A 72,089-nucleotide genomic window follows, 5' to 3' on the forward strand; every position below is an offset into this window, starting at 1 on the left:
AGCCGAGTTCCGTTATTGTACCAACCGTTAATAAGAAATTTATTAATTATGAGATCTTTAACTCTGAAAACGAAGCAGGAGTAACCTAACGTTTGCAGAGTGGTGTGTTTGATTCTAGGACCCCCTTTGAAGCTGCTTGGACTACTTGAGCTACGCTCCATGTTTTGAAAACAATTTTGCCTAAAGAAATTTCTTCTTCCATCCGCAGTATACAATTTGAGTAGACAGGTTAAAGTTAAAAACACAGCGGCAATGACTTAAAGTTTCTTCCATCTTCAGGGATCACCGACAATGGGTTCATTGTTCGGGATATGACGTTCGAAAACATAGCGAGACCTAGAAATACCAAGCAGTTGCCCTCCGCTTAGTACAAGAGTATATCTGATACTCTCTCTCTCTCTCTCTCTCCATGGTATCCGAGAAAAACCTGGTTTGGCATGATGAATGAATTACAGTCAAGAAAATCAGCGATCGGGCTCCCAATATATCGGTCCTCTGCGGCACCCGGCGACACTTCTCCTCCTCTCTCCCTTGTTTCTTCTCCCTCTCTCTCTCCCTCGTTTCTTCTCCCCCTTCTACTGTATCCTAACCACTGTTCAAGATCCAGTAATCAACAGTGTTACCATGTGGGTGATCTCTTTTCACCGTTCTAATAAATAAGGAAAGGGTAATTAAGGAATTTAAAAATTTGTAAACAGTTAAGTGAGAATCTTTTTTGACTTAATTGACAGAAAAGGAGGTTTTTGTCTAATGGCCAAATTACAAAGATGTCTTTAACGCAAAATAAATAAATAAATAAATAATTATAGGACCCCATAATACAATAGGGGTATTTGTAATTTACCCTAAAGCAAAACAAAATTAAACAAGAAATCGCATTCTTTTCATTTGCATTTAGGTTAGTGTAAATAAAATTGCATTGCAACTAAACGCAGCCTATGCAAAACTCATTATACCCCGCTTGGATCGGGTTTGGAGGATCAAATGCAGGTTGCAGGGGCAGGGACGGATCAAATCCCATTCCAAAGGCTTTATTTGGAATTGGTGTAAAACCTCAACGGTGTAAAAGTACATCAATGAGGTTTTACACCAAACCATAAAAAAGTGATCGCTAAGTTTGAAAAGCATGAATTCAAAAAGTGTGGAGTTTTATATCAATTTTATTGATGTGGCATTTACATTATGATTGATGTAAAACTTTACATGTGATGAGATTTTATATAACGTAAAACTCCACTCCACCCCAAGCATTAATAAATCTAAACCAGAGTGGAGTTTTATGTTGATCTTGATTTACATTCCTTCCAAACACCAATAAAATTGAACTAGCATAAATATTTACGTCGATCTTGATTTACATAGTTTCCAATGCAGCCTAAGGTTGCAAGTGGACCTGATCGAATCAAATCTTTTTTGTTAGGTTTCAAATTAAATTTGGGTTGCAATCGAATGTTGAACTAGCTGCTGGCTTTGCGGTAGTGGAGGGAACTACTACTGGTAGTACTAGTAAAACACACGTTGCTAGTATTGTTGGAACTATTGGACCTATTGCATTTGGACCTGAATGGCCCATACGCAGTGTATCAGGTCGTCGAATTTGGATTGCCCAACTCCGGGGGGAACCACTGACGGTTCAACGAAGGTTGCGCTCACCACCGGAGGGAGCGGGGTGTTCACCTGTGTAGCGTTTTGTGGCGTGGTCAGTGTTGAGACCCCAGCCGCAATAAACGGTATGGTGAACTGACCAATGCACACTGATGGAAACTAAGGTTGCCCCCCAGAGACGTTCATTTCAGTGCTCTATCCGGCGTGACTGGAAGATGCTATTGATTTTAGATGAGTTGTTGATTGTGAAGAAGGCTTTTTTATCGTCACCCCACAGACGACGCCAATTGATGTAGCGCGATCTGACTGCTCCCTATTGGAGGGTGATTTGGCATCCAGTCGGACGATGAACTAATCAACTCTGCAGAACAAGAACAGAGAACCCGGCGTGGCTAGCTCAGTGAGGTCGCTCCGATGCTTAAGTTAGTAAGCTGTTGTGAGCTGAATAGCTTTGAGAATGTAGAGGGCTAAAGAGCTAGAGAGCAGAGAAATCACGCGTACCTTGTGCCCTTGAGGTTGGAGCCTTTATATAGTTGAGTCCTCACGGGTTTTGCGGGTCGGTTCCGTGGTCTCCGTTACAATGGGATCTGTTTCCGCTTTAGTTGGGAGATAACGCTATCAACTGATAAAGCTTATCAATTCCTCCCGAACCGGGCGGGGAGGAGATAAGGCTTGTGCTTAAGTGGCGTGATCCTGCTGGGTCCAGATTCTGTTGGAGAGATTTCCGGGGCTGTCATGTAGTGGCATGGATCAGTATCCCCTAGCTGATACTTTTTAGTTCCGAACTGGACTATTGCGAATTAGGCATGTCAAGCTGAGCTGTCATCTCTTAGTCAGATTACGTCCACGTGTCCCCTTTTCACTAGGTCGAGGCAAATCACCTTTCATCAAATACCATTAATAAATAAATTAAAAAATGATCAAAATATTATATACTATTAATAAGATTATGAATTAACGATTACTTTCACATTGTAACTTTTACAAACTTGAATGAGTATAGCACAACTACAACATTTAAACCAATTTTAGTGATAGATGTAGGGATGCAAATGGGTCGGGTTAAAGGTAAACCGGTTTGATCCAATCCTTTATCTTAGGTCAAGGTCAGCTAGGGTTTTGTTATACCAGTTCTTGTGTTTTGAAGTGTGTGATAAAAAAATTTAATTGAAAATCATGAAATTGACTGCACTCCACCTCAAAATTCTGAATTTTACTGCAAACCTACAACAATTCAAAATCATAGATACCTCCACCTATAACACCTATACCTACTCGTAAATTGGTATCAATTCCGATCTGGCACCTACCCCAACTGTACAGTGAAACTAAAATTTCTGGGGGTGGACTAAACAGTAAAAACCCTTTAAAAATTTTGGGTCGAGTTAGGTTTGGTATTGAGTTGAATCCTATAATGTTAGGGTAGATTTAAAAAAAAATGTATATTATTAAGTCAGGTCATATCAGATCCGGGTGGGTGCGTTGGAGGCTGGAGGGTTAGATTAGGGTGAAGGCAAATTCATACCAAACCTGATCCATTAACATTCATAAATAACGTTGGATCCATATTCGAATTAGGTTATAATAGATCAGATAGGGATGGACCCATATTTGATTCAATTATAAATGGTTGTTCTTACAAAAAAAAATAATAATAAATGGATGGAATTTGAATTCAAATTCGCACAAATTAATACCATTTGCAATCCTATAATTTTTTTTGTGTGTTGTACAAATGGAGTATCTAACTTTCATTTTCCCTCCCATATAATTGTTACTTGTTAGAGGTTAGGGGTACAACTTGGGTGGGCTCAAGTTGAGAATTTGTTAGGCCCAACCCAAAAGCTTGGACTTGATGTAATTTAAATTCTTCATTTTTTTGTAGGCATGATATGTATAATATGGGGCGTGTTGTATCATATCTACAAGCATGGGATTGGGCACAAGTGGTAGCTGCTAAAATCTTCTTATTGCTAGTATAGATCAATGACTTGGTGGTATCCATCCAAACTTTTTGACAATTTTCATAGGCTGTCCAAATAGTTTGGACCACTATTATATCCAATTACACAATAACTTCTATATATCTATATTTTTTTTGTTGAAAAATTAGAAAAATCCAAAAATTATATAAACAATAACTTCTATATGTCATAAATGATTTTCAGTACAAAAAAGAACTATAATATGGACCTATAAAAGATCGATTAAACTCATTGGTCTAAAAACAATTTATTGTCAAAAAATGAAAGTTTTTCTTATTTTTAGGAAAAATTAAAAAACAAAATTCTTGTACATATTCTAAATTATTTTCATGGTAAGAGAGAATTATAAGATGGGCTATCAAGGATCCATCTTGTAAAGAAATTTTAGTAGGTTGGAAGCCCAAATATTATTTGATGTAATATTATTAAAGTTATTGTATGACATTTGTATGTTCTATATTGCTGGTATCGTTGGTTGTAATGTATTTCTTTATATAATATAAATTATTAAAATGTGCATTTCAACCTTAAATTTAGTATTATTGATGTATTTATGAAAATTGTAAAAATTTTCAAAACGTACACATTATATTTCCACATTATCTATGTATATACCAAAGTGTATCCATATCCAAGCATCTCAATTTAATGGTGTAATACCTATATTTTGAACCTTGATTACACACTAGGGTACAACAGAGCAGGGTACATGTTAGGTCCACTAACCTTACCACGGAGAGCTTACAGTTGTGCTTATTCAATCCCATGCCTTCATAGGAGGGACACCGAGTGACCATCTCAGCCACTGAGTCATTGACAGTTACCCAACTTGTACCAAGTTGCCTGATTTGGCCACAGTGCTAAATCTATCTTCATAGGCACAACGGTTCAACAATTACCACACTGAAATTGTTGAAAGGAAGAAGATAGATCAAACATCATTACAGAAGTACATCTCACATGAACCTACCTGAACTCCAAACCTGAAAACTTATAAATGTCAGAAAACATAGTTCAAGCAGTAGGAGAATGGTCAATGGATTTTCTATTTACAACATTAACCACACTATGAGAGTCACACTCAATCAACAACCTAGGAATACCAAGCTCCAAAGTAGAAAGGCAACATTCTTTAATGACTACAACTTCAACATATTCTGCAGATTTTGCCTTACAAGGGCCACATTGCTAGCAAAAAATAACCAAATATAATCATCCTTTATCAAAAAACAAAAGCCACTGAAGCCTTGGTTCGAGGAGCTACCATTAGATATATATAAAGACCGGCCACCAAAAAACCGCTTATCTGGCTGAAACTTCAAGTCATTAACTCATTATAGAGGGAAGTAATGGCATTCTTGCGGGGAAGCTTTTCTCACTTCCTTCATCCATCTGTCCACATATAACAGAAAAAGAACATAGTCAGGCATAATACATTAAAGGCAAAATCATTTTTGCATTTCCAAATAAATCACAACATGAATACAGAAATAGAAAGAAATAAAAACTGTTGTCATTCATCTTTAGCAATTGGAAGTTGGTCTCACCACCACCACCAATCTGCAAATTAAATTAAAGGACTGAAAAAGTTCAATGTTTTTGAGAGTCACTCCTTAGATTACTTCCAAACCAAACAGCCCTAGCATGCTCACAATAAAAAATCACATGGGCATTGCTTTCTTTAGCATTTTCACAAATGGGGCATAACTCTGAAATGTCAATCCCTCCATAAGCCAGAGCTTGATTATTTTCAATTCTATTATGGCATCATTTCAAAATGAAATGCTTGATTTTTGGGGAGACTTTTCATATTTCAAATCTTCTTCTAATGGACCCTATCTAGCTTGTCATAGGTAGGGGTGGATTCGAGTCAACCTGAGTCGAGTCGAATATTTGGTTCTTCCAACTTGGCTCGTTGAAACTATGTTAGGTTCGATTCGAGTTAGAGACTTGAGCACAAGCTCATCTCGGTTCAAAACTTGCAAGTTCGAGTTCGGCTTGGCTCGAGCTCGATTGCAAGCCTTATTTTTTTTTTCTAAAACATAAAAATCATACATATAAAATAATTTTTTATTTTACGTACAAAAAATTAATCATTATAAAAATTATTTATTATTATACATATAAAAAATAAAAAATATACATATAAAAAACATTTTATTTTACATACAAAAAAATAAGAATTATAAAAATTATTTACTATTATACATAAAAAATAAAAATATTATATATAATAAAAATTATTTATTATATATATATATATATATATATATATTTATATGTATGTATATAATAAAAAATTATTTATTTATTATACTAAACTTGCGAGCCTCACAAACCAAGCTTTATTGGAGTTGAACTCAGTTTAAACCGAGCTGAGCCGAACTTTTCATGGGCCGAACTAAAATAGCTCACGAGAAGCACGGCTTGTGACCACCCATAGCCAGAGCAACCCATAGCCAGAGCAACCCGAATTCCTCTGGGGTCCGAGGTCCAAATCAACTTATTTTCACCTCCCCCCACCCACCCCAAGCCTTGGGAGGTTCATATCACATATCTTGCTTACCATTATTGGGTAAAAAAGTTCCTTAGATCTTCCACTGTTGGATTTTAATCTCATAAGAGATTAAATCCAATGGGTTTGATTGGTCAATTACATGAGAAATTGCACCTGTGCACTTGTTTGAAAAAATCAGTTTTTCTCTTACAAAAACCCAGTTTTGAACTTGTCCCACATTGGAAAATTATAAGTTTTGTTTTCAATATTTCACTAGGAGTTGATTTACACTCTTTATAATTAGTAGAGGAGAGTATGGGGATTTGATACCGCACAACGTGCGTGCACGCGTGTGCACGCGTGTGTGTGGCGCAATGAGGCGCTTTAGAGGCGCACTTTTCTTGCACTTTGCGTGGCTTGCGATGGGCGGCTTTGGTTTTAGTACGTTGATGACCGTTGATCACCATTGATGAGATCAATGGTCACGATTCGATCTGGTGTGATCAAGAGGCACAATTCAAAGTTAACAGTCACCAACTGTTAACAACTTTTTAAACAGTCACAATGGTTGAAATTGTGACTGTTCAAAGTGCCTTCTCTAAACCAGCACCTACCTTTTCCTCATACCTCTTCACAAGTTATTTAAGGAGCATGAATCAGACTCCAAAAACACAATTTCAAAATTCACTCTCTCTCTCTCTCTCTCTCTCAGTCCGGTCTGCTACAATCTAATAGAAGGTTTCTTTGGAGACTCTTCAACTTTGCTGGTTGCAGATTCTCGCCCAAGGCTCTGTTGTATCCTGAGAACGAATTTGCCTGTAACCCAACAGCAAACTCAGTAAAACTGAGTGGGGGAAAATAACGTTCTAAAGACAGTGTCTTCAGACGTGCCTCAGAGCTTCTCCTCCTAAGTTACAATGACCCCATCTTCCCCAACAATTTTAGAACATTATTTTGCAATGGAGGCGGAAGCAAGCATGACTTCGATCAAGATGATGAACCAAGATCTTGTTCGACTAGACCAGTTCGATGGTGCAAATTTCAACCGATGGCAAGACAAGATGATCTTCTTTCTGACCACACTAAAGCTATACTATCTGTTGGACCCGAATCTGCAATCACTTCTTGAACCCACTGACAAAGACTCTGAGAAACTAAAGAAAGAAAGAGCAAAACGGGAATAGGACTCACTTCTGTGCCGAGGACACATACTGAATGCCTTATCAGACCGGCTCTACAACTTCTACAAGGAACTGGCATCTCCAAAAGAAATCTAGAAGGCCCTGGAATTCAAATACAAGGTGCAAGAAGCAGGTATGAATAAGTATCTTATTGCAGAATACTTTGACTTCACCATGAACGACCATAAACCTATACTGGAGCAAGTTCATGAACTACATGTGATAGTCAATAAAATCCGATCCCTTAACATAATCCTTCCTGAATCTTTCCAAGTGGGAGCAATCATTGCCAAACTTCTACCCTCTTGGAAGGATTACAGGAAGAAGCTTCTGCACAAGGCTGAAGAACTTACCTTGGAACAAATTCAGTAACACCTTCGTATTGAAGAAGAGTCTCGAATTAGAGACAGTAGGGATAAGACCCTGACCAGTATGCTGAACTCTAAGGTAAATTTTGTGCAAAACGGATCGAAGAAGACTAACCCTGCATTACAAGTAAAGAAGAAGGATGGGAACTTCAAAAAGAGCAACAATAAGAAAGGATCTTGCTATGTTTGTGGAAAGAATGGGCATTATGCTCGAGTCTGCCGATATCAAAAAGGCGGAACCAAGTCTACAAACATGGTAGAAGACAATCTCGTGGCCATGATTACTGAAGTCAACATGGCAGAATCGTCTTCTGGATGGTGGTTTGATTCAGGCGCCATAGTCCATGTTTGTAAGGACAAGTCCTTATTCAAGACATATGAAGAAGTGACTGATGGCCAGGAGGTACAGATGGGAAACCAAACATGTGCCAAAGTTGTTGGAAGAGGCAACGTAGAGTTGAACTTCACCTCCGGAAAGACACTGACTCTCCTGAATGTTCTCCATGTTCCTGACATTAGAAAGAACTTGGTTTTAGTAAATCTTGTTTGTAAGAGGGGATTCAAAGTTGTCTTTGAATCCGACAAACTAATCATATCCAAGAATGAGATGTTTGTTGGAAAGGGATATGGTTGTAATGGTATGTTCAAATTAAGTATTAATGAAGGAAAATTTTCTGCTTATATTGTTGATTCTTTCTCTTTATGGCATGATAGATTAGCACACTTGAATTTTAAATCCATAAAGAACATGAGAAAACTAGGTATAATTGCTTACAATAATGAATCAACTGTAAAATGTGAAATATGTGTAAAATCTAAAATGGCTAAGAAACCTTTCCCTAGTGTTGAGAGAAATTCTCAACTTCTAGAACTAATCCATTATGACATCTGTGAACTCAATGGTGTATTAACTAGAGGAGGCAAGAGATACTTCATAACATTTATAGATGACTTTTCTAGGTACACCTATGTCTACCTTATGAGAACTAAGGATGAAGCCTTTGACATGTTTAAACTATATAAGACTGAAGTTGAAAATCAACTACAAATGAAAATTAAAATCCTTAGAAATGATAGGGGTACTGAATACTTTAAAAATAAGTTTAATTCTTTATGTGAAGAATTTGGAATAATACATCAGTGTTCTGCTCCCTATACCCCTTAGCAGAATGGCCTGACTGAAAGGAAAAATATAACACTTACAAAAACGATAAACTGCATGTTATTAAAAGCTAATGCACCCTTAAACCTGTGGGGGGAAGTACTCCTAACAGCCTGTCATTTACATAACAGAATTGTTTATAGAGTTAATAACAAATGCCCATATGAATTATGGACAGGAAGAAAACCTACTTTAGCATATCTAAAAGTGTGAGGGTGCTTAGCATATTATAGAGTTCCATATCCTAAAAGAACCAGATTAGGACTCAGAGTTAAGAAAAGTATGTTTGTTGGATATGCAGAACATAGCAAGGCCTATAGGCTTCTAGACTTAGAGTCCAACATAATAATTGAAACTAGAGATGTTGAATTCTTTGAAAATAAACTGTGTTTTGAACCTGTAGAAAATGAATCCATAGAAAATGACAGAGAAACTCAGATCTCAATACCTATTGATAATAATGAGACTGAAAGAAGATTTTATCTCTACTCAGTCAATTGTATTTTTGGTTGAGGCTGATAGAAAGAAGATTTTAAATAAAATACCCATTGTCCTAAACATTGAAAATGATCCAAAAACCTATAGTGAGGCCATGACTTCTAGAAATGCTGCCTTTTGGAAGGAAGCTATAAATGATGAAATTTATTCAATAATGTCAAATAACACATGGGTACTAGTAGATTTGCCTCTATGATCAAAACCAATAAAATGTAAATGGGTGTTTAGAAGAAAATACAACATTGGTGGAACTGTGCAAACTTTTAAGGCTAGATTGGTAGCCAAAGGATTTAGTCAAAATGAAGTGATTGATTACTTTGACACCTATGCACCAGTGGGTATAACAACTTCTATTAGAACACTTATAGCATTAGCATCCATTTATCACTTATCTGTTCATCAAATAGATGTTAAAACTGCTTTCTTAAATGGTGATTTAAATGAAGAGGTTTACATGGAACAACCAGAAGGATTTGTTCTTCTTGGAAACGAGAAGAAATTCTGTAAACTGGTTAAATCACTATATGGATTAAAACAAGCACCTAAACAGTGGCATGAGAAATTTGATTTTTGCATTCTAGCTTTTGGTTTTAAACATAATAGTGCTGATAGATGCATCTACTCAAAATTCACTGAAAAGTATGGAGTAATTGTGTGTCTTTATGTGGATGATATGCTTATTGTGGGTACAAAAATGGTTGGCATAAATGAAACAAAAAACTACTTATCATCTGTTTTCAAGATGAAAGATTTAGAAGTAGATACCATCTTGGGAATAAAAGTTAAAAAGCATAGTATGGGCTATGCACTAAGCCAATCACATTATATTGAGAAAGTACTTGAGAAATTTAAGCATTTAGGTTTTAAAGAATATAGCACCCCATATGATTCTAGTATAAAACTAGTAGAAAATACTGGTAGAGCAATTGTACAACTTGAGTATGCTAATGCAGTAGGGAGCTTGATGTATGCTATGCTTTGTACCAGACCTGATATTGCATTTGCAGTAAGTAAACTCAGTCGGTTTACAAGTAATCCCGGTGTAGAGCACTGGAAGGCAATTGGGAGAGTTCTTGAGTATCTCAAGAGAACCCTGGAACTTGGCTTGTTTTATTGTGATTATCCAGCTATACTAGAAGGGTACACTGATGCAAGTTGGATTATTGGTAATGGAGATAACAAGTCCACATCTGGATGGATTTTTGTCCTTGGTGGGGGTGCAATCTCTTGGGCATCCAAGAGACAAATTTGTATATCTCACTCGACCATGGAATCCAAATTCATAGCCTTAGCGGCTGCTGGAAAAGAGGCTGAATGGATTAGGAATTTATTATTGGATATAAAACTTTGGCCTAGTCCTATGCCTCCAATTTCCATTTATTGTGATAGTGAGGCAGTTCTGTTAAGGGCCTACAGTGGTACCTACAATGGAAAGTTCAGACATATAAGTCTGAGACATGAATTTGTTAGGCAACTGATTCAAGATGGAATCATTACTATAACCTATGTGAGGTCAAGTAAAAACTTGGTTGATCCTCTTGCAGAGACTGAACATTTTTATGTGTATAGGTGTCTTCGGTCTATCTTGAGAGTAGTTGGTTTAAGGTCTTACCACCAATAACTTTGACAAGGCTCTGAGATAACTATACTAACAAGAGGTTTAAGTTGATAAACACCTTTTGTATGCATAACTGTGTCATAGTAGTTTGGATTGAGAGAGAACTATGTAATTGATCAATCAATGTGGGGGATTGTTGGATTATAATCTCATAAGAGATTAAATCCAATAGGTTTGATTGGTCAATTACATGAGAAATTGCACCTGTACACTTGTTTGAAAAAATCAAATTTTTCTCTTACAAAAACCCAGTTTTGAATTTGTCCCACATTGGAAAATTATATGTTTTGTTTTCAATATTTCAATAGGAGATGATTTACACTCCGTAAAATTAGTAGAGGAGAGTATGGGGATTCGATACCGCACAACGCACGTGCATGCGTGTGCGCGCGTGTGTGTGGCGCAATGAGGCGCTTTAGAGGTGCACTTTGTTCACATTTCGCGTGGCTTGCGATGGGCGGCTCTGGTTTTAGTACGTTGATGACCATTGATCACCATTGATGAGATCAACGGTCACGATTCGATCGGGTGTGATCAAGAGGTACAATTCAAAGTTAACAGTCACCAACTGTTAACAACTTTTTAAATAGACACAATGGTTGAAATTGTGACTGTTCAAGGTGTCTTCTCTAAACCAGTACTTACCTTTTCCTCATACATCTTCACAAGTTATTTAAGGAGCATGAGGCAGACTCCAAAAACACAATTTCGAAATTCACTATCTCTCTCTCAGTCCGGTCTGCTACAGTCTCACAGAAGGTTTCTTTGGAGACTCTTCAACTTTGCTGGTTGCAGATTCTCGCCCAAGGCTCTATTGTATCTTGGAAGCGAATTTGCCTGTAACCCAACAGCAAACTTAGTAAAACTGAGTGGGGGCAAATGATGTTTTAAAGACAGTGTCTTCAGACGCGCCTCAGAGTTTCTCCTCCTAAGTTACAGTGACCCCATCTTCCCCAACATCCACTCATTCCAACATATTGGGTTTGAGGGTCAATCAAATCAATCACCCATTTAAGGTTGGCGCCCATAGGCAAGTCAAATATCCACATATCTTCGCACTTCGCAGATGTCCATCTTGTCTCCGTTTGCATGCACTTTCTTTCAAAACATCCCTACCAGCCATCAAGCTCTACGAGCAATTCGATGGAGGCACTAAACTCCAAAAATTTTTATTTCTCTAGCCAACTTGGCGAGGAGAGCCAAATTAAAGGCATGTGGATGTCTGAACTCTAAACTACCACACAATTTGCTCTTACCAGCTGATCCAATTTATTTTCTTCCACCACATAGAGATTGTCCATGTAGGTTCAGCAGGTAGAGAATTTGTCATTGGGCCACGGCCCATGGGTCAATGGTCCGGCCGCCCCATTTGCCTGGTCAACTCCTCAAATAAAATTTGGAAAACAAAAAAAAAAAATTGAAAAAATATGTCAATTTTTTATAAGATATCTTGCCTAAGATAAACTTTAATCAATAAATATTATAGGTTACGACAATCACAAACACATGTATTTGGGGTAAATTTGACTCAAATTATTTGACAAAGTCATAATAACAATAAGAAGTTCAGATGAGAAAAGTAGGTCAGGGCTATTTCTATCATTTAAAATTATTAATGAGTGACAAAGACTTGACATGAGGGTAGTTGTTTACAACATCCAAAGCAAACTAGTAGGGATCCAATGAGGCATCCAAAAAATAGGGAGAATTGCCACAACGATAGCTAATTGTGTGTTGAGGGGATTTACTAGTCTTCAAACCAATGAACAAAGGCATTAATGGTTTTAAAATAACTTCCTCATATATGTAATGCCAGTGGGCGCCTTTAGTCATGTAAAAAAAAAAAAAGAATAAATTTTGATTGTCCTTGAATCCCCAAGAAGAGGAGAGAGAGAGAGAGCTGGGACACTAAAACTTGTTTGGGCACAAAAATTTCAAAAGGAGATCTAGTTGCTATCTCAAAGTATAAAAACATCATCAAAATTTTAAAGTTGACCTAATGGATACTATTAACCTAAAACTACACAACCCATTTAAATCTATCCAATGGGTGACTCACAGACTCAGCCCATCATTAAAAGGCAAAAGGTCAGTATAGGTGGATCGGTGAAATGGGTTGCCAATAAATTCCTACCTTTAATTACATTTATTTAATTATAAGAAGAAAAACTATGTAGAAGATTAGAGAGTGCCCAAAGTATCATATCGAATAATATCTGTTTGGTTTGTTGGAATAGGAGTCTAGAATCAGAACCAATCATTTGGTTGGGCGGAAAGGAATCTTATCATCTAGGGATGGATTTGAATTAAACTAAGGCAAATATCTGACTATTCAAGCTTGGTTCACCAAAAGAATATAAGGCTCTAGTTCAAATTCGAGCTAAAGACTTGAGCTTAATTTTAGCTCGACACAAAAGCTCATAAATGGGCCAATAGGGGGGCAACCAGTATATTTGGGGGGGAGGCTCCCCCAGGTCCCCTTGGCTTTGCCCCTGGTAGTGGCTAAGTCAAATAGGTCAATGGTTCAATCGCCCAAATCAGATAGTTTTTTTTTCTAGGTCAACAGTTTTGACCAAAAGATGGGTTTCATGCAAACTAGACTTAGAATCTTGACCAGATGATGGAATGATTCAATCATCCACGCCAATGACGGGTTGAAAACACTAATTCCAACTAATTCTGATTCCAATTTTGATTCTTATGTGAGTTAAACAAGCAGAGGAATAATGTATTCCAATTCCTATTCTATTCTAGTTCTGACTGTGAAACAATTGGGCCCTAATCGACCTAAAATATATTCTTGTCTTTACTTATATACATGCATAGCAAATGCGGGAAAAAAGAAAAAAAAAAAATAAGAAGAGAAATTTGAGGGATGACTAATGAAAATGTATAAGCTAAATTTATAACTTCTTAAATGTTTTTTTAAAGTAGATGAGAATCAATGCGGAATTTATTGCTTCCTAAAAGCCAAAGAGAAAGTGCTTCATTTATATTATAAAAAAAATGAGGGTCACTCAAATCAGTCATGCCTCTAGAAAGAAAACCTAAAACATATATACACATGGGAATATGTATGAAGTTTGTAAGCAGTCATAAATGCAAATCTATCTCTAACAGCCAAATCTACAAAACTTTGGTGCTGAAACTCTCTCTCTTTTGTCCACGTGGCATGCCTATGACTCGAAAGAGTGAAGGTCCTAGAAAAAAGAAAGACTGGGTCAGCTTTTATAGGGTGTTCCTCACGCCAACTTCACAGCACATTGCACGTGGGGAATACCCCTTGTATTTGTATATATTGTCATATTCATCGAGAGAAGAGCAAATCCCCCAGTCCCCAGAGAAAGCTTGGCTACTACGGTTTAAACTCTACTTTGGGGCCCTCACATTGCTATTTCACAAGAATTTTTATTTCTTTTTTTTTTTTAATTTTCTTATTATTTGCTTTAATGATTTTTTTTTTTTGGTAAACCCATTCTTTCCAAATAATGCTTTAAAAAGGCATAGGCATTTGAGGTGGACACAAGGAGGTGTGCCTCTGGGTGAGATGCATTTGAGGCCTCTAAGGCATATGACTCAAATGCTTTTTGCATGAAGTATATGTTTAGATATACCTCATGCATGTCTCATAAGAACAATCACATGATGCCTCTAAGGCTAATCTTCGCTTACCAACTAACCGATTGGCATCTTTCACCTTGTGATAGTAGCATTATTATGCCTCCACATTTTACAATTTTATTCTCAAACCTGAGCCTTGTGAAAAGCTTGGTCAAATAAACTCACTTAAGACATCTCTTACTTGTTGGATAAACGACATAAGCTCTTGCGGTTTAGGGTGAATAAAAGGTTCTAAACCTAAACAGATCAATCAAATCAAAATTAATAAGGGATGGATAGATTCAATTGATTTTCCCTAATCACCATAAAGACCTTTACCCAATGTTGGTCCCAACTCTCGGGGTGTTGGGACTTGGGAGGATGGGGACTGGACAAGGACCTACCCTCCAGCCTTTTTTAACATAAAGTGGCTCTCTTGGGCTGAAACCAGCATTCTGACGACACTAGTCAGCCTGGCCCTCTAATTACCCTTATAGGTGGGTTCTTGCCTTCTTGGTACCTAGATTACAAATGAATGTGGAGGACCATCTTATAAAGACAACTACCTCCTTAGAGTAATTGGATTTATCGATTTTTCTCTTAAATTAAGAATTAACTATGTTGATTTTGCAGCTAGATCTATGGAGTATGAAATTCCTGAGATCAAACTATGGGATAAATGGTGAATATATATTTGATTTGAACATAGACTGATATATATGCTGTAAATAATTCTACTCGTATATTTTGATATAAAAAAGTAAAACCGCAAGAGTGTAAACGTTGCACTCTAACACTGTAAGTGTTATACTTTATCCATGCAAGATTTATAGGCAAATGTCTCAGGGTGCAACGTTTACAGCTCAGAGTCTAAGATTTACAGACCTATAGTACGTTTGTAATACCAGTACCATGGTACATGTTTCTGTACCAGAAAATTTCTGATATTTCTATAAATGTTATTTTTCTTATTTACAAGGTATGGTATCGATTTAATGGTGATGGCTAATTGTGATGAAGTGTCAAACATAATACCAGTACCCGTGCTAAACACGGTGTCATTAGCTATCTAGCATATTTATTGATTCTGAGCTGTTTAGGGGCTACCCTGCCGGATTTCAAACGTTACAATATTCTCCTTTTTAAAATTCTACTACCCAAAAGTGATGATATGTGCACAGCATGGTTTTATTACAATAGATCTGACATACACCCATGAATCCTGACCATCCAAGTGCTGATATTTATGCGCAGTAGTGTTTGATGATTGGTTGGACGATCAGGATCAATGGGTATACATGATTTATTGCATGGTGAGCACACAGCCTTGTGCATGAGACTCCAGGCTGCCATTTCTTTTGAAAATATTGTTTTGTGCTTGACTGGTTTCTAGTTATAAATGGGCACCATTCAAGCGTGAAAGAATAGGACAGAAAGTAGAGAGAGAGAGAGAGAGAGAGAGAGGGAGGAAGGGAGGAAGGAGAAAAGAAACAAAAAGAATGGAGGGCATTCAGATCTTTGTCTGCAGTTGGGTTGTTGCTTGTCTGAGTGGCTTCTGCGTTTACCTCTATCATGTTCTCTGGTTGAGAACTGAAAAGCTACGAGAGAAGCTGAGGAAGCAAGGTTTCAGAGGTCCTCCTCCTTCTTTTCTCTGTGGGAACTTTTTGGAGATGAAGAGAATCGAGTCTATGGTGGCCATGTCTCCCAGAAAACAAGATGGCTGTCTAACAGACGACTATGCACCTTCACTCTTCCCTTATCTGGAGCTCTGGAGAAAGGAATATGGTATGATTCAGTTCCACTTTTATTTGATTTTCCTTTAGGCTCCAATTTGTCTTTTGCTTTGGCTTATTCTATTTATCTGTTGCTTCTCTCTACCATCTTATGGTTAGTAGTGGTTTGGGGCCCATCACATTTTGTCAGATTTATAAAGCCTTCTCAATTGGGGAAGGGTAAGCCTTCTGAATTGGGGGAGGGGGGCCCATATCCTACAATCTCTCTCTCTCTCTCTCAAGTGGAACAGTTATTTTGAACAGACTGGTCTCAGAAAAAATGTTATCTTTAGGAGGTTTAAACATTAATTTTGAGATTGAAATTGGTCAAATTTGAAATCCTTAGGGGAGGGGTGATGATGTTGCAAAATGGAAGAGGATCAAGCTCAAGACCGTCAAGCTTTTCCGATTCCCTAGACATAGATGCTGGGCTTTGATCCCTTGAAGTCAATTTGAAGCGACAAAAGCATGTGCTGCTGCATGTAGAATAGATAAATAAATTAAAGATGCACACACAATTTGCACTCTAGGCCGGCATGGGATGGGGGATTTTTAAGTTTCCACTACCCTTAGGGTTTATGGAAATCTACTCCTTTGACCTATAATTAAGGCCGTCGTCCTTGCATAAAAAATAGGAGAGAGAGTCAATGCTTGGTTCTCAGCAATAATAAAAATTCGAGTCTAAAGGCAGTCACTCCGGATCTGTTCCTCAGAGAGCGTTCTTCACACCAATTCCATAGCACATTCTAGTCGCATGTGAGGAATATTTCCTGTACTTGTGTGTTGTTATTTATGGGGAGATATTCTACTGTGCTATAGGTGAGTAAAAGGTTGGATCCCTATCCAGTTCACCTGACCCAGACCCTTCATTGCTGGGTTAAGTAGCAAGCTTCTCTATAAAAACAATCTAAGCCATCCATCATATAGGAATCCTTTGGGCTGGACACGTCGAATCAACATTTTTCGAGTAGGGCTGCCCTAGAAGAGCTTCTATATTTTTGCCACTTGGAGGGATGATATGGGCAATCCAACCTGCCCATCGAGTAGGGGACCTTCAGACTGGTCGCTTGTCCAATCTTCCAGTTTCTGCACATCAGCATGTGGTTCATCTTTTATTAGGGTTTAATTTCTGCAAATAATTTCAGCAGGTGAGAGTTTACAACTTGTCTGAGAAAAGAGGGGCTTACTCTGACCACACAGAAAAGGGTGTTTGGGCTCAAATTTGCCCCATTGATGGGGGGATGGCAAGAGCAACATCTGGGACCATTCTGGGCCCAAAACTAATTTGTCACATGAAAGATTCTTTGTTCATTAATAGGCTATAGCTACATGCATTGTAACTTTATGCCAGGCTCTCAGCATGTGGAAAGCAATAGATTTAATTAACAGACAAAGATGAATTGGCCCCAAGTCTGATCTGTTTTTGTAGTTAAAAGACTCTCTTTTAGCTTGTTGCCGTGGAAGAAAAATGGTTCAGGGTAGCTCGCCTTTTGATAATGATTGAATTGGCTTAATTGAATGAGTTATTACTTTGTTTTTTTTAATGAATAAGTCATTAAGTAGGTTGCGAGCTCGGGCTCCTCCATCACTGAATGACATCTGGGGCCACTATTATACCCCTAAATTTATCATTATGTGACTAACTTATTCACTAAGTAGCAGGCTTAAAAAAAATTACTAAAGAACAAATTGATAGGCCAGCCAATTCAGCTATCATCTGACTACCCATGGTTGCATGTCAACTTTTCAACAGTTGAACTCTGTACGCATTCCTCTGTCATTTCCCATTCAATTTTCCTGACATGCATAGTCATTTTCTGGGCAAAAGATCATAACACTCACTGGGTTACAGTTTTATCGGTTAATCAGCCAAGAGTTGTCAAAGAACCAAGGCTAAAAAAGGCTCATGGTTCGACAGTCTGGTCTGGACCAACGAAAGATCAGTGGGTTACAATTTTATCGGTTAATTAGCCGGTTGGATCATCCAACCTGTAAGAATTGTCAAATAATCGGGATTCAAGACCCAAAAATCTCACCGGTTCAACCATCCGGTCTGATCCGAGTCTGACAAAAGTTCTGTACATGGACCCGCAGAAATCAGTTTCAAGTTGTTACTGATGAATTAAAGAGTTTTTTTTTTTTTTGCAGGTTCAGCATTTATGTTTACAACAGGTAACGTTCAACATTTGTACATCAGTGATCCAAATCTGGTGAAGGAGATAAGCCTGTGCAAATCTTGGGATTTAGGGAAGCCCTCTTATGTGATTGAGCAACTTGGGCCTTTGCTGGGCCGTGGCGTTACACTGTCCAATGGACATCTGTGGGCCCACCAGCGAAAACTAATAGCATCGGAGTTCTTCATGGATAAAGTGAAGGTGAATTTGAATTCCTATTCGTTTAATTAATATGCATTTTCTTAACTTCTTGGGTCGGTGGGGTGTAACTTGGGCCGGCCTAAGTTGAGAATTTGGTGCATTTGGAAGGGCTCGGCCCAAATGTTCCAGGCCCAAAGCAATGGAAATTCTTGAAATCAGGAATTAGATTTCCACCCGTTAAGGTTATGTTTGGTTTGAAGGAAAAAGTAGGGAAAGGAAGGGAGAGGTAGTTTGTAATGGTCATTCGGGCCAGGTTGGGAAAGAGTATAAATACAAATCTGTACAGTACAAATACATACGAAATACAAGGTTTTGCACTATACATATCTGTATTTCTACTCCTTCCAAGCTGAGCCTCAGTCACAAATCAAAGACCATCAAGGTTTCAGTATCTAAACCTGGTTCAAGTCTGATCTGAATCTGATGAATAAAATTTGATCCAGGTTCAAATATGAAAGCATCAAATTTGGATATAATCCCCATCTGATCCATTTGTAGCCCTAATGCAAATTAAAAAACCATTGACTACAATTCAGGTCAGGTAGGGGTGCAACTTGAGCTGGGCCAACCAAACCCAACCCGATAAGTTAGGGTTGGTTTGGGTTGATAATTGGGTTAGGATAAGGGTTGATAATTGGGTTAGGATAAGGGTTGAAAAATGGGTTGATGCCTTAAGATGTTACACTTTTAATTGTATATTCCTGTATGCTAATTATGATACACATATTCATTCATGTAAGTATGCTTATGGGAGAAAAGGAGAGAGGATGGTGACAAGGGTGGTTTGTTATATATAAAATACTTGTTGAGAGCTTGTGATGCATGGGATTTATTAAGCAAACTAATATAAAATTAGCTATTTATACTAATTTAAAATTAATTTTAATTATTATAATGTGATTAAATATTTTTTTATTAATGATCAAAAAGTTATAAACAGACAAGCTTGGGAACCTTCATAAATACATTAATGTATATCAACTAGTTACTTGAAGAATTTCGGACGCTTCTGGTTGATTGGGTTTCTTTGCCCTAATTAAAGCCCTGAGGTGCAAACCATTCACCAAGGTTTCACATATCTTTCTTGACCCAGAAGTCTATTGATTTTTTTTTTTCTTTTCCAATTAACCAATTTGATTCATTGAAGAAATTGGGATTGAAATCTCTTGGCTGGAACCCTAGTTTTCTTCCTTTCTCATAAAGAAAAAACTTTAATTTCGTTGGTTACAATAATCAAATCTTAGGTAATGGAAAATGAGTTGGCTCCATGATTTTTCCTACTAACATAAATTAAACTTACAATTTGACTCAATGATTTTTTTTTTCACAGTATGAAATATTCACTCTTGGTGGGGTTTCAAATGCTCTCATAAACCTAATGATATATCATTTAACTTATGACACTTATACATGTAGGGAATGGTGGGACTAATGGTTGAGTCTACCCTGCCACTGTTGAAATTGTGGGAGGATTTGGTTGAAGCTGAGGGAGGGCTTGCAGACATTAGAATTGATGAGTACTTGAGAAACTTATCAGCAGATGTAATCTCAAGAACTTGTTTTGGGAGTTCTTATTCTGAGGGAAAGGAGATTTTTTCACTGCTTTGGAAGCTTCAAAAGACCATGTCTCGCACAACCATACTCATTAGGCTTCCAATTCTGAGGTATTGCTTCTAGGACATGAAACTGGTCAAGTTTGGAGTTCTTGTCAGCTCCAGCCCAGGCCCAGAAATGAAATTCTATGGTGGGCCCATGTATGGCCCAAAATCTATCCAGATCAACATTATAACAATTACAAGATGGTTTGTTAACTTTTTCTAAGAATTACAAAAGCATTTATCTGTATTTTTCCAGATATCTCCCAACCAGAAACAATAGAGAAGCTTGGAGGTTAGAGAAAGAGATTGAGAAATTGATTTTAGAGGTAGTAAGAAAACGTAGGGAACAAAATGTTGCATCTTCTGAGAAAGACCTATTCCAGATGATCCTTGAAGGTGTCTATGCTGATCAGCTTGGGCAAAAAACAGCCAATAGCTTGGTTGTAGATAACTGCAAGAACATATATGTCGCCGGCCATGAGACCGTCGCTTCTGCTGCTACATGGACCTTGATGCTACTTGCTTTACATCCGGAATGGCAGTCTCGAGCTCGCAAGGAGGCCATTGAGGTGCTTGGAGGTTGCCTGCCAAACGCTGATATGTTGCACAAGATGAAAATGGTATGTTTGCTTCTTTGTTATATGGCAGTTTCTATGGTGTTGGAAAGGTATGGTATCTGAAAAACTTTAACCAATTAGAGACTTCCACGAATTTGAATGAATACCAGTTGATTGGTTACCAATTGGGTGATACTAGTTGAGGAAAATTGACAACTAGCAGCTAAAAGTCTCTTGGGATCTGCTATCCACAAGTTGTTCTCACATTCCTACCCATCAAGCACCACCATCGTGTATTGGGAACATCTTCCCATGAATGACAAGGGAGATTTTGCCAATGCACAACTGTAATGTCTCATGGGTAGAGATGTGGGAACAGCTCGTGAGTAGAAGATCCGAGCCCACTAAGAGTCTGGATCTGCTACTCACAATGCTACCTACAACTACAAGGCATTCTACAGCTGCACATTGAGAGCATCTCAATTGAAATCCATGCGGAGATGTTCCCGATATGTGGCTGTAGTGTCTTGTCAGTACGTGTCAGTAGCAGATTTGAGCTCGACTAATAATAGGGCTGGTTCTGGGTCAGAAAGTCTCGGTCAGAACTGGGCTTAACGATTAGGAACCAGGTCTACCTGGACTTGACCCAACTAATTGACATCCCTAAAACTGCTTTTCTTTTAACTGATAACCAATTCATCACAACCACATGAACCCAATCTTGCAGCTGACAATGGTGATTCAAGAGGCACTGAGGCTGTTCCCTCCATCCTCACTGATTGCAAGGGAGGCCTTTGAAGAGATTCACTGGGATGAAGTCTGTATACCAAAAGGCGTCAACCTTTGGATCCCAATATCCACAGTGCATCGCATGCCGGAAATTTGGGGACCAGACTCAGATAGGTTTAAGCCAGAGAGGTTTGCTCATGGCATCTTTGGTGCCTGCAAGCTTCCACATATGTACATTCCATTTGGGCTTGGGCCTAGGGCATGTTTGGGTCAGAAATTTGCCATGGTTGAGTTGAAGATTCTTCTTTCTCTTATACTTTCTAAGTTCTCTTTCTCACTCTCTCCCAATTACATCCATTCTCCAGCATTCCGATTTGTTATACAGCCCCAATATGGAATGCCTCTCCTTGTACAAAGAGCATGATTTTAAAGAATTGAGTACATGTAGATAATATAAGGATCATAAGGGCTTTTGTAGTCATTTCTCAGTTTTCACAATTAAGTTTTGATTTCTTTTGGCTTAGCACAAGTCAAGAAAAATTCACGTTTCTGGTTAGACTAAGAAAATAAGTAGGTTTTTACTTGGAAAACAAAACATAATGATTGAAAAATATACATGTTGGAAGATATGAATAGAAAAGTCCAACCTCAGAAAAGTTACAAAGTTACAAATATTAGTCTTATGTTTGATGTGGTTCCATAGCTTATCCCCATATGGATATCTTATGCATAAACTTGGTTTGTTAATTGGTTCTTTAGGCTGTGTTTGGTTGCAATGCAAATAAATTTGCACTGATGCAAACCCATGGCAGTACAAATGATTTGAGTGTAAATTCTAACCTTTTTTTTTTTCAAATTTTAGCTTATTTTGTTTGATTGCAATACAAATGAAGTAAATTAAGACATAAAACAGAACAACGTAAAATCTAAAACAAAATTAAACAAGAATTTGCAATTTTTACATTTGCACTCCCATGCATTTGTACTAATGCAGATAAATTTGCACAACTGCAACCAAATACAACCTTAGGCTCCATTTGGAAGAATGCAAATAGAGTTCTAAAACAGATATGTAGAGTGCACTTCGGTCCATGTAAATGTGTATTTAGTTTTAAGTTGATAAATTCACTTTCTTTCCAAACAATTTTTAGTTGTAATGGGTACAAACACAAATCCCAAGACTGGAATATACATTTTTAGCATTGATCTAACTTTGAGTGCAAAGTTTGCATCCTTTTTCTGATGTAAACTTTGCTCTCATTTTGGATGCGAACATGCCTTGAAATTTGTGAAAACTGCCGCTTTCAATACATAAGCACATTCTTACCAAACATCTGCAAAACTAAATGGAGTTATACTCAGTTTCAGAGTGCATACATACACTGAACCAGCATTTACACTCTTTCCAAATGGAGTTATGCTCAGTTTGGGAAGAGTACAAATATGTACGGTGCAAAACCTTGTATATTGTATTTATTGTACAATAAATATTTGTATTTGTACTCTTCCCAAAGGGGAGCCTTAAAAAGGTGAAAAGCTATATTGGTCATTTAAAGTTGTAAAATGACAGTCCATATATTTTTTTTATCTGCAAGGGTTCATACATGGCCAATTGGCCATAAAAAGTTGTCATATATCATGTTTGCAGTCTTTAAAACAGGGCTGGAGATCATCTTGTATGGTTATTCTTGAGTGGCAAGGCTTTTGAGGTCCCCCTAGGTTTTTCTCAATTTTAGATTTTTAGCAACAAAATTCCACGCTGGTTGCCCCTCCAACGGGATGAAGTTTGGGGTAAAAAAAAAAAAAAGATAAAAATAGAACATGATGTACATGAGATCAACTGACCTTACCACGGGGAGCCTGCAAATAATATGGACCTTATCCTGCACCTCTATACTTGAAAGGACACCAAGTGACCATCTCAGCTATTGGGTTGTGGGGTACTATCAGCATTTTCTGAATTTCAATAAAGTTTGAATTACCCCACATGTAAATATAAGTTTGATAAAAGGAGTGTTGCCTTAGAAGGGATGCCATTTTCCTAAAATTAGCGCTTTGTGAAAACCATTTTTTTCCTTTGCACCATTGTATATGCAACCAGACACCTTAAATTACCAAATTTCAGGAAGCCATTTGTTCTCTTTCATTTTACATGCAACCAAACGGACCCTTTGTGGAAAACGAGAGTTAGTTAAGAAGCAATACAATCATCTAGTGAATTTTCCTGATTTGCTCTCTTTCATTTAGGAAGCTCTCCATTAAACAATGAGATAGATCTTCTAGCATGGTCACTTAGCTTCCCTAACGTAACCCAACAATGGGATTTACGATGAGAAATTCACCAAAAAAACATTATATGACATAGCTCTGAAAAAAAAAAATTACGCTTAATGAAATTTGAACCTTCATACATTTCCCTATTAATATCAGTTCATATGGTCAGAACTCTGAAATCAAATATGCTTGGATAGAAAAAGAAAGGCTTGTATAGAAACAACCCAAGAAATGGTTAATACAACTGATTTTTTTTTATTCATAGATATAACTACGTTTCATGACAAGTTCATCCAAAATATGAACTTAATTAACATTTCTTTGGATTAATAGAAACAAAAAAAAAGGATGTTAGATTTTCATTGTAAGGCTACCCATGAATATATAGCAAATTCACATATAATATGTGTACTATACATGTACGGATGGATTCATTAACAATACAGCTTTTCAAAAGCATGGGAAAAAATATGGGAAATTTTAATTTTGTATATGTTTTTAAAATGGTTTAGACTACGACGCCAGAAAGACATAATACCGGAAAAACTTATAACCAATCAACCAGCATCATAAAAGTGGTAATACTAATAATACACTGAATTTTTAACTCTGAACATGGCTTTTATTTTGGAAACTTAAGCTGCTATTTCATGCAATTTATTGGTGGCCTTCCTAAAAACAGAATTTTACATAGTTTAATGAAATTTGACCAATATTTCTGAACACCTTAATGAGGAAGCATTAAGCATGAATTCCTATTGGATTGATCTTTACTGTATTACAATTATTTGGCCAAATTTTTTGCCATATTCTTTATTCTTGCTTCTGAATTGTACACAAATGTTTTCCATACCATATTCTTTATGCCATACACGTATTACTAGCTATGCTCAGTTGCTCACTACCAAGTGGGTAGGGACATGGTTCATGGGAGTTAATTTTGATGGAAAAAAGTTCCATTCCAGACAGAGGTTGGCCTCCACCCAGAAATTGATCTATAAGGCTATGACACCTACACATGAAGAAGATAGGTTTGGTGAACAAACAAGCCAAGCACAGACAATGCTTTATGCCAAACTAATTGTTAGTGTCCTACCCATACCCTTGACTAGGTGCAGGACTGCAGCTAAGTATACATTTCTCAGTTCTTATTGGTCAACCTGAACTTGGTCTATCTTGCAGTTCCTGGTGTGGGCTCCAGAGAAATAAACGAAATCAAGTCCAACCATCAACAGAGGCCTGGAGATAAAAGATAAATGGCAAACATTGCCTTGGTTCAATCCAGATGTTAATTACTTGGTGCAGTTACGATGGTGGAAAACTCTAAACTGGTGTATAAGCCACCTTGCTTCTGCAATGGCCCATTTTGCTTGTTTTCTAATAATGTGGTTAATTGGCCCTTACAATCATCAAACATAGAATTCCTTGTGACAGGTTCTGATTTCAAATTTAGTCTGCACTCTTCAGTTATTCATCCGGAAGAAACCCAACTTTGCTGCATAAATTACAAAAGGCGTATGATTCCAGGAATTATTATCAACAGGCAGACAGTTGAAATGTTCAATATTTTACTAGAATATTTTTCACATAAAGCATACATGTACAACAGTTGATTATATAGTTAAATTTTAAGAGAAAAATAAATAAGGAAAAATAAGAGCATACCTGTGGCTCAACATCAATTTGAGGGTTCTAAATCCCCAAGCACTTCTAGGGACGAAGTTTTCTCAGTAACCACTTCTTTCTTAGAGTTACATCCAAGGCCAAAAAGGTCTTTGCCTTTTTCTCATCCTCCAAAAGGTCGCAAGCATCCAATAAGAGGTCATCATCTATGTCTGGTACAGCTTGAAGTGCGGCAATCACATTTTCAATGGAAACATTTTCTTTCTTATTTGTGAAGGATGTGACTAAACCTGTCATCTCAGAAATAACATCCAGAACTCCTCCACTAGTTCTATGTACTTTCCTAGAATGTTGAGAAACTGATTGTATCACAAGTTGACGCTTATTATGTTGGTCAGACATTTCCATTTCCCTCCCTGAATTTGATAATTCCTGTACATTATCAGCCAAATCTCTTGGGAAAGTAGACATAACTGGAGATTGCAAACTCTCAAAACCTTCACCATTCATTTGTAAAATGTCTTGACTGAAGTCTACATCTTGACATGAATGGTTGTCTCTTTCATCAGTGGTTTCATTTCCACATATAGCAGACAAGTGATTATAGTTTGTCAAGATTTGAGCTTTATATGATGGTGCATCTGGGTGTTCCTGCAGATAACATAGGTAAGCTATCAAATCGGTGTCAAATGTAAGAAATTTTGACAGGGAAAGCAAAGTACCTTGAGGTAAATATTCCAAATGTCATCATCAGCTGTTATCATTTGTTGTGCAATATCCCAAGAAAACCCACTCTGGTTCAGAAGAATCTTTATATCATTGTATTGCTTCTTCAAGTTTCTATACCGATTTTCCAAAACATCTTTGTCATAGTGAGACTCAAATCTTGCATTGAACATTGCAAGCATGTGTCTCCATGCTTGTTCATTGAAGGTATGATCAACCTGATTCCCTCCATGCACTTGGTCCAGCATAAGTTCAATGAAATAACGGTCCATCTCTGATGTCCAATCTGTACTTGAAAGATCACTGCTAGATGGCTGATCCAGTCCTCCTACAAGGTGAATTGCCATTTATTCATCAAAAGTATTATTTCTGGTATACACTTAATCATATTATTTAAACCAGTCAATGGTCATTAACCACAGTTCCCTTTCATCTCCAAACCCATTCACCCACCCAACTGGGAAAGCTGTCCCTAAGTTTCATGAAATTTGTCATAATTCATTGAATAAAGAGCATTTAGGATCCTAAAATAAACTGATATTTGCACTACACGTTCATTTCCCTTCCAATAGAAAACTTGACCATTGAGAAAAAGGAAAAAAAAAATTATAAAAAGTAAAAACCTCCCCTAGGTTTTCTGACAATCCTATAACCTTCCCTGTTTTGACCCTAACAAAAACCTCCCCTATAGTTTAAAAAAAAAAGGTGCAAACACCTCCCTCCCGTTAAATTTTCAGATGGAAAACGCTGATGTAATGCATTAAATTTTTTAAACACCAGATTTACCCCTGACCAATTTCATTCAGGTGTAAAAAGGGCAGACCATTACACAAGGCTCCCACCAATATGGGGTCTGGGGAGGACAGATATACACAGCCTTACCCCTACAAATACATAGTGAAGTTGTTTCGAAGATTTAAACCCTGGTCACCAGGTCGCAACTGAGAAACCTAACAGTTGTGCCAAGGCCCACCCTCAACTTCATTAAGATGCATATTTACTAAAATACTCCAAAAAGAACAGATTCTCTTTTCTTTATTTTGCTTCAACCTTTTCACCTTACCCTGTTTGAGAAGAGTAGAGAGAATCACTCTATTGAAATTTTAAATTGTGTATGATAAAGCCTTAATGGTAATAATGGCATTTTGGTAATGTTAACATCTCCATTGTGAAAAGCTAACAAAAGGGATGTCTTTGCACCTTTTTTCTAAACTATAGGGGAGATTTTTGTTATGGTCAAAATTTCCCAAAAATAATGATAATGCATGACCCACGCATTGGAATAAGATGAACCCAGGTTCATGATATAAAAAGCAAACTGACCAATATTTACTCCTAGGATGTCATCATCAGCATCTATATCATGACCTGAAAGACTGTTCCCTCCATCAACATTTGCCCTTCCATATATCAGGCATAGATCACAATAGTTTGGCATGGTTTTAGTTCTGTATGATCGTGCATCAGGATGTGCCTGCATGTAAAATATATGAGCTAATTGAATGACAATGTTATATGTACTTTACAAATTTAAATAATTATCAACAAACCTTGATATAAGCATCCCAAGTGTTATCATCAGCTATTACCATCTGTCGTGATTCATCCCAGGCAAACCCAGTATGGTCAAGAAGAATTCTCATGTCATTGTATCGCTTCCTCAAATTTTTGTAGCGACTTCTCAAAACATCTTTGTCATGATAACAACCAAATTTTGCATTGAACAATGTGATCATATCATTCCATGCTTGCTTACTGAATTTATGATCAATCATATTCCCTTTATGCACCTGCTCTAGCATAATGTCAATAAAATAACGGTCCATTGGCGGTGTCCAGTCTGTCCTTGAACGATCACTACTTGTAAGGGATTCATTATAATGTCCTAAAGAAAAAAAAAATCAGAAAATACATTTTTTGAAAACACATCATGTGATTATGAGTGATCTATGGTTGAAAATGGGTATAAGACAAGAGAGGGAGAAGAGAATAACACAGAAAAGGGGTGTTTCTAATTGGTTGACCCCCACCCCCAGAGGAATCAATATTTATATTAAACGTAAAAATGTACAATTGCAAAACAGTCCCTAAGAGGGACCAAAAAGAAATTACATGAGTTTAAGTACATATGATATAATACACTTCATACATGGCAACCAAAAAAAACATGCTCTACACAGTAGGCTAACTCTTATCTTCACACATTACACTCCTAGACATAGTAAATACATGCAATTAATTAAGGCACATAAACCAAAGTTATCTTTAACAGACAAGAGTGAATTAATTCCTTAATTAAGTCCCAGTATCCATGCATCATTTTAACATTTTATTAATCGCATGTTTCTAGTTCATATTGATGCATAATAACACTTAATGCTCATTAGCTTCCTACAAGAGTTCAGAGGTACTTCTAGTCAATTTGTTTACCACTAAGGTCCAAAAACTTAGATTCCAACTGCTAGGCCCATGCATTTTCATACAAGGCTATCAGAAATAAAAACTCACCACTCCTTACTCCTGGGGCATCATCATCAGCATCCATAATGTGTCCTGGATGCTTTTGCCTTCCATCAGTAGATGATTTTCCATATATAATGCACAAATCACTATAGTTCGGTTTGGTCTTCGTTCTGTATGATCGTGCATCAGGATGTTCCTGCACATATTTTGCATAAGCAACTTGCAGTAAACAATGTCAGGTAAAAACAAGGTTCAAAGTATTGATACACATCGACGTGGCAGAAGGGGTGTATCGGTACTTTTTTTTATGAATGAAGATAATTTATTAATTCAGAAAAAAGGCAGTACAGGAAACGCTAAAGAGGTACGAGCTGTTACCTCTTCAGAAAGTATTACATCAAAATAAAACAGAATTAGCCATAAATAAAAGTACAAAGCAGCCCAAAATAACTGCTCCCTTGTAGCCCCCTGCTTAGCTAACCCATCTGCTAAGGTGTTTGCTGATCTTCCTACCCGAAGAGAGGTAACAGTCATATTTCTTGTAAGCCAGTTGACTTTCCTTAATAAATCTCTGTGTTGCCACATGGCTGAAGCTGGGTTTGTCAACCATCCCACAACAATTTGAGAGTCTCCCTCAACTACCAAGTGCTGAACTCCTAATTGTTCTGCAATCTGAATACCTTGTATCGCCGCTAAAATCTCAGCACTATTAGTCTCCTATTCCCACGGGGCCTGAAAACAAGGCTAATATGTTGCTCTCCGTATCTCTCAGCACCCCTCCTATCCCCAATGGGCCTGGGTTTCCTTGGCTGCTGCCATCAAAGTTCAACTTTACCCATCCTTCAGGCGGAGGGGTCCACACTACAGATTCCCTGTCCTTCCTTGTATGGCTGTTAGTCACCACTATCCAATTTCTCCAAATATCATCAAAGGAAAAGATATGAAAGAAGTCCAAAGTTCTCAACCAGTGGATGGCCCTAGTCAAGATACAATCCTCAACAGCCTGGATGCTTCTTTCTTTTTCCTTGAATATCCTTGCATTCCTTTCTTCCCAAATTGTCCACAATGCGGCTGCTCTAATACATCTCCACATCATTTTTCCTTTTTTTGTAGGCTGCACAAAAAAAGGAAGGATCGAACAGTTGGCTTAAGTCTGTGGACAGATTCCACCAACACCCAAACAAAGAAAAAATTCCACTCCAAATAGCTCTAGAAAAGGAACAAGATACAAGTAGGTGGGAGCAATCCTCATCACTAGCCCTACAAAGTACACACCAATTAGGGGACAAACACATGAAAGGCCACTTCTTCTGCAAGCATTCGAAAGTATTAATCTTTCTATAAAACACCTCCCAACAAAAAATAACAATTTTAGGTGGAACAGGTCTAGACCAAATCTCCTTGGTTGGAAAACCCCACTGACTCAGGGAAGAGCAAAGAGACTTAAAAAATGAAGCACAAGAGAAGTAACCTTTTGGATGAGGGGACCATAATCTCACATCCACACTAAGAGGGTTCAAAAAGACACTGCCAAGAAGAGACGGTGTATCGGTACTTTGAACCCCATGTTTATATATTTTTTAGTTTTTTTAAACCTTTTCAGAGGGGTTGGTTTAAGGCATGCCTACCCCGTGAAATTGGTACTTTGAACCCCAAGTCAGGGTGTATCGTGTCAAAATTTTGAACCTTGGGTAAGAACAACAAATAAGAAACATACCTTAATATAAGCATCCCAGACATCATCATTAGCAGTAATCATTTGTCGTGTCTCATCCCAAGCAAAGCCACCTTGGTCAAGGAGGATCTTCATATCATTGTATTGCTTCCTCAAATTTTTATAGCGGCTTCTCAGAACATCTTTATCATGTTGTGATCCGAATTTTTCATTGAACAAATCAGTCATATCAATCCATGCTTGTTTGGTGAATGTATGATCAATCTTGTTGCCTTTATGTACCTGCTCTAGCATAAGATCAATGAAATAATGGTCCATTGATGGTGTCCAATCTGTCCTTGAGCGGTCACTACCAACAACTGCTTGGATATACTTTTCTTCTCCTACAAATTAGTAACTTAATAATCAAATTATCACTTATTCAGAAAGGAAAAGGAGGAAAAATTGATTTATGTTTAATGACATAAATTTGCAGCAATGCTATGAAAATGCATTTATCACATTACCTACTAGCTACAAGTACTATATTAACAATATGATGCACAATAACACTAGCTCCTTGACTAAAGTTCATAGAGGTTCATTCTGCATATGACATTTTTTAGATGGTCCAGTTGGCTCTATGACTAGAGGCACTTGCTTAGTCCTAAATCTTAGACTAATAGAGATTGGACCATACATAATAGAAATAATTATCTACTTATCTTAATTTCATGACATGGTAACTCACCACCAATCTTCTTTCCTGGGTTTTCATCCTCAAGATCTGTGTTACGAGCCAAACGGATGTATCTTCCATCCACACTTTCTTTTCCATATATCAGGCACAAGTTGTTATAACTTGGCACTGTTTTTATTCTGTATGATCGAGCATCAGGGTGTGCCTGCATGAAACATATGAAAGACAATTCCAATTGAGAATAACTAATGCAATAAAACTATTAAACTTAAACAGGTAAACCAGAATATAAAGGCAGTGGGTTGTGGCACAAAGGAGTATCAAAATAAAGGATCTAGTTTGATAATTGAACCCTATGGAACTCTGTGGGCCAGATTGAACAATGCAGTCCAGTTCATTGTATTTATTTTTTACCAGTATGGTATTTCTATACAAGGTGAGCATGAAGGGACCCCAACACTAGGTCCCAACCAAAATATCAAAAGTGTCTCAAATTGTACAAGATCCAATAGGAGCTAATAACTGAAGATCCACAATACAACTCTTCTTCGGAGTCCATCCCTAGACAATCTATCTGCCAAAGACTTTTCCGATCTCAGGTCCAACTGAATGAACTGTTGACCGCACAGATCTCTAGCCTCTCTAATATGATGTTCTAAGGTCCATAAGCCCATGAAGCTATCAATCATTCACCAGTTCTGATGGCATATCCATACCATTCTCCAATTGGAAACCCTGTGGTAACCATGTTTATAATTTCCTTGTCCACCTAATCTACACACCTTATGGTACATAGTATTTGTTTCCTACAAATAATTTTTGTAGGACTATTCCATTTTTTTAATGGATAAGAGTATAAAAATAAGCCTCTTTTTGGTGTGTGTGAGAAGGGGATACTCAACTAAATTAAAGTACCTATTTGAAAAAAAAAGATGGATAAAGTAGAACTGTTTCGAGATGCCACCTCAGTCTCAATGTGTAGAAATCTTTCTATGAACAGTGTTCTCTTTCCCTTGCTTTCTCTAAATGGTGACCCGCTATATATATAGAAAGATTTCCATGATAAGATTCATATCACCCTTCCTATTATTAACAGGATTCAATAATCCATTTTTCTTTATGGAAGATAATTAGGTGTCTAAAAGACTGCTCTCTATATTATTATTAAATATTAATAAGCCAACAAGTTTTCTATATGGGAGTATGCCCTTTAACCAAGGAGAAAGGAAGATATTTTTCCCCATTGTAGGTGGATCTTCACAACCTTTTTTTTAATATGTCCCAAGAAGATAAACTTCATCACCAACAAACATGATAACTTCATAACCAAGAAGATAACTTTACTATTAAATCTAGTGTACCTTGATATAAGCATCCCAAACATGATCATCTGCAGTTACCATTTGCCTGGTTTCATCCCAGGAAAATCCACTTTGCTCAAGAAGTATGTTTATATCATTGTATTTCCTCCTTAGATGTTTGTATCTGTTTTTCAGAACATCTTTATCATGACGAGATCCAAATTTTGCATTGAACAATGTGACCATATCTATCCATGCTTGGCTAATAAACGTATGACCAATCTTATTTCCTCTGTGGACCTGGTCTAGCAATAGTTCAATAAAATAACGGTCCATTGGGGGTGTCCAATATGTCCTTGAACGATCATTACTAATAGGGGTTTGGCTCTCTATTCCTTCCCCTGCAAAATGAAAAGATCAATTAGTGAGTGAAATCGTCCAGCACAACACATTACAATTTCATATGTTGATCTATATAGCAATAACAGAAAATACAGAAACTAAACACTAAACCTAATACCATAACCATAACCAAAGCTACAATTACCTAAGCTGCTCAAATCAACCTCGGTTGAAAGCGTGGGTTGGATTTGGTTATTTTAGCATAAGGTTGAACATTGGTGCCCTAATTCCTTTCTATGCAAGTTCTTTCTAAAGCTCTTAGCCTCAATACTATGGTTTAAGAATGGATTCTTGTCCAAAAAGGTTTGCAAATCAATTCATGTAAAGAACTTTAAATGATTTAGGAATTTCATCCTCTGTTATGTCACTCTAATTATCAATAACATCCTAATGATTAAGTTGAAAAATATATGATTAGAGTTAGGTGTGAACGTCTCATTCTGCTCTCAGTCCTTCTCCGTTCTCTATTTATTTTTTTCTCTATTAACTCCAGATCTATGATATCCAGATACTTGTACATGCTTAGCCAGTTTTTAGGAAACTGGACCAGCCAGTCAGACCGGTCGAATCATGACCCAGACCTATATCTGGTTCGGTCATACCATAGAAACCAGAATAGGTAGAGAACTGCCCAAAACTGGCTGACTGGCTGTTTTAACCGCAAAACTGGAAAACCGGTCCCTGTTTCCTATAACCACCCCGGTCTCAAATGTGTAGAGTTTTCAAATTGTAAATGACAAGATTCGAATCCATGACCTTTTTACCATGCATATTTCCTTCTTACCATTAACCCACTTCATTATTTGTGTCCATTTATGAATAATATACACATTTTAAAGAAAATATAAGTTAGGCTGTTTGAGCCCTGGTCAATTACTTTTAAAATAAAAGAACTAATCATCTATCCACCACATCCAAGCATAACATTATTGTATAGTATATTATTTATAGTTTTATGTGACCCGTGGAATATATATATGCCACATCATCACAATTTGACCTCTGGTTTGACCACGGTTAAACTTCTGATCCATGAACCTCTCCCCTTTCTAGTTCTATGTTCGGTTCAGTTCTTTGAACATTGTTATTAGCATACCAGTTTCAAATGCAATACTTGTCAGATACGACACTAGATAGTACATGGATACTTCTTGTTGCTGCCAAACTTGGAGTCGAGGGCAGCGAGGTAATTTCCGAGGTCCAAGGGTTGTGGGTTCCACCTGCTAAGAGTGAAAGGGCGTCAGAGGCCCTAGGAGTTTTCCCAGTGGCGAGGACTTCGACGGTCAAGTTAAGTTAGCTGAAGGCTCAGAGTAAGCTAGATCACCACAAGAGAATAAGTGATAGCTCAAGTATGTGTGTCGTACCTTTAGTTGTAGTGTCCCTTTTATAGTCGGAGTTGCCCAGGTAGGGAGTAATGAACGATTAGTAACCGTCCAGTGGATTGCGGTCACGTAGGGGGACTCGAAGAGGTCGACCGACCACGATCCCATAATTAGCAACTCAGGAGTAAATATGCCAGGATCGTGCACCCACATTAAATGCTCCACAACTATCAAGGGTGGGAGTTACCCCATTGCCCTTGGGAGACTATCAGCTAACGGAAGTACCCCTAGCCGATGTCACATGTCAGGGTCTGGTGAGCCGACCCAATATGCCTACTTCATTTACCCCTCACTCTCGAGGCTGAGGTCAAGGTTGTTGGGTGATTTGCGTTGAGGCTTCAGCCTCGGCTGATGAGAGTAGCCATTGGCTTTGTCATGCCTATATGTTGTTCGTTGTCCGTGAGAGAGATGGATCAATGTGGTCTTGGCCAAGTCACCATGGTCTGTACAGGTGCTTGCTTCCGTTGTCCAACAGTCGTGTCCGGGACGGGTGTCGGCTTCACCGATCAAGGAGTTGTGCCCAAGACGGGCCCGGCTTCAGCTACCCAGGAGCCGTGTTTGGGACGGATGGTCGTATGGTCAAACCGGTTCGGCATATCTTGAGCTGGGGACGATGGGCAAGCCGGCTTCGAGCCTCAATGTCATTTCGTCTTTCGAGGTTGATGTCACATGGAGGTCGTTGGCACGGGTTGTTGAAGCGGTCCGATTACGGCCATTGGATGGAACGAATCTCAACCGTCCATTTTCCTTTAAAAAAGGGGAGGAGATGGGGGAGACTTCATCATTTGCTCGTAGTGCATTTGCCTGGAGTTCCTCAAACCACCTCGGCTTCTAGAAAATTGTTTCCCAGTCCTTTCTTCCAAAAACCTTTTCTTGGTAAGGCTTCGTCTTCCATGATGTCAACTTCCGATTCTGGTCATGAGGCCTATTCCCTTCCCAACTGGAGTGATCCCAATAATATCTATACTCCCAGCAGTAGGGGGAGCGGTAGTAGTAGTAGTTCCGAGGGCACCTCTCGGACTTCTAGTGTAGAGGTTCTACGAGAAAGAGTCACGACTCATGAGGCCGAATGTGATCAACATAGTGTGGACTTCATGAACGAGAGTACCAGATCCACTAGGCCAAGGGGTGACGTCCCTATGTGTCCCTCTACCAAGCCTTTGAGGGGAGATGCCCTAGGGAATGTACCAGCGCTTCCCATGGAGGTAGATGTTGAGGAGGCTGGGGGGCCGATTGGCGAAGAGGATCAAGGCCGAGGGTCGAGGTGTGAGACTGGAGTGATATCCTCACTCAGACTTAGATAGCATTCTTGACTGGTAGCAGGTTAGGGCCTTGGCCGAGAAGTATTTCATTTTGGGGGACTATAGGATTAGAGTCCCCTATGTCGACGATAGGCCGTAGCTCTACCCCGAAGGGGAAGTGTGCCCACGAGCATTATCTTCACTTTGGGTTGTGTTTCCTTTTGCACCCTTTGATCCCTGACTTGTTGAATCATTACAAGTTAACCCTCACTAGCTTGCCTCTAACGTCGTCAGGATGATAATAGCCGTCTTGGTGATGGCTCGTCTCCGAGGGGTCTCGGTAACAATGAACCTATTTCGGAGCTTGTCCGATTTAAGGAAACAGCCCGATGGTGAAGGGTTATGGTATTTCTAGGGCCAATGGGGAAAGGTGGTGGACAACCCGTCGTTCGTTCACAACTAGAAGAAGTTTTTCTTCATAAGTTGTCCCGAGGATTGGTCCTTCCATACTAGCTGGAGAAGCCCAGATACACTAGCCAAGAGGATCACGCCACGTAGCAATGACGAGTTGAAGGCCATGATGAATCGGCTTCGTTGGGTGGGACGGTTCATGCCAAACCCTTGGTGAAGGAGGAAGCCTTAGTGATGGACGGCCTTAGTCCTGCCCCCCTTGGTATGGGCACTCCTATTACTTGTTGATTATAGCTTTAGTCAAGCTTTGGTTTATCTTTCTAACATATTGTTGATTCATTATTACAGAGATGGAGGGTGACATGAAGGCCATGTTGTTGGCAAAGGCGGCCACTTCCAAGAAGACTATGAGGAAAGGTGTGGCCGAGGGGACACCTCGGAGGCAGCCAGGACGAGGGCCGAGGCTAAGGCGACCAAGAAGAAAACCATTGCCCAGAAGCAACCTTTCGAAGGTACCCAAGACCCAAGGGCCACCAAGAAAATGTCAGTTAGGGATCGCCGGACCGAGGGGCCTTTCAATTGATCTCGGTAGGTTACCTCCCGCTCCTTTGATGATCAAGACGACAAGCCCCTGGTCAATCATTGGTTGTACAAGCCAATTTGGAATGTCAGAGAGGGGGACAACCTATCCACCACTAGCATCGGCCGCCAGCTTGCTATAGGCATGGTTCTTCACGGGGATCGCCAATCTTGGACCTAGCATTCCATCAATTCGATCCGAGGCACTTTGCTAGACAAGGCGGCCAAGGTATGACCTTGCACTTCATGAACTCCTTAAGTACTATTATTAACTTAAATTCAATTTTTTGATAATCTGACTCGTGCTTCTCTTGCATATGTTTTCCTGCTCCACCAACCTCTACGACAAAGTGGAGGTCTTGATTCAACAACTACGACAGGCACGGGAGGAGGTCGACAAGGCCAAGCATTAAGCAGGGCAGGAGGTGTTTGAGATCAAAGCTCATGAGGAATATGAGCATCATAAGAAGGCCAAAGCCAAGGTCATAGCCAAGAGGGAGATGGTGAAGGACCTGAAGTCTTCCCTCAACTCGATGGAGCGCCAACTCGAGGAATCATCTACCCAAGTTGTGTCCGAATATAAGGCCTCGGATGAGCACAAAAGGGATTTGGCGTTAAACAATTGGATCCCGAACTTTAACATTAATCAGTTGGATCCCTTCCCAAAAGGCCAACAGTCAGTCAAAGTTGTGGAGACAGCCGAGGATCAAGGTGGCCAAATTGTTCAACATGTTGGCGGGTAGGAGGTGGTTGTTGAGGGGAACACTGGGGCTGATGGCTTGACTGGGGATGCCCAATAGATTCTTTGTTTTTGTGGTTTCTTGGGCTTGCGTGCCCTTTCTTGGAAAATGTTCTCTTTGCTTTCTTTTTGTAAGTAAAGGGGTTGATGCCCCCTTGGAGCACTTTTTTTTTAGAAAAGAACAAGTATTAATAGAACACTTCTTTTTTGAAAACATGGGCTTGCTTTGTTTTAGTGTATGCTTGTTCTTGTACTTAGTTAAGTGAGTAGTTAGCTTAGGCTCTTTTCCTTTAGCCAAGGTGTCTTAACCTCTAGCTGTAGTTTGATATTAAAGCCTTTAACCACGAGTCACTTAGTATGGATTGCCAAAGTCTCGAGGTCATGTGCTTTAGCCAAAGAAGGTCCATTGGGCGTTTAACCTTTGTAAGGTTGTATGCCACAGGTTGGGGCCTGTTGGGCGTGTAACCTATGTAAGGTTATATGCCACGGGTCGGGGCCGACGGTCAAGGGGATTCTAGCAACAAAAAAGGTGAGTGTTTGCACACAAAATTTGGCAAAGTGAATAGAGAGGAACTTGCACTTTTGCTTTCATTAAAATTCTCTAAGTACGTATGGCTTCACTAATAGTACATACGAAGGTTCTCGATTCTATAAGGCCTTTCCCAGTTTGGGTCGATCTTCCCAACACCAAGCTCAAGGACGACGACCTTCTTGAGGACAAGGTCATCTTCTTTGAAGCAACGCTCCCAAACTCAAGAGTTGTAATATCTTGATACTCTTTGTTGATAGGTGGAGACTCTGATCTGAGCTTGTTCCTGGGCACCCTCTAGCAGATCAAGGTTATTTCTCAATTCTTCACTGTTCTTGGCTTCATTGTACGCTTTTGTTCGAAGCGTTGGTTGGCCTATCTCTACTGGGATGATAGCTTTTATTTCGTATGTTAAATTGAACAAAGTTTCACCTGTGGTCGTCCAGGGTGTTGTCCTGTATGCCCATAGTACATTGGGCAACTCATATGCCCATAGTCCTTTAGCTCTGTCCAATTTGTCTTTCAGTCCATCTAAGATGGTTATGTTGGTAACCTTGGACAATCCATTAGTTTGCAGATAGCAGACCGAGGTGTACTACTTCCTTATGCTTAGGCTTGCGCACCATTCCCTAAACTTGGAATCATCAAATTGGCAATCGTTATCAATGACTAGCATGTGTTGAATGCCGAAGCGGCAGATGATGTTTTTTCTAGAAGAAACTCTAGATAGTCCTTGTTGTAATGGTTGCCAAGGCCTTGGCTTCTACCCACTTCGTAAAGTAATCTACTACCACAATCAGGTGTTTTTTGTTCCTTGTTGCTGGAAGGAAAGGTCCAAGTATGTCCATCCCCCATTTGGCAAATGGCCAAGGGCTGCTGAGTAAGGGTGTACAATCAGTTAGTTCGGTTCAGTTCGGTTAGAACCGAGGACCTAACTGACTATTCAGTTTGACCATTTTCTCTAACCGAACCAAACCAAACTGAACCTAACCGAATTCAGTTTGGTTGGGCCCTAATTCCACATAAATGACAAACATTGATCGACAATTAATAAATAATTTATAATTAATAAGTGTTATTAATTAAAAGTTAAAATGGCCCCAAAACCCAATGGTTTTAATTAATTGACTATTATTATTAATTAAAAGTTAGAATACCCCAAAGCCCAATGGTTTTAATTAATTAGCTATTGTTAATTAAAAGCTATGCCCAAAGTCCAATGCCAATGGGGAATTGGCGAATTGGGCATTTTTCAAAAACAATTAATGATTAGTCTAGTTGTTACGTTTTGTTACATTGCATTAACATCACTCCCACTTGGCCTAACTTCTTGCTAATGTGGCTTCCTTCTCTTCTAAACCTGATACATAGGCTGGCTATTCCCCATACATGGGCCTTGGCTCACCATAGGTCTTAGTCCTAACATTAGCCAAGGCTAACAATCCAAATGGTTGCATCTTTTCTCATGTACTTATTTAAAATCCAAATAAAATTCTGACACATCTATTCATCCAAAAAAAATTGCAAGTATGGAGTGGAGCAACATGTCTCCCTACCATAGATGCTCCATGAAAAGTTATAGCATGCACATATGCAAGCTCCAATGGCAATTCCAAGGATCAAATGTTGAAGTACATTTCATTTTCTTTTTTACATTCACTTTGGTGCAAAGTTCATGTTTCGCGACTTTGATACCGATGGACATTTCACCATGAAGAAATTGGAAGGTTTCAGGGATATCTTGCCAGTTTTGTTAAAATATTCAGAAAATCTAAACGAATTAGGGGAATTACTAAAACTATAATTGCACATTTAAGACACGACCATAACAAGCAATTATGTAGAACAAATAAAAGAAGATTAAGAGAGTTAAATAGGTATCTCTCTCTTATCTCCTTTTTAGTCTTTTAGACATCTTCTCTCCTATAAATAAGTCATTCACTTGTCATTTTATTTCCATCTTTTTTATTACCGTATGTTTTGATTAAATTGAAAAAATTCTTTTCCATTGTTTTTGTCTTTTCTTTTTCTTTTTCTTTTTCGCTCTCCTATGTAATTTCTTCTTTCCTTTTAATAATTTTATTTTATTACCAAAAAAAAATATAGTCTCATAGAGAAATAGGCAGATTTCAAGAAAAGTTTGCCAAATCTTGCAAATATTGCTAACCATACTTATTGCATGTTTTGCAAAACATGCACACAGACATACATATGCTGTGAAGGCATTAAAAGTGTCTCTTTTAAATAAGTTAGTTCTCCTACTCTCTATCAGACATTTATTTCAGCTGGATTAATTGATCTAGGTTGAACTTGGATGAAGTTGGACCTGTAATGGCAATCAAACTCCTCATTAAAGCATATAAGTTCATTAATTTATATGTTAAAGTTAATGGAATCATTGAAATATGAATTATGATCATTTCGTACATCTTCATGATTAAAATCACTTCATGATCATTTGTTGCCAGAGATTTTACATCTTATTAACATGAAATTTCTGCATGGTGCAAATAACTTAATCCTAGGATAATTCTGGATAGTTGAAACATACCAGTTTTTGCTGCTAGAACATCATCTTCAAGGTGTTTATCTTGACCCAACTGATTGTGTTTTCCTCCAGCAGTTGAATTTCCATGTATAATGCACAAATCATTATAGTTTGGAAAGGTTCTTGTTCTATATGAGCGAGCATGTGGATGTCCCTACATGAATTGTTTGTGAGCTATTCCAATCAACACCATTGCAGATTTAGTACAATATTTAAAATAATGCACCACACCTTGATGTAAACATCCCAGATATCATCGGCAGCAGTCACCCTATGTTGTGTTTCATTCCAGCTAAACCCATTCTGCTCAAGAAGAACTGTGATGTCACTGCAGTACTTCCACAATTTCTTGTACCTATGTCTCAGAACCCTTTTACCATATTGAGAACTGAACTTCTCATTGAACAATATAACCATATCTGTCCATGCTTGTTTACTAAATGTATGATCAATCTTGTTCCCTCTTTGCAATTGGTCAAGCATGAGATCAATAAAATAACGATCCATTGATGGTGTCCAGTCTGTCCTTGGACGGTCTATACTTGTAGAGGCATGGGCACTTCCACCTATTACAAATTGTAGATCACTAGCAAAAATAATCATACATTCATCAGACAAAACACATCCTCCACACAAATTGTGGTGTAGCATGATCAGGCCAACACAACCCAGTACAGAAGAAGGGTAAGGTTGAACATTGGGTTAGAATTAGGGTTGGAAAATGCCAACACAAGGTAAGGTTGAGGTCTCAAGGAAACCGATATGTGTAGCCAGGGGGAGGTTGAGAGAGGAAGGGCAGTGTATCCATGATAATGTACATAAGTAATGCCTTTCCATGATTATGTACATTTAATTCAACACGACCAACCCGCTTTGTTGACTGGATTTGATTAGGGTTGGATTCAATTGTTTCGTATAACATTATTAGGTGGTTATCTAATGGATCAAGTGTGGATTGGGATTCAGGGCCAACCCATTAAACATCCATTTAAGAAGATGAAAAATGGGTGTAATCCGACCCAACTCATTTATCTATAATGCTTACAAGTTATTAATACTAATGGTTTCCTGACATCAATGCTATATGATCTTTTCTGTCCAAATTGGTGTGCTAAGACCAATGGCTATCCAGGGGTACTTCTCAGAGAGAGGATCAGAGCTAAACAAAAAGAGAGAAGAATATCTGAACAGAGGATCGGGTTTCTTCTTTTGCTTGGATAACCCATGGCGAACCCATAAAAGAAACACCCATTGGGTTCTGACCTGTGAATGGCCTATAGGTAAAATCAGTCACCAACCCAACCCCCAAATAAATTGGCAGTTGAATGGCTCTGGTCAAGAACCACCACCCTTATATGATGCCTATGTACTATTTGCATATGTAGTGTGTGCATGTGTGCGTTTGTGTGTGCAATTTGGTTATGAATATCCTAACCTGACTAACCTGTTTTCTTGATTGAATTGGATTAAGGTTGAGTATATCTGGTTTGGTTACAGCTATGGTTGAGGGTATCAACACAACTAGCGGTCTAGGATTGACCTCAACCTAACCCAACCTAGCCTAAATTTCCCTTCTAACACAAAATTGATCATCTTAGCCATATTAAATGGTAGAGAAGATGCTCATTACTTAGAAAAAGGAAAAGGAGAGGTTCCCTTATACAAGATTCAAGTATTGATTTCAAAGAACAGCTAAAAGCAACATATATAAATTCCCCCAAAATTAGGATCATCTTAGCCATATGAGAATTTTCAAAGGCACTGCATGCTTATTATCTGTCTCCTAATAATATCTTAATTCTCTAAGTCATACAACTTGAATATTGTAAAAAGAGAAAAAAAATCTAGATTTATATTGCAGAGGAATGATTATTATCAATTAGTTAGAAGATTGGCTAATAGGATGGTTGACACACTATCCAAGCAAGGGGTTAAGGGGGATCATTTGTATTGGGCTCAGTTGTGGTTTAATCTTTATATTTGTATTTTTTGGGTGAAGGTGCAACTCGCACCTCTCTAAGGGATGCTTGTATTGTTTATGCATATTGCTGTTTTATTAACAAAATTTATTAAGTCACTTGTCAAAAAAAAGTGATGACTATTACCAATCTTCATAGATGAGACATCATCGTCAATGTCTACATCATGGCTTGAACGACTATATCTACCATCAGCAGCAGTGTATCCATATATCATGCACAAATCATTGTAGTTCAACACAGTTTTGGTTTTGTAGGACCGTGCATCGGGATGTATCTGCACATATTTTTGTTAGTTAAATGAAACAAAAATGGCACAGATTTCTTTAGCAAATCTGACTAAACAAGGCACCTTGGTATATGCATCCCAGACATAATCTTCAGCTATTACCATTTGCTGGGTTTCATCCCAAGCAAACCCACTCTGCTCAAGCAAAATCTTTATATCATTAAATTGCTTCCACAAATTTGTGTATCGACTTTTCAAGACATCCTTATCATATTGAGATCCAAATTTTGCATTAAACAATGTAAGCATATCTGTCCATGCTTGTTTGTTGAATGTATGACCAATCTTATTGCCTCTATGCATCTGGTCTAGCATAAGGTCAATGAAATAGCGTTCCATTGTTGGTGTCCAATATGTTCTTGAGCGATCACCGATTGTTGGGTTTTGGCTACCCATCCCTTCACCTATGATTAAAAGAACAGTACAAATAATCAGTAATTCATCAGAAGGAACCATTATTCCAAATATCAATTTATTATGGTTAGAGAAACTTCATTCCCTTTTTCTTTTTTCTTTTTTTTTGGATGAGGAATAGTGAACTTGTTTTCTTTTTTACTTTACAAATAATGGACTTTATTAATAAAAAACAAAAAAAAATATACAAGTTGTACACATTAAGGAAGAGAAAGGACGATGATATAAAAATAGCCATGAACCGAACTCTCCGAAGAGAAGCCTATCTACCTCATATATACAAAATAGCCAGACAAGAGCAAGGCACAACCCCCTCCAGCCCGCCCCCCCACCCCCCTAAATAAATAAATAAATAATAAAAATCAACAGAAAAATCAAGCATTTTAAGTCATATCTCTCTCAGAAGAAGAGATCAGCACTCAGAAACTAGAAAAAAGGCAATAACAGACCATCAGCAAAACAATCCTACTTGTTCCTCCCCCCGTTCCAGCATAAATAGCACCATCAGTAATTAGAACTCCAAAAATATATATTAAAGATTATTGAGAATAGAATTTCCCCTTCTGTCTTCTCCCCCTCTTCCTCTACTTACAGGATACCACCACCTCTTCCCCCTTCCACTTAATAGGAATCTTCTGCCCATCTTTCAAGTGGTAAGTCTCTCAACATTAAGTAACATGTAGGAGACTCTTGAAACAAATTTTCAACCACAATCACATTCACCAATTTAATATCTCTGTGGTCAATTCCAAACCATTCAAAAGATGGGAATCATGTTTGGACAACCCACAGAAATTTAATGTCATTTCTGAAAGTTGTGGCACCATTAAAGAACCCATATAAACATTCCCTGTTCAGAGCTTGAGTTTCCAACATTATACTGAAGAATTATGTTGGTTTTCCTTCAGCATGCATAGAGATCACATGCTTTATCATGATCAGAGCCTTGGACACTGCAAAAATCAATGTTGGACAAACTTTTAAATGGATGAAATGTCCATGTAGGACACTGATCACATTCCAACATTCAATGGATTCTTGAGGGACACTTCTATTTCTATGTATCATTTTCCATTCTCTCCCTGCTTTTTTGACATAACTGAACAGCTAAAGTATACAACAGATACCATGTTTCCTATTAAATTTTATTTGTAACAAAGATAAATTTATAGACCTTTTTTCTGCAGGTTATAATAAAAGTCAAAAGAAAGCATTGACTTTTTTCACGGTTTATACTTCCCTATAGACATATGTGCCAGTCTTGTTTTTTCATATTACTAAGTCAGACTTCTCAGACACTAGTCAGATTATTCTCAAGTCTATCCTTGCAATACTATGCAAAAATAGACTTGTTGTGGCTCCTGGTAGTTGTTAATGGCTTTGTTTGGTCCATTGGGCCCTTTGAATGTGTAAAGTTTATTTGGTGGAAACAATGCTGAATGGAAAGTTGTAGAAGATTACTATATGCTCTGATGCAGTACAAGTGTACAACTAGATGCATACCGACTCTTGTTGCACATACGATGGAAATACAACAGGAGATAGCTTGCTGGGTTGCACCATTATGTCCATAACAATGAGGATAAAGCTTACATGCACTAGCATTGCCATTCTGTTTTCCTTGAATGTTGAAGTGCCCTATAGAGCATGTGAACAAAGCAAAAAAGGGACACTAAGAAGTGATGGAAACTACAGATAAGGTATCAATAATCATGATGTCAACACTGCAATACTAGCATAAACACTTTTAGGAAAAGTACTTTTGGCTACTAGGTTCTAAAGATGATGATCGTGGCCTTTCTTCAGCATGATTCAGATGATTTTATGCATCATCAGCTTATCGTAATGGTACCATTGGATGCCCTCCTTTGCACTATAATATAAACCATAAGTTGGGAAAAATGCACATAAGTAGAGTTATTGGCTACCTGGAGAGTTCATCTCAGGGAAAATAATTCACAAAAGAGCACATAATTATTGCACTTCTAACCATATCCAGCATTTGGCCCTTCCTTAGCATCTATGCTACCCATATATTTCTGGGAGGCAACTCATTTTTGCACTTTTCTACTTGAAATTGGACTGTCAGACACAAGCATGGTGTCTGTTCTTAAGTATCCAGGCGACATTGCCAATTTAGTTGAGTCACAACAGTATATAGATCTTAAGCCAATAAATTACATGATATATGACCTACCTATATTACATTAACCAAGCAACTAACACCTGTTCACTCAAGTATTTAATGATTAATTTGACAAACTAATTCAGAATTGAGCCTCTCGACTTGACATGATTTATGTCTAGCACTCTAGGTATTACGAAAAGTTATAATCATTTATTCACTCCACTGAGGACAATACCTGTGATTTTGAATTTCTTCCCTAATGTCTCAGTTAATTGGGTATTGCCATATAGGAACATGTCTAGATAAATAGTGGACAGAACCATCAGACCCTCAAAGTTCAGGCCAAGTTAACCATAGACTAAATCAAGTTCCACAGACTGAAGTGAATAGGTGGACAAATAATACATTGAAGAATAATATAACATCATCAAGTAAGAAGACAATCTAAATCCACCAGAACTGGCAAAAAATCCTTCTATTACTCATGGGCACAAAAACATTCAGACACTAAAATGTAAAAGGATTTTTTTCTGGTTTTGATATAGAGATGGCAATTTTGGACCTCCAAATTTTAGATATGCAGAGAACATCCTTAATTATGATCCAGAAGTGTTTCTTTTTTTCAAAGATAAAGGCACCCTAATGAGTTCACCTTATTATTAAACTTATGAGTACTAGTATATTTTCTCTTTTCAAAGGGTATTTTCCCTATCAGCACCATTATGGGCCTGCAAGAAGACAAAGAACTTCAAAATTCAAGTAGAGTAATTTGCTATAAATCTACAATTATAAGCTTAAAGAAACCTATTTGATCAAGCACTCACAAAGTCGGATTTGAATCCTGTAAGTTTAACTTATAACATTAGGTCAATCATGACACACCACATAAGCTTCTTACACATGAGGCCCATGTGTCAGGATGACATGGCTTGCACAGTATCCTTCAGTTCCCATAGAGAACTTGGACACCATAATGTCAACTTCTAACTGCACTATCATTACTGTTAGTATCATTTTCTGAAGATATCAAGACTGACACTTTGATTTATGCCAAAACCATGGGTATATACCAAAGACATAAAAAATGACACTCCAAAAAATGCGGTCTATATTTCATGAATTTGCACAGACGACACACCCACACTCCAGAGAAAAGGTGACAATCCTCAGATTTTCTAGTACAGATCTAACAATCAGGAAACTTTCTCGATGGGCCAAAAGGACTCATGCATGCATCTGTATATGTGGAAAAAATGGTTTTCTAATCAGGTAAACCAGGGAAGAGCTAGATGACCCATCTATTTGACTGTGTATATTCTATGGCCCATCTAGATCATCATCCATCAGAAAGAGGAGCCTCTGGATCAGTTGTGTTATATTCACTCATGCACTATACATCAGCCCAGTATTTCAAATAGCCATCGAACTTTTCATTTTCTCAATTTATTTAAAAAGGAATGTCTTTACAGAAAGGTTTATTTTAAAGACTTGGCAAGGGTTTTTGCGCTGAAATTTAACTTGTCAATAAAAGGATGGAAAGAGGAATGCTTGGGTTTTTTCACATGGGAGGTTCTTGAGCCGTTTTAGACACACAGACACATGTATGTATGGGTTAAAACATTTGTTCCTCACACCACATGGCTAAGAAAATGCAAATGATCAGATCCCAGAGGCTCAAACATTAGTTAATGCCTTTCTAAGAGACATTTCTGTCTAGTGCATAAATTAGTGGTTAAAACAGATTCCACGAGTCAAATCCAACAATTCAATGGCCTTTTTATCTCATGCACTGAAGTATACTACCACTTCTACTGTTATTTAACACCTTAAAGCATGCCTATTCTTTTCCAATATGCAGATGGCATCCCCCTTAGCTGAGACAAGCTGTTAGTTATATTGCATAAATGGATATCTTGGTTAACAGTTTGCTCTGAAGGAACTAGGCAAGCTTCAGTGATTTCTTAAATATAAAAGCTCACCAATGCTCATCTACTTTTGAAGTTGATAAAGTCCAATAACAGGCTTCAAACCTTGCAAAACTTTAATGTCTCTGCTTCTAACTCTCATGCATAATCGTGCCCTCTCAATGATTTAAGTATTATCAATGCATTTGAGCATCTTGGTTAACAGTTTGCTATGAAGTAACTAGGCAAGCTTCAGTGATTTCTTAAGTATAAAAGATCACCAATGCACATCTACTTTTGATGCTGATAAAGTCCAATAACAAGCTTCAAACCTTGCAAAACTTTAATGTCTCTGCTTCTGACTCTCATGCATGACCATGCCCCTTCCAATGACTTAAGGATTATCAGTACATTTGAGCATCTTGCATGCTCAACTAGACATTACCTATGTAGTGAACCAAGTTTCCATCTTATGACTATGTCCCATATTCAGGCTACCAAATGCATATGCCATCAAAAAGTGCAGTTAGTCTGCTTAGATCTTACTGCAATCTAAATATCATATTCAGTTTTTTTTTTTTTTTTTGCAATTATTATTGATTTAATTGTTAGATCAATGTGATTCTACAACATGAATGTTCATAATCTCTGGCAAGAGCCCATATTAAAAAACAGCTTAACTGCAACATAGTGTCAAGCCTAACTGACAAAAAAAATGACAACAACGACAACAAACAGACAATAGGCATTCATAAGGATGGATACAAAGCACTAGTTGTTAAGCTGCTGTCACTTCTTTAGCTATCCTACGTTCTCATAGACATAGATGTTCTTTTCTCTTCATTTGTTTTGTATGTGAAAATAATTGTGTTACCCTCATGCCCATCAATCTGGAACTTAGTGAATGTGGAATTCCGTGCCTAGATGAGACATATCAAAATCATTTAATAAAAGCCCCTCAGGATGGAAATCAGAAACCCTTTTGTTGCGATATACCAAGAACTGCTGTGCCCACCATCAGTTGAAGTAGAGTAATAGAGCAATCATCAATACATGATTCTTTATTTATGTCGTTTCTTCATTTACATCTTTTAAGCATTTACATTTATGTCATGGATATAGAGTCAAGATCAAACACTGGTTTGATGTTTGAGTGTTTCAAATCTTGACTATTTCTCATTCTTGACTTGAGGCAGGGTGTTCAGATTTTTTGTTCAAAATTTTATATATTTATTTACTTTATACTTTGCATTTGTTTCTTAATGGGTCCAGTTGGTTTCTACTGGGTTTACAGAGCTGAAACAAAAAAGCCAATATTAAGCAGACACCCGTACTAATACTATGATTTGGCTATCAAAAGAGACACTCAGAAATTCACGCTCGAATACTTCTGCGTGTTGGTCTGGATGTCTGGATTCTGAAATTTACAATTTCCATTAGAAAAACAGAAAAAAAAAAAAAAAATCAAACTCCGTTTCATTTTACACTCTGCAAAACCAGCCAAACATGTGAACTCTCAGCTTAACAGAAGATTCTTCTCATCGAAACACACATTGACACAAAACAACAAATCAATGTTCTGCAATCAAGCAGAGGCTTCAAACCCAGATGGGTTTCAAGCAATGAATAAGAAAGAGACGCTACTAAAACCACAAGCCGGCTTCACACAAACACCTGCAGAGACAGTCCAATATAACCAGAAGAGAAAATTTTAAAAATAATAATAATAATAATAGAAAAGCGCAACAAAACAAAGAAGACAACGTTTAACGGTGGAATGGAAGGATTACTGTTCACCTCTGATTTCAAGTTTGGCGCCGAGAAGATCCGAGAGGGCGAAGGCTAAACCTACTCCAGAATAAGGGGAAAAACTTTTAGGGCGTGTTTGGTTGCAGAAGAAGCACGAAGCGTCCGATTGTTCGTGCGGGCCGTGCCAGATAATAACACAGCGAGGACGGATTTGGAACGACAGCATTGCCGCTTGGCTGTGACCTGCGAGATCTTTGGCCTTCGGGAATGGTGAACATGGGCCTCCTCATGCTAAAAGCCCATTTTGGGCCCATTATCAAATGGCCCTTGTAAGCTCGCAACTACCCACTTTTGGGCATGGATTAGCCCATTAAGAGTAAATTTTTTATTTTTTTTCAATTGTAAAATACTAATAGAATGGAAATTGCGTAAAATATCTTAGGGGCCATACTGAAGTGGCTGAACTGAAAAGTTTGTTGTTGGAATAAGATTTTTAAGGGGGTTGGGGCTCCTTAATGGCGGAAGTTGGGTTAGGAATGGCAACTGGGCAGGTATGAGGAGGGGGTGCCATGGCTAAAATATCCCCTAACCTGTCCCTGCCCTGTCCCCAGTATCATGGTAAAGATTCAACCCCCATTCCCAGCCCCATCGAGTATGGAGAATCCCCAACATGTCCCAGCCCCACAATCATTGAACTTGGGGATGGGTAATCCCCGACATATCCCTGCCCCGATGATAATTTACTCCAGAAATCAAAATCTATTCTATTAATCTTAATGCAGAGAAAAATATGCCACTTACTTCATTGTATTGCTTGATGGTAAAAGCTCATACTGCCATGCAACTAAGCAAGAGGATAGAGAACAAAAAACATTCTTGACATTAAAGCCTTATGAAATCTCAACAGCATTTCACAAATCACATTAATCAATCTAATAAAATCAGTAATAAAAAATATAATGTGAATGGATGGAAACCAAAAGGAATATGTCACTACATAGGATCATGAAAAAAAAAAATCTGAATGATAATTGAGAATCACTAACAACGAAAGTATATAAGGATTTGATCATAAGCGACGGTGAACCTCATTCAACAAAATCTCCTCTTGCCTCAAAAACAACCAGATTGGAAATTTTTGGAGAACAACTAGATTTTACAAACTGGGAGCTTGCAGTCTCTAGTGGACATAATTTGAGATGGTATTCACAATTAGGAATATGGTTAGTGTAATGCTGACATTAGAATTGCAGAAGAAACACTTGCCTTCTGCTATACAAAATAATGCTTGTTTGTTAAGTAATGTTTTGAAAAAATGAATCGGAGGGATACATGAGCAAGACAACAACAAGAGTTTTATTTATACAAGAAAAACCATTAATGACACCGTCTAATACAGCAAGACAGAAATAGGATAATGATGACTACTGATTAATAATCGAAGACCAAAGTCAATGAAAACCAGAGGAAGAATGATAGCTACCACGCGCAGTTCCTCTGTAACTGGTCACTGATGCTACGGTGGCGGCAGTGCCTAGCGGTCGGCGGACGAACGAAGAGAGGAAGAACGATGGATAGATACAGGCGTACAACGGTTTTCTGTAACTGGTCACTGTTGCTACAGCGGCGGCGGCACTCGGCGGTTGGCAGACGAACGGAGAGAGGAAGAACGATGGAGAGATACAGGTATACAACAGTTCCTCTGTAATTGGTCACTGCTGCTACGGTGGCGGTGGCGGTTGGCGGACGAACGGTGAGAGGAAGAATGAAGCCAAAAGCGCAAATTGCAAAATGCAGTTCTTTTGTAAAATTTGAAAGAAGATGAAGGACAAAATAGTTATAAATATTTATTACAGAAAAAAATTATAAAGCGCCTAATATCAAATGATTTATTTTTTAAAAAGGATAAAATACAAAACTTTTTCTTAGAGTTTATGACAATTATAAAAACCTTTCCTATAGTTTCACTTTATCAAAAACCTCACTTAAACCTTTAAATAATTCGACAAAAAACTCCCTTCAATCATTAATCTAAACGGAAAACATTAGACCGCTGCATCTTTTAAATACCCATTTTACCCTTTTATAAATTAGTATATATATATTTTAAAATCGACAAAAAAATATATCCCTTGGACTACTTTATCCTCCTTTCTAACTCCACTTTTAGAGGAAGAGGTATTCTCTCGTTGTCTAAGACTCCCTTGTACGGAGATCTTAAAATAATGGGAGTCTCACCGCAACAAACACTTGTCTAATGAAATTGGCTATGGTGTCACGATGACACAAGCATGCGGGTTGCAGAAGGCATGACCCGTTCAGTCATGCCGTGCCGGTCTAGTCCACAGACCTAAAACCCCAAGCCCAACATGACACGGACCATTTGATCAGGCTTGGCACGACCCACGTGCCATCGTATCGTGTCGTGCCAAGCCGGTCCAAATTCGGTCCGATTTATACCTCTACAATGAGGAAGAATGGAAAATTAGAGAATTCAGTCTACGCATAAGAAATATTCTCTAAAATTGTAACATGTAATGCTTTATTATATATTAATTCTCTAAATTTAGAGCATTCACCAAAAATAAAAAGCTTTTAAGTAAATTACTAGTTTTTATATAAATTATTTATTTTATGATAATTAGTATAGAATAATTTTAATGCCTACGGTATATTTGTCTTATCGTTTTTGTTTATTGAGAAAGACGAACTATTATAATTGCAAATACAGCAAATGAGAAAGAAGATGAGTTCAATGAGAGAAAAACCCTATTTATAATTGAAAGTCGGAATTGGAAAGAGAAACATAAATGGCTGAAGGTTGGAGAGAAAGGCGTTGGGATAGGTTTTTCTTTTTTGTTGTTTTTTTATTTTTAATTATTTTTTACAAATAATAAAATAATAGGTAATTCCTAAATGGCACAAAAATGTTAAGATGGAAGGAGCATTAGCCGGGACAGGTGTCACACAGCTATTCGGTGCTCACTCATAGTGCTTACCTAACGTGCCTACTACATCCGGACACAAGATAGCTTCTTAATTTACTGTGTAAAATAGTTGATCGTGACACCATAACTATTTGTCCCCTTGTCCATGCTCTACAAGCATGCGCAATACCAAATATACGATAGTTTTTGTTCCACAATGGCTTGAAGTGGATGGTCAAGTAGATTTTCCCACCTCTATACATCTTATATATGTGTCTTTCCATCGAACTAGGGGAGCTCGATCTCCGACGTCGTGGAAGGGTAGGTAACGAGAATGTCGAATTGAAGATCAAATTCGTATTTTAGGAGGTTATGGATGTACCAACACTTGCCAGTTTACCTCGTCCCCTCAAGGTTTGCAATAGATATCCTAAACCAGTTGTTGTCGTTGGATTTGTTCATCCCCATATATGCTATCAATGCCTTGTACTCCTCCTTCAGCCTCTACACACATGTTGCTCCATCCCTTAAAAACCCACCTTCGTCATCAATAAAGGGATCTATGTCAATGTCGATTTCGTGTTTAGATCCCAACCTTCCATCACTAAAACCCTCTCTCCCGCTCTCGCTTGCTCGGTTGCTTGCCCTTTGGTGGTCTCACTGCCTAGCTTGACCATGGGCATCTGATACTCTTGCACCATGTGCTTAACTTCATCTAAGCATCTTCCCTTGAAAGACTTGGCAACCATTTGCCAGTTCAATGGGTCTTGTTGGACACAAAAGCTTTTGATGGTGCCGTTGCTATCGCAATTCTCATGGGTGAATTCAATTTTCTCAGACAGAAAAGACTAAGTGATTCCAATGAGAAGAGTTGCTCCTGTTCGGCCTTTCTGTGAGAATTGCATATTAATTAAGTCGGAGGTAGTGGTGGGGAGGAGTAACAAAGTAGAAGTAGAGAGCTTATGAGATTTGATTTGAGTGAAGAAATCTTTCCTTTAGATAGCCTTTTCCATCTAGATTGAAATAGTTATGTTCCTCTTTAGACAGTGGAGTTCAAGGATTAGGAAAAGAGGATAAAGAGATCAAGGGAGATTTTTTTTATTGATTTTCAAATAGAGGTATCTTAGAGCGTTAGATTGCTCTGAGCGTTACACTGCTCGAGAGAGCATAATTAAGATTGCTTAGCGAGGAAGCTGCGACATACTTGATGGGAAATCTTGAATGAGACTGGGGATCCAAGAAGCAGACAGATTGGAAGGTTTCAGTGAGGAGGTGAGTATGGAGAGAAGCTTGAAAGAGCTACATAGCAAATGTAGGAAGTCGCTATATGGGAAGATTGTGGCGAACAAGCGGATGAATGCTCATGGTGTTGTACAAAAAACAAGGAATTTCTGGATGAACAACCATTATGAGGTGAAATGGTTAGAAGGAGAATTACTATGGATCAGCTTCCAGAAGGAAAAGGATATGAGAAGGTTCATGCTACAGGAGCCATGCCCAATTGAAGGATACCCCCTTCTGCTGAGAAAATGGTGTCTGAATGTCCCTTTGGACCAGCTTGAATTCATGGAGTTGTGCATCATTGTACGCTTCCTGAAAGCTCCAGTAGATAAAAGATGTTGGCAATGGGGAACAAAAATGGTGGCAGTCGCAAGTGAACCAGTGAAGGAAGAGGATGTGGAAGAAAGCAACGAAGAAAGCCACTAGTGATTGGAAATTTCGATGAAGACGATGAAGGAAGGAAGGTGTGGTACAGGTTCCGGTATGAAAAACTATTGAAATATTGTTATAGGTGTGGGATTATCGGACACGAGGAGAGAGGTTGCCAAAGGATCTCTAACATGTAGATGTTGGAGGAGTTAGCAAGCAAGATAGCAGAGTACAATCTGAATATAGAAGGGGGTTTGGCAAGCTATGGCCCTTCTCTTCGCGCTTCATCAGTTTGGAAGGAGTTTAAGTTCATCAATCAAGTAGGGAATTTGGAGGAGAAAGGCAAGGTGATAGAGATGGATAGAGCTCTACATGAAAGGGAAGAAAGGAACCCATAATTGGAATGAGGTGGGATAGGTTCCAATCTGGGTATCATAGTGGCTGGTGAGGTCTCTTGCAAGCACATTAAGAACCATGGTGAGAGATCAAACTTTAGTGGATCGTGCAGGAAGAGCCTCTTCTAGGAGGGGTTAAACACTAAGTCGGGGCGGTAGAGGGTTTCTTCACAGTTATCATATCGCCGGAGAAAGCTAGCAGACAACCGATGTCGGAGAAGAAGCTAGAAGTTGTTGATGAAGGGACAACTGACTGAAGGGCGTGCTCGATGGGAGGACTGCTTCAGATGGGGGCGCATCAATCACAGGGCACAAATGCATGGTCCCATAGTGAGAGAGAAGATAAAACTGACGTGGAAGGACAGGTGGCAAGGTTGGTAAGATGTGGTATAGATGAAGGGGGAAGGGACTATGAGGGTATTAGGGGGAAAGGAAAGAGTAAAGCCTTAATGAATTTGATGGAGAATTTAGTGGACTATAAGCCGAGGAAAAGACGATCTGAAGGGGTCGTCATCTAGGAAATCAAGGGCTCGAATTCGAATTCGGATCCACAACCAGACCGAACATAAAAAAGGCTAAAATTAGTTAGAAAAAGAGAGTGGGGTAGTATGGGGTGGACTGGGAACCCCAACAGAACTCTGAAGACTAGGAGGAGGAGGAAGAGGATTGCGATATTGATAATTTGCCGGTTGATAATGTGGAGGACTAGGAATTATTCGGGGAAGCGAAAGGGAACAAGAAACTAGCAACTGTGGACATGGATTTGGATGCGTTGAGTTGCGTTGGAAAAAGGTTTGAGAACTCTGATCAATGTTGCGAAGAGGTAAGTTGCCGCTCTCCATTTTTATGTATTAATGGTTTAAGCTTTGTCTCTTCTGTTATTGTAACCCGAGATAAGGGAACCTATTTTCGACATTCACCAGGCTTTTGTTAAAGGTAATTCTAAATTGGTGGTAAGTTGGGGAAGAAATAAAAGAGAAAATAAGTTGTTTACAAAGAGACTAAGTTTTAAAAAAAGCCAAAAAGCTTGTTATGGTAAATTGGGAAGGGACTTTTTTGGGAAAATATTTAGAAGGGTGGAGAAGGAGCCACCAAGAGGTTGGGAAAGTGTTAGAAGAAGTTAAGTCCATTCAGATGGAATAGGGTTAGGAGGAGTTTAGTGTCAATTGCAGGGGGGCATAAAGTTGGTGGAAGGGGTTCTTAGTGTCACTAAGCCCTGTATTCTTATTTTTGGGCCTCTCTACTAGAATGAGTTTGAGTTTGTTTCAGTATGGTTCATTAAAAACAATAAGTGGGTTAGGGATGTTGTCCCGCAACATTTTCTAGGTAAAAAATGAGGATTTTAAGTTGGAATTGTCAGGGGGGTCTCCCCTGACAATTCGTGCTTTGAGAGAGACTTGTAGTAAAGGTGGAGTGGATGTAATCTTTCTAATGGAAACCAAAACCTCATTTTTGAAATGTAAAAACTATTTCAAATGGGTTAAGGATTGGAATGGTTGGGGAGTAGACTCAGTAGGGCTTAGTGGTGGACTGACACTGTTTTGGAAAAAGAATGTGGATGAGAGGGTCCTCTATGCTGATAAAAATATCATTCATGTTAAGTTTAATGATCAAAAGGGTTACTGGCATTGCTCGTTTATCTATGGGGAACCAAAGAAAGGCTTAAGAAGTGCATTTTTGTTTAAATGGAAGAGATTAGCTGGGTGGGTGCAGGGTCCTTGGGCCTGTTTAGGGGGCCTTAATTTTGTATTACATGGCTCAAAAAAGGAAGGGGGAAGAGTTATTGAAATACGGGAAGTTCTTAGAAGTTTGTGGCTTACAGGAGGTGCAGAGTGATGGCCCAACCTTTACTTAGTCAAATAAGAGGGATGGGGATAAGCTTATAAGAGCAAAATTAGATAGTGCTTTGTAACTCTTAGTGGCTTAATCAGTTTGAGAACTGTAGGGCCAGCACTTTAGTTTCATTAGGATCGGACCATCTTCCAATTTTGTTAGAAACAGTCCCAAGGAATCAAAAGAAGAGGAGGGTGTTTAGATTTGAAGAAATGTGGATGGATCACGAAGAATTCCAAGGTTTGCTGGAAAGAGTTTGGGGAAAGAGGAGGATAGGTCCCAGTCAGCTCAAATTGGGAGGCAAATGCAGAAATCTAAAAGAAAACCTAAAACAATGGAATAGAAATACGTTTAGAAATGTAAGAAGGAAAATTCAGGAGGCCAAAGACATGCTTAGTAGAGAGGTTAGTAAAATTGGATTGGACATTGACCAAAATAAGACAATATAGTTTGAGGAAAATTTGAATAAGTGGATGAGGAGAGAAGAAGTGATGTGGATGTAGAAATTGAGGATAAATTGGTTGCAAATCAGGGATAAAAACCCAAAATTCTTCCATTCAATTGCGAAAGGTAGGCAAGCAAGAATATGATAGTAGCCCTTAAAAAATGTAAATGGGAAATGAATGTCCTTGGAAGATGATATCTCAAAGAAGTTGGGGAATCATTTTATGAGAATCTTCAATTTCTCGAATCCGGAAAGGCAAGAGGAATTCCTTGATTGTGTGAGTCCAAAGCTGAGTGAACAGGACAAGAACTTCTTAGAAAATGATATAACAGATGAAGAGATCAAAGCAACCTTATTCCAAATAGCCCCCAGGAAAGCTCTAGGTTTGAATGGTTTACCAAATCTCTTTTTTCAGAGATATTGGGATATAGTGGGAGGATGTAACAAGGGTTGTTAAGGGATTCTTTGATTTGAGCAATCTACTCAGAGAGTTTAATGAACTTATATAGCCTTGACTCCAAAAGTTAAAAAACTTGAGAAAGCTACCCATTACAGACCTATTAGTCTTTGTAACACAGTTTATAAAATAATAGCAAAAATACTAGCCAATAGGATTAAACCTGTGATGAGTAACATCATTAGTGAAAACCAAAGTGCATTCACACCAGGCAGATACATCCAAGACAACATTTTGGTGGCTCATGAAACTATTCACTTCATGAAAAATACCAAGGGGAGAACCCCTTGAATGGCTATTAAGTTAGATATGAGTAAGGTCTATGATAGAGTGGAGTGAAGCTTTTAGGGAAAACCATGAGGAAACTAGGGTTTGGAGCCAAAGGGGTTGGTTGGATTATGAAATGTGTTTCATCAGTCACTTATAGGGTGTTGGTAAATGGAAGACCGGGAAGGAAATTTGTCCTAGAAAGGGGTCTGAGGTAGGGGGATCTTTTGTACCCCTACCTTTTTCTTCTATGCTTAGAAACTTTGTCATTAAGGCTCTCAGAGCTAGCTACCCAGGGGAAGATCAATGGTATTTCTATTTCAAAAAACTGTCCAACTGTCTCTCACTTGTTTTTTGCAGATGACAGTTACATATTCTCTAAAGTAAAGTTGGGGGAAGGGCAAGCTATTCTGGAAGCTCTCAAATCATATGGAGAGGCATTAGGGCAATAGGTAAAATTTCAAAAATCTGAGTTTTTTTCAATAGAAATCCCCATCATAGGCTTCAAAGATTGTTAGCAGGTTTCTTAAAAATGAAAAAAGTTGAATCACCTTCCATCTATTTGGGACTCCCTACTAAAATTGGTAGACCTAAGAAAGTCTCGTTCAAATTTCTCATTGAAAGGGTTAGTAAGCTGTTGTCCAAGTGGGAAGATTTCCTATGAGGAGTGAAGTCCCTAACAATGTAGTAAGATTGAGAAAGGACTAGTGGGCCAAAGTTTGGAAAGCCAAAATTGATCCAAAGATAAAAAAAAAAAATTATTTGGAAATGTTCCCATAATGCTTTAGCTATCAAAGAAAACATTTACAAAAGAAAGCTCTTAAATGAAATCAACTGCTCTATTTGATCTCACCAAATTGTATCTATCATTCATTGTCTATTTGACTGTGATCATGCCAAGTCCATGTGGTTTGGGTCTTATATTAACTGTGTGGGGTCCTGAAGAGGACAACTAAATTCTTTTAACGAGTGGCTTTCGATGTGGTTGGACTTGTGCTCAAAAGATAAAGAAAAAAGATATTTGATTTCTTTTTCTTTTCTATTATTATAGAATATTTGGAAAGCTAGGAATGGAAAACTTTTTGACGATGCAGACCCCATTATGAGAGTCACCTTGGCTTTATCTTACAAGATGTGGAGAGAGAGAGAGTGATGATTTTCCAAGCATGATTGCGAGGTTCTTCTCTTCATCCTCCAAGACATAGCGCTCGGGTTACTTCTTTTGGGAAGCATGATTGCGAGGTTCTTCTCTTCATCCTCCAAGACATAGCGCTCGGGTTACTTCTTTTTGACAAGACATAGAGTCACCTTGGCTTTATCTTACAAGATGGAGTTTTTTGTGCCCAGGTAATTCTGGTTTAGGTGTAGTGCTTAGAAATGATGAAGGGAAGGTTATTGCTGTTGTTTTTGGAAGGTCAATGACTTTTTCTCCCATTCAAGCAGAATCAATGACGATCCTTAATAGCCTTGAAATTTTGAGCATATATAAGGGAGAAATTTTATCTGTGAAATCTGATGACTACCAAGTGTTGGTGCATGCTTTGAAGATAGGAGATTTTTAGATGGCTTTGGATGCTAATTTCCTATGCATGGACATTGACTGTTTGACTGAAGGCCATTCTATCTCTTTTAATCATGTTAATAGATGATGTAATTATGTAGCTCACTTGTTAGCTAAAAGGGGTCTACTGGAGTTTGTAGTTTTTGTGCAAGATCCCCCTAGGTGTGTCCAAGAATTGGTCAACGCAGACTCTAATAGACCTTAAGCGGTTTTTGTATTGTACTTTGAATATAATCTTGCTTACTTTTACCAAAAAAATAAAGGTATTTTGGTGGGAAAATATATAAATTAATTTACAAAAGGGTAAAATGGGTATTTAAAAAAAATTGATGCATTGGTGTAACGTTTTCCATTTGGATTAGTGACAAAAGGGAGGTTTTTGTTGAATTCTTTAAAAGTTCAAGGGAGCTTTTTGCTAAAGTAAAACTACAAGGGAGGTTCTTATGATTTCCGAAACCTTAGGGGAGGTTTTTGCATTTTACCCTTTAAAATAAGTGCTTGAAAAAATTGGGTGCCAAATACAAATAAGTACTTATTCGAATAAGCACTTATTTTTAAACACTTATTTTTCACATAAACACTCCCAAACATGACCTAAAAACAAGAAGTCATTCAATTCAATAACTTTAGTTGTTATTCAATATAAACTGCGGTTTGATAAGAGCTGAAGTGGCTGAATTAAAAATTACTTATTGTTTTATCATTTAGTGAATAAGTCATTAAGGAGCCTTTAGTGAATTCTTTAATTGCTGAGAGTGAAGTTGGGTTAATTTTGGTACCCTTGGAATATTTTATTGTTTAGTTATTTCATTTTTATCCAACAAAAATACTAAGTCATTCAGTTCAATCGCTTCAGCGTGATCAAATGGTCCCTAATTCGTGCGTGAGATATACAGCTATTTAAAGAATATCTAAAAACTCAAAAAACAGAAAAAAAAATGTCAAAACCATTATGATAATGTATTACTAGATGAAAAATATTGGACATTTAGGGCTGCAACGAAGAATTTCAACTACATTGGGATCGGGTGCGGTTTTGGGTTTGAGTCCATTGAAAAGTAAATAAATTCCCAACCTGACCCGACCCATTTAAGACATTTTTTGTATTTTATCACAACACGCTAATAAGTGATAACTCTCCGGTACTCTTGGTAGTTCAATAGAAAGGATGGAGAAGACAACTGCTGAAGCTTCCAGTACCCGAATGGGCTCAGTATCAGTGTCAATTTGGGAAGCATTTCGGTTGCATTTGATCTGTGGGTTAGGATTAGCAGTAGCATTCTGGGTTGTCCACAACGTCTATTCTCTTGATCTCATCTCTAACCCTGATCAGACCCTATTTCTCATCTGGGTGCATTAAGCATACGACCTTTAATGGAGACCCGCTATGCTTTGCATCTGAAAAAAAAAATCTAATTCGTTGTTTTTCTTATGTTGATATGAATCTTTTGGTAGGTTATCGAGACACCAATAGTAATCGGAGTTTATAGTATGTCACGATGGGATCCCGAACAATGCTCAGTAACTTTCTAATCTCCTTTTTCTTAGTTTTAATTTGTGTCCTTGATCTGTTCTATATCTCCAATATTTGATAATTTATTAGGGTTTTGATAGTTGTTAACAGTTCTTGAAGGCGGTTGGACATGGCTTACTGGGAATTCCAGCTGGTGGGTATGCAGTCTAAGTTCTAATAGTTTAACCTTTGAGTGTTTCTTTGTGAAATTTGATTAGTAATATATTTAATGCTTGAACTGGTTCTTGTGTTCTACATTTTGGAAACTAGTTTTGAACTTACACAAAATGGTAGACAACTCTGCTCCTTAACCATTCGACAGAATTACTACGTGATCAGACAAAAGGATGATGTGCATTATACTTCGGTAGTGTTTGACCCAGATTAACCTACACTTGTTGCTTATGGGTTAAGAACATCGCATTAAGCAGTTGATTTTGGATTGGAACTTCCATTTTCTCCCCCTAAAACCGGGTATTTTGGTCTTAAGTAAGAGAGGCAATTTGGTTTTTCAGAAAATTTGTTCAAATATTTCAGGGCAATTATATTTAAAATGATTATCAATGATCTGGTTTACAAGTCAGTTATTTGGGAGTTTGATTACAATTAACTTTTAAAGTAAGTATTTGCAAAAGCAGATAGCTGTTCTTGGGGATAGATAGTTCAGCAGTCCCAGCATTTTATGCTTACTGCCATTTGTCCATTAGCCAAAAACACTCCATCCATAACCATAAAGGACTTTGATGTGATCAAACACAGTTTGACACTCAATATTGCTATATGGCCCCAAGATCTGCTTTTGCTATAAATGCCACTGTAAAATCAATTGAAGGTTTCTTATTCTTTTTGTTGATTCATTTTTTCCCTTTATTGATGCACTTCCTCTTTCTAGTAATATTTTTAAACTTTCACATGTTTTATGCACTTTTAATTTGTGAAATGCATGCTATTTCTTAATGCTTTATATTTTCTGTAGCACAACTTGTATAGCTTCTGTTCTTGTAGGGGCATTTTTAAATGCATTTGGAGCTATTGTTTTGGGGGCACCTATTGGAATTTTGTAAGTGATGTTATATGCACCCATACAAAATTGCTAGAAATAATATAGCCACTGGGAGATATTTATGGATAATCTCTTACAAGATGCTCTTGTATTCAACTTTGCTAACCTTTTTTTGTACTTCATTTTTTTTTTATGGAGACAGGTATATAAAGAGAACCGTTAACTGGTCCCTGCTCATGTCCTTGTTCACTGTAAGCACCAAACCCTTGTCTTCCTCTTTATGATTTTAATTGAATACCTTATTGTATTTAGTGATCCAAGGGAGTAAAAGAGAGCCATTGAACTTGCATTCAATCTTATGGTTTGATCTTGGATATTTTCTGTAGTGAAGAACAATCTTACATGTAAAATAAATGATCTTGGATAATTTCTGGAGTGAAGGACAATTCCCTTGCATGTACAAAAAAAAAAAAAAAGATCCGCAAAAGCCCCAGGTACTGGCTTTACATACAATGACTAGAGGAAAGAAGTTGCCCCTTCTAGAGTTTTTATTCCTTGATGGATAACAATTCACCATATGGTAAAATCTTGGGCTGACTAGTTTGAGAATGTAGTTTGAGTCTGAGAGCTGCAACTTTTTGCAAAAAATGCCAAAGATTTGGTCCATATTGAGTCTTCCCCTTCCATGGCCCCAATAGCTAGGACCAACATATTCACCATATATATAGAATCTGCATACAAGGAGGAACCAATGATTTCAAACAAAAATTAAGAACTCTTTAAAGTATATCCTCCACAGAAGGGTTAAAAAGAATCCCGTCCAAAAGCCTTTATATATAAAATCCTAACAAGGTTGCAATTCCCAGCCAGCCTACACGAAAAAGGAGAGGCCAAGAGCTCAAAACCCATAGATCAGCAATTAGGGATAAATGATCTTAGGGCAGACAAATGCTTATGAAGTAAAACTTCTCAAGTCTCAAGTTCATATCCTTTTTATGGTTTTCTATTCTTCTTGCTATAACTGAGAGTTATAAAAATTTGTGTTTGTGTTTGTGTGTTTCAGTGGATGTGTGATTACAGTTATCATAGTTTTCAAGGTGCCAAGGCAAAGCTAGGGAATAGGGGGGCCTTATAGCTTAGGGGCTTAGGCTTCTGCCTAGTAATGTCTTTTTTTCATCTTTTTAACAAAAATATAAATCCCAGCATAGTCATAGTCCCTAGGTTTCACGGCAACTGGCAGTCATCTTTCGTTAATAATTGCCAATAATTCTTGTGAAATAAGTATAGCCCCATATCAAAACATAGAACATCAACATATTCGTGAGAAGAACAATAAAGAAAAGAAAACATACCTTTGCTGCTATTATGTGTTGATTGTATGAAATCTTCAAGTTCTTTGCTTATTGGTTTAGGTTTTGAAGTCTTCAAGGATTCAAGACAGCACCCATTGATTTGTATGTTGATCAAACCTAAACAAATAAGAAAATAATAAAAGGAAATAGTATAAGAATCATGAAAATATTATAGACTTACAAAACGAATAATTTAATGTAATAATGCCTATTGTAATAGTATAATATCATAGAATAAAAAAATATAAAAAATACTATACAGTATCCCTGTACCAAAACAACTTAGTGCTTGGGTGAGGCGGCCCTCCATGGAAAAAAACAGCCTGAGCTGTTTTGAAGCTTCCTACACATGACACATTACCCCATTTAGTTCTTTATTGCCTTTTTAATTAAAATATTATTGATTGCAATTACTGTTTTAACCCACACCCATGCTAATGTGTCATGCACATGAAACTTCAAAACAGTCCAGGCTATTTTTTCCAAACAGCCAAACTTCCTCCCTTGTCACCTAGAAATTGCCTTGATTACTATCACAGTTATGAATGCACTTATGAACTTAAGTTCACCCTACAATTTTCCAAATTATACATAAATATGTAATAGAAATACCTCCACATTTAGTTCCCTGTTTTTCTTCTCCAACATGCTATATCTTTATTACATAGGTTACTGAAGTAGATAACCAACCTATCTCTGTATTTTTGCAGTTTGCACCTGCAGCTTCTGTTTTTGGTTCATCATGGAACAATTGGCAGCGTCTGTTTGCATATGCCAAGTAAGTATTTTGGTTTATTAAGTTTTACTTCCCTGTGCAAAACCATAAATGTCAAGTAATCTAGTTTCATCACTACAAAGCAAATTCATGGAAGGATGATATGCAATCATAATTCTCAATTATTGTCTACTATGTGCTATTTGTGATGGATTACATATAAAATTTCTTAGGCCAGCTGGCATTGTTGATTACATGATTTGTCTACCAGCTCATGGGACCGTTATTGGAGCTTGGCCTATACCTCTTGATTGGGAAAGGCCATGGCAGGTAAGATTTTCTTGCTCCTAATTCAATTAAAATTTATGACATTTATTCGTTATTTTGTTTGAATTCCTACTTTTTCTTTGTTAACATCACCAATAATATGCATGTCCTTGAGTCCAGTTATATGTGTAATTGCTACTTTTACCTGATTTTTTAAGGTGGTACTAAATTTTTGTCTAAAATTTTGTTCTACATTATTGGATAAAATCTTATCTGAGTCTAATCATCTTTAATATCAAGATTAGAGAAATTTATACATAGTTTGGGACACATGTTTCTTTGTTTTAGGAGTTTAGTCATGTTGGGGGTGGTGGTGTTGTGAGTTCTATTGTTCTTTTTTTGTTTAGTGCTGTATTGATTGATTTCTTATCACCGTTTGTACTCTTTTTTTCTTTTAATAAAATTTTATTTTACCTTCAAAAGAATGTTGATTTTTGTTTGTCCAGTTGTGAGGTGTCCCTTATAACCACTTTGTCCATCTGGTATTTCAGAAACAAGTACAAATATGAACATGTATAAGGCAAAATAACTCTCCATTTCTTGACTCTATGACATGGATACAGATACAAGCAATGTTTTAAAAAATGACCTAGAACCGGAACCGTTCTGGCCACTGGTTTCTGGGTCAACGGTTCAAATGTTCGGTTCGAATGGACGGACCATTCTGACAAAAAAAATTAAAATAAAAAATGACCAAAAAATGTTGAACAGGTTGACGGTTTGATCGCCTGGGTCAACAGGTTGTTGACTGAATCAACAGTTTTTTGCCAGGGATCGGGTTTGGGGTAAAACGGAACCAGTTGCCTGTATGGTTCCCGGATTGAATGGTCCGACCGTCCATGTCAATGGCGGTTCGAAAACCATGGATACAAGTGTCCCATATAATATGATAATGTCATATTTTTAAATTGGGAAAATCTATGATACTAGAAAGTCATGATACTGGAAGAGCTTTGACCATTAAAACATCCCCATGAATTTTGATGAATACCATCGGATTGTCACCGCTTATATGATACCAATTGGTTGGCAGTAAGTTTTTCCAATATCATGTCTTGCCATTGTCATGGTCGAACCCTTATAAATTTAATAAAGCTTCTAACATATACGGTTTTTTTGATCAATTTAACAATTAACATGTACAAGTTTGTTATATTATATTTGTTAAAATATACCATATATATTTTAGAGGTATCCATGTGGTAAAATATATTCTAGAAGTGTCGTTACTATTTCTGGTGTCATGTAGGATGCATATCATGCCCAACATGGGTAAAATAGAGATTCTTATTATAATAGCTGACTAACATACTAAGATTTGCTTGGAAGTGATTACCCTGTTAAATGTTGCATACAAGAGACTGGATTGTTTAGGGAACAAATTTGAATGGGGTGTGAATACATAACAGCATTCCCTATGCATAAGGGCTATGGAGATGTCCTGTCTCAGTTTGGCAACTTAACAACCATTGAAACTCTGGAATTCAATTAAGAGGACCAATGAAGTATCGTTTCCAGATGAAAATCATGAAATAGTGTTGATACTCTAGATATCATATACCAATTACAAACAAAAGAATCAAGTCACCCCCAGTTTACCGAAGTTCAATAATGTTGTTTATCACCAATACAATGGTGCTGGCTTCTGGACAAATTGAGAACTTAATGTTTATCCTATCTATAATACAAGACATCCCTAGTTTGCCGAAATTCAATGTTGTTTTATGAAACTTGTCCTAATTGAATTAAACTTGCACTAGTTGATTTCTGTTGGAAATATTTACTAAATTTCTTAGTTGTCCGAGTCAATAGGAATTTGTTTTTTGGTGGTTTTAGTTTGTTTTGTTTTTTACCTGGTCTATAGGAGAATACCTGATTTTAGGAGTATGTTGCATGTTTTTTGTTTGTAAGCACTTTATTAGGAGTTGGTGGTTGCACTTCCTAGTTTCAAGCATTTATCCATTTGGTTTTAGCTATATAAATAGAGCAACTTCTTATTGTGAAAAATGCATCAGATTTCAGAAACAACAAAGTTCAGTCCTTGTTTCTCTTATTTGTCTTTTCTTCCTCAATATACATTTATTAGTGGTATCAGAGCTTGGTTAAGAAAGGAGTCACGAAAAAAAGGAGAGTATAGCAGTAGCTTTCTTCCTTATCTTTTGTATTGCAAAGAGAAAAGTGTGGAAGTGTCACAACAACATCCCGTGTGGCTACTGACAACTTCGTTCAACTTTCCATCCCGCACTTTGATGGTCACTATGACCATTGGAGTACGTTGATGGAGAACTTGAGATCCAAAGAATATTGGCAGGTTGTCTCCAATGGAATAGCAGAACCAATAGCAGGCACAACAGTGACAGATGCACAAAAAATAGAACTAGAAGGACAACGTTTGAAGGATCTCAAAGCAAAAAATTATCTTTTCCAAGCGATTGATCATTCAATCTTGGAAACCATTCTTTGCAAGGACACGTCCAAGCACATTTGGGATTCCATGAAGAAGAAGTATCAAGGTTCCGCAAGGGCAAAGAGGCAACAGCTTCAAGCACTTCGTTCGGAGTTCGAAACGCTACGAATGAAATCGGGAGAGTCGATCACAGATTAGTTTTCATGGACGATGGCAATCATCAATAAGATGCGGATCCACGGCGACAAGACGGAGGACGTCACCATAGTAGAGGAGATTCTTCGATCCATGACACCAAAGTTTAATTTTGTTATTTGTTCCATAGAAGAATCTCATGATATTGATGAACTTTCGATCAACGAATTACAAAGTTCTTTGTTGGTTCATGAGCATAAAATCAACTAGCAGGAGAAAGAGGAGCAAGCTTTGAAGGCCTCCACAGAAAATCATCCAGCACCAAGAAGAGATAGAGGACGAGGTAAATGCAGAGATAGAGAAAGCAATGATCGTGGAAACCAACAACAACATCAACATCAAAACAATCAAGTTCAAGGAAGAGGAAGAGGACGAGGAGACCACCACTCGACTACATATAGAACAATGTCAGCAGACAAGTCCAATGTCGAGTGCTACAAATGTCATAGGTACGACCACTACAAGTCTAAATGTCGAACTAATCTGAATAGCCAATATGGACATGGAGAGATGTCTAATCTTGCAGAGAAGGAATAAGAAGTATCCTTGTTAATGGTTTGTCATGCAAAGGAGGAAACCAACAAGAATTTGTGGTACTTAGACACGGGCTACAACAATCATATGTTTGGAGACAAGTCTACATTCTCTTATTTGGATGAGTCATTTCGCGATAATGTGAAGTTTGGTGACAATTCTAGAGTCTCAGTTATGGGAAAAGGAAGGGTGACAATCCGAACCAAGGGGGATTCTATTCAAACAATCTCTAATGTGCTCTTCGTTCCAAACTTGAAGACCAGTCTGCTTAGTGTGGGTCAGCTACAAGAAAAGGGATCGAGGTTTCTATCAAAGATGGAGTTTGTCGAATTCAAGATGCAAAGTTAGGTTTAATTGCTCAAGTTAACATGACAGCGAATCGTATGTTTCCGCTTCATCTCCATAACATCACTCATTCATGCTTCTCAGCCAAATTGAAGGATGCAGCATGGCTATGGCATTTTCGCTATGGCCACCTAAACTTTGGTGGACTGAAGACTCTACAACAAAAAATATGGTGATTGGTCTTCATCAAATTACATTTCCATCTGAAGTTTGTGAAGAATGTGTTGTTAGCAAATAACGCTGTAATCAATTTCCGAAAGGAAAATCATGGAGTGAAAAAGGCATTGGAGCTGGTTCATTCTGATCTTTGCGGGCCAATTAATCTATCTTCCAATGGAGGTAAAAGGTACATAATTACCTTCATTGATGATTATAGTCAAAAAATATGGGTATATTTTTTGCAGGAAAAATCTGAAGCTTTTGTAGCCTTTAAAAATTATAAAGTGCTTGTTGAGAAAGAAGTTGGCAACCCAATAAAGGTTCTTCGCACTGAGTGGAGAATACAACTCACCTGAATTCGCAAATTTTTGTAAGACCCATGGAATCGAGAGGCAACTTACGGCAGCTTACATGCCTCAACAAAATGGAGTTTGTGAGTGGAAAAATCGCACTATTTTGAATATGATGCGAAGTCTTTTGAAGAGGAGTGACATTCCAAAAACTTTCTGGCCCGAAGCAATCAACTGGAGCATTCATATTTTGAATAAATGTCCCACACTCGCTGTTCAAAATATGACACCAGAGGAAGCATGGAACGGACGGAGACTGGCAGTAGATCATTTCAGAAATTTTGGGTGTGTTGGCTATGCTCATAAGAAGTCTTTGCTCCTGTTGCAAGACATGATATGATCAGATTGGTGGTTGCATTGGTAGCTCAACATTCATGGCCTATCTTCCAATTGGACATGAAATCAGCATTTTTGCATGTAGGAACAAGTGTTTATTGATCAACCTCCTGGTTATGTGAAGCTTGAAAGTGACAATAAGGTTTATAAACTCAAAAAGGCATTATACGGGCTAAAACAAGTACCACGCGCTTGGTATAGTCGTAAAGATGCTTATTTTTCTAAAGAAGGATTTAAGAAATGTCCATATGAGCATACACTTTTTATAAAGATTGAAGATGGAGGAAAATTGCTTATTGTTTGCTTATATGTTGATGATCTTATTTTCACTGGAAATGATAGTGCCATGTTTGAAAGTTTTAAGAAGTTCATGATGATTGAGTTTGATATGTTTGATCTTGGAAAGATGCATTATTTTTTGGGTATTGAAGTGGTGCAATCTGCAACTGGAATTTTTATTTCACAAAGGAAGTATTGTGCAATAAATTTTGGATAGGTTTCAAATGAAAAATTGCAATTCTGTTAGTACGGCAACTAAAGTGGATCTGAAGCTTGTTCAAAATCCTGAAGGAAGGAAGATTGATAGCACTCTTTACAAGCAAATTGTAGGGAGTTTGATGTATTTAACAACTACAAGACCTGACATAATGCATGCTGTAAGTCTCATAAGCAGGTTCATAGTGTCCAAAAGAGATTCATCTCTTAGCTGCAAAATGAATCTTTCAATACTTGCGAGGGACTGTTAGTTATGGGTTGTTCTATTCTATAAGAAAGGAGAAAAATCAGATTTGTTTGGTATCACTGACAGTGATTATGCCGGGGATTTAGATGATCGGAAAAGCACTTCAAGATATATTTTCATGCTTGATTCTGGAGTCGTTTCGTGGTCTTCAAAAAAACAATCAATTGTCACTTTGTCAACAACTGAAGCAGAGTTTGTAGCTGCAACAGGCTACGCCTGTCAAGCTTTTGGTTGAAGAAAATTCTTGGAGAGCTAAACTTTAAACGACAAGGGCTTATAACATTTTTTTGTGACAACAGTTCTTCCATTAAACTCTCCAAAAATCCTGTTCTACATGGAAGGAGTAAGCATATAGATGTGAAGTTTCACTTTTTCAGGAACCTGTCAAATGAAGGAGTCATTGATCTCGTCTACTGCAAGAGTGAAGACCAGATTGCTGATATAATGACCAAGCCTCTCAAATTGGCGTCGTTTGTGAAGTTTAGAAAATTGCTTGGTGTCTCCACTTTGGAAGGTCCAGCTTGAAGAAAGTTCGCTACTTCGCTGCTAATATTTTTAAACTGAATGTTTGAAAACTTTCAGTTTAAGGGAGGGATAATTGTTGGGAATATTTACTAAATTTCTTAGTTGTTCGAGTCAATAGGAGTTTATTTTTTTGGTGGTTTTATTTGTTCTGTTTTTTACCTGGTCTATAGGAGAATACATGGTTTTAGGAGTATGTTGCATGTTTTTTGTTTGTGAGCACTTTATTAGGAGTTAGTGGTTGCACTTCCTAGTTTCGAGCATTTATCTGTTTGGTTTTAGCTCTATAAATAGAGCATCTACTTGTTGTGAAAAATGCATCAGATTTCAGAAACAACAAAGTTGAGTCCTTGTTTCTCTTATTTGTCTTTTCTTCCTCAATATACATTTATCAATTTCATCTTAGTGGCACCCCAATTTGCATATTTTAGGGTATTCCTAGCATGAAGTTAATCACTGAGATGGATTCTTCATACTGGCAGCAAAATTATCATTGCAATAAATGTGCAAGACTCAATAAAAGTAGCATGGTTTTTATGTTGACTCTTCATTTTTTTTTCTAGTCTTAAATGACATCTACATTATAGCTGGTTTACCAAATTGACTTATCCACACCTCTCCAATCCTGTAAAACTCTAGTGTTTGGTGTTCTCTCTTTTCAAACTCAAAAAATGATGCTATTATCCTTTGTAGGAATGGCCAATTTCTGTCAGCTATGGAGCAATTGCTGGGTATATTATTGGAATGGTTGCATCTTTGGGCTTCATACTTGTGTTTGACAGGAGACAGAAACATGTCAAAGGAGACTAATGGAACACTAGCAACTCATACCCTCTTCATTCTCTTCAACCAATAACTGCAAGGCTATGAGCACCATTGGCTTGATACACTATGATCCTTGGTGAAAATGCATGACCTCATTGATCGGGGCTCTAAATTTTCTCCGTATGAGAAAACTATGATGTTTGATGCAGCATGATTTGAAGTTTGAGGAATGAGATTGACACATTGTAATCAGAAATCTTGATCTGAGAAAAATCTGATATTGAACGTAATTCTCAAAGCTTTGCATGAAAATGATTTACATTATAAGTCCCCGTTTGCTATCCTAATAGGATAAATGAATCAATATGGATCTTATACTGCAAAACAAGGTCCAAAGTATTGACACGTATCAATCCGTATCGGCCGATACATATCATTTCGAGAATTTCCCGACACACCCTTAGGGGGTGGAGGAGTTTTAAATTGGCCCCCTGAATTGGTTTTGACAAAAAAAGTAAAAAAAAAATGTACTAATATAACCCAATATGCCCCTACGGCATATCGTGCGTATTAATATTTTGAACCTTGCTGCAAGATTAGATCCCATTCTTGGAAGGAGCAATTCGCAATTCGGCCCGTGGAAGCACAAGCTTGCCAATGAGCTGAAATTTACAAACTTGCTTAAATTGTGCTTAGGCTTGGACGCTTGATTAGTTTGACTTGAGGATTATTGGTCAAGGTTCAAGTATGGCAACGTAACCCAATCAACAAAACAAAAGCTAAGGGTAGGTTGGCCACCTCCCCAGATCCTGTCCAGATGTTTTCTGCTCAATTATCATCTCAAACCCTCTCTCTCCTTCACTGCTCTCTTCCAATCCAACCTCCATTGCTGCATTTCTGTGGGCTTTTCTTGATAACTCATTACCAATACATATCTACTTATGGATGTACTAATCCTTGACAAATCCCTCTGGTTTAGGTACCTTTGCTTTTTCGTTGCAAAATGTAGTCAAAACATAATTTGATCAAATGGAGACAACCGAATTGCTTTCACCTTCTGTTGCTTTTTGTTTTTTCTTCAGACATACATTGTCTAGCTACATGAATAATTGACGATTTGGCCTTAAGATGCTTTCCATTTAAAATCTATATATATTATCTATGGCTAGACAACACAACATAGGCCGGGCTACCCATATCACTTTGCTTTTACATGCTTAATTTATCTTTTGTGGACCTATGTTCCATGTGATTGTCAACAAGAATTTTCACCTAACATGGACCAGGCATATGGCCGGTTGGACCAATTGACTTGAAATCAATACAAAAATTGGGCTTGAAATTTAGGTTCAGCTTGGAAGGAAAGAGTGCATATCATAACCCAATTTGAAAAAGTCAGGTTGATGCTCGGGTTAGGGTTAATCCCTCGGGTAACCCGACCCAACCTGAATCCGATTCTATAGTACATATCAAATATATATATATATGTATATATATATTTATATGCATGATAATTGTATAGCCCTCACCACATACTATCATTTATTTCTTTGAAGATAATTACTTCACTTGATTGATCCTAATTAAAAATATTAAAACCTTAATAACATATTTTATGCTTTTGAAAGTTTTATTCTTTATCTCCTCTATGTTGTTTTACCACCCATAGCTTGTTGCCCATAAAAGATCTATTATAAGTCATAACTCATAATAAACTATAATCATTTCAAAACACTTTTTTTTTCTGAATTTTGTACTTAAAGAACCAATAAAAACATCAACAAACAAATACTCATAAAACATTGGATTAATATATGTAGTGAAAGTTGAATTAAGATATGAGATTAAGAAGTTCTACAAGATTATAAGGGATGAGAAGAAGGTTGGGTTGGGCCCAACCCAACCTGAAGTTGACTTTGTGTTGGGTTAGGTTGGATAAGTCAGGTTGGGGGTTTAGAAATTAGGGTTGGCCTCAACCCAACCTAACCCGGCCCAACTTGCAGCCCTATGTATGATGCAAAACTTTATATATGATATTTATTAAGAGTCCGGATTTCCTACCATGACAACTCTACCCACACCTATTACTTACCCACATAACATCGCAATCACACATGGGGAACATCCCATCCTCTTACATGTTATTATGCACGGGAGATGTTCTTAATGCACAGAGGTAATATTTTGTGGGTAGGCATGGCTAAAGTTATTGTGAATAGGAGATCTAGAGTCATTTCTTAAAGTTGTATTTGTGCTATACATATTTATATTTGCACTCCTTCCAAATGGAATCTTACCGGAAAGAAGTGCTTGATTAATTACAAAAGAAATGAATTTTGGAGCCCAGCGGCCAGCGGGTTTGGTAACAAAATCCTCAAGAATTCACTATGGCAGCTGTTCTAGGGTGGAGTTGCTGGTCAAACAACTGAACCTATTTCCGGCCCATTTTTAGGCTTTGTGAAAATCTTAAATCTAGAAAGTCAATATGGACGTTCTGAATGTCAAATTTGTACCTGTAAGGCTGTAGCGTGAAGCTATTCTGAATAGTTTATTTAAAACATGGATGCTTAAATCAAAACGGCTCAATTAACGTACGCAGCTCACCCCAAATGCAGAAGGTGTCCCAAAAGGGGCCTAAGCATGGCCGATTAGATATTATTAGCTGCGAAAACGTCTAGGATGGTCTGGACACAGAGGTTGCAGATGGGT

At 37.8% G+C, this 72,089-nt stretch overlaps 3 protein-coding genes across 6 annotated transcripts; 2 read left to right on the forward strand and 1 right to left on the reverse strand.

The window, feature by feature from the left end:
- Positions 1-15,713: 15,713 nt before the first annotated feature.
- Positions 15,714-22,085, forward strand: LOC148871092 (cytochrome P450 714C2-like). Its single transcript, XM_088973428.1, has 5 exons — positions 15,714-16,299; positions 18,435-18,661; positions 20,078-20,325; positions 20,516-20,879; positions 21,544-22,085. The coding sequence occupies exons 1-5, from the start codon at positions 16,014-16,016 to the stop codon at positions 21,967-21,969; spliced, it is 1,551 nt and encodes a 516-aa protein (XP_088829554.1). The 5' UTR covers positions 15,714-16,013; the 3' UTR covers positions 21,970-22,085.
- A 2,465-nt stretch (positions 22,086-24,550) lies between these two features.
- On the reverse strand, positions 24,551-48,798 carry LOC148871093 (Myb/SANT-like DNA-binding domain protein). Of its 4 annotated transcripts, none has more exons than XM_088973429.1 (14): positions 48,629-48,798; positions 42,449-42,789; positions 42,223-42,373; positions 40,349-40,683; positions 40,121-40,271; positions 32,347-32,687; positions 31,037-31,190; positions 30,349-30,689; positions 28,677-28,827; positions 27,719-28,053; positions 27,492-27,642; positions 26,165-26,496; positions 25,485-26,093; positions 24,551-25,314 (listed from the first exon to the last, which is right to left on the reverse strand). In XM_088973429.1, the coding sequence occupies exons 2-13, from the start codon at positions 42,779-42,781 to the stop codon at positions 25,530-25,532; spliced, it is 3,339 nt and encodes a 1,112-aa protein (XP_088829555.1). In that variant the 5' UTR covers positions 42,782-42,789; positions 48,629-48,798; the 3' UTR covers positions 24,551-25,314; positions 25,485-25,529. The 4 variants fall into 4 exon arrangements, with proteins under 4 accessions (XP_088829555.1, XP_088829556.1, XP_088829557.1 ...); XM_088973430.1 differs by lacking the exon at positions 48,629-48,798 and adding an exon at positions 45,580-45,655; XM_088973431.1 differs by lacking the exon at positions 48,629-48,798 and adding an exon at positions 44,303-44,432.
- A 10,485-nt stretch (positions 48,799-59,283) lies between these two features.
- On the forward strand, positions 59,284-69,692 carry LOC148871094 (uncharacterized). Its single transcript, XM_088970009.1, has 8 exons — positions 59,284-59,466; positions 59,571-59,636; positions 59,740-59,782; positions 60,634-60,688; positions 60,834-60,882; positions 62,694-62,761; positions 62,932-63,028; positions 69,309-69,692. Exons 1-8 carry the CDS (start codon positions 59,284-59,286, stop codon positions 69,423-69,425), a joined length of 678 nt encoding a protein of 225 aa, XP_088826135.1. The 3' UTR covers positions 69,426-69,692.
- Positions 69,693-72,089: the final 2,397 nt, after the last annotated feature.

The sequence above is a fragment of the Nelumbo lutea genome, chromosome 2 (genome assembly GCF_056320005.1).
Source record: "Nelumbo lutea isolate HS-2025 chromosome 2, American lotus-T2T, whole genome shotgun sequence".
In the NCBI taxonomy this organism is placed as follows: Eukaryota; Viridiplantae; Streptophyta; class Magnoliopsida; order Proteales; family Nelumbonaceae; genus Nelumbo; species Nelumbo lutea.

Coding starts and splice junctions, on each gene's coding strand:
- LOC148871092 (XM_088973428.1), top strand. CDS start 16,014: ATGGAGGGCATTCAGATCTTTGTCTGCAGTTGGGTTGTTGCTTGTCTG. Junction 18,662..20,077: donor TCTTCATGGATAAAGTGAAG/GTGAATTTGAAT, acceptor TTATACATGTAG/GGAATGGTGGGACTAATGGT. Junction 20,326..20,515: donor ATTAGGCTTCCAATTCTGAG/GTATTGCTTCTA, acceptor GTATTTTTCCAG/ATATCTCCCAACCAGAAACA.
- LOC148871093 (XM_088973429.1), bottom strand. CDS start 42,781: ATGGGTAGCCAAAACCCAACAATCGGTGATCGCTCAAGAACATATTGG. Junction 40,272..40,348: donor TCTGGGATGTTTACATCAAG/GTGTGGTGCATT, acceptor CAATTCATGTAG/GGACATCCACATGCTCGCTC. Junction 28,054..28,676: donor TGCCCCAGGAGTAAGGAGTG/GTGAGTTTTTAT, acceptor TTTTTTCTTTAG/GACATTATAATGAATCCCTT.
- LOC148871094 (XM_088970009.1), top strand. CDS start 59,284: ATGGAGAAGACAACTGCTGAAGCTTCCAGTACCCGAATGGGCTCAGTA. Junction 60,689..60,833: donor GGGGCACCTATTGGAATTTT/GTAAGTGATGTT, acceptor TTATGGAGACAG/GTATATAAAGAGAACCGTTA. Junction 60,883..62,693: donor TGCTCATGTCCTTGTTCACT/GTAAGCACCAAA, acceptor GTATTTTTGCAG/TTTGCACCTGCAGCTTCTGT.